Here is a 72,089-nt window from a genome sequence, read left to right as displayed (position 1 = left end):
CATTTATAGTTCACGTGTGGGTTGCGGGCGTCAGATTTGACGCTTAGGTTGTTACATTTGACTGAAGCGTGGGAGAGTAAAACAGATGACGGCGTAACCTAACGACCTTATTTTTAGAAGAGTGTAACTAAGCCAGTACAGTCATGGAACGATACCAATAAGTATAAACGCTGTATTATGCAGATAATGTATGCTGAAGAAGGTTTGCGGGAAGTCAGGAATTGTCCGCTCGAGGGAAGTGATGTTTAACCAGTCCGGTGACACATCTTGATATCCCATGTCTCATCATACATTTTATGTTTTTATTATATCGTGCAAAATATGTGCGTCTTTATTGGTACTATAAATCGCATGATGTGCACACCGTTAGCGTGGCTAGCCATTGTCCGGGTAATTACTAAACAAAGAAGCTAACGTCAAAAGATCGCATTAAACAGGGTAACTGCACTGAAATCAAACAGGAAACTGATAATTCTCCAGAAATTCTCTATAAAGTTGGATCAAATTTTCCATCATTGTTTTTTACTTGAATTTGAGTGAGCTTTAATGGTATACTCAAGAACTGTCCACTTATACGATAGCGGTGGTGAAAACCTGAGTGGCTAAGGTAAACCACCGGCCTTGGACAAAGCACTGACGTACATATCACGTCAGGTGCCCGGGCGATTGAGAGACATAGCAATTCGACATCGACCCGCTGTTGCTCCAATTTCAACAGAACGTAAACTGGAAAAATACATCTTTTGAATAAATTTTACTTCATTTTGACGTTTCCGCCACCATTAACTTGAAGCTGAAATTTAATTTCAGTTGTGCAAGGAAGTCCATCCCATGAGTTTATCCTACAAAACGCTCGTGCAGCTGCGAGGATAGGTGAATTTTACATGATACAGGGAGATCCTGACAGAGCAGTAGAAGTCTTGACAGACTGTTTCTGGCTATTTCGCCATCTATCCTTCGAACTTTATGACGATGAATTTTCTCAAGTTCTTGTGAACTTGTCGACTGTGCTCGTGGGAGGAGCTCAGTGGCCCCAGGGACATAATTGTAAGTATGTAGAATTATTAGCCATCATACATTCATTGGAAGAAGTTAGTGAGGAGATGGAAGTGTAAATGGCGTGTGTGCATGCTTGGGTTTAACGTCGTACTCAACAATTTTTCAGTCATATGACGACGATGGAATCATTAGGGTGCTTGTACGTGTAATGTGCCTTCTTGTTGCAGGACGGATTTCTACCGCTCTTTTATTTAGTGCTGCTTCACTGGGGTGTAAATGGGGTGACGGTGTAAAGAGGGTGTGTGTGTGTTGGTGGGGGGTGGGGGGTGGGGGAAGAAAAGCACAAGATAACATGGCGCGTGGTGTGTTTTGGCGAGTGGATTGTTTGAGGATTTAAGATCTCATTGGCGTATAATGGCAAATAAAAGGCAAAGAAATCATCAATGTGAATAACATGCCAGATGAAAGACCATTAAACGTTGTCCAGAGAAAAATACCTCCAAATCTACTTTTACCATTTTTTTTCAACTCGTAAAATGCCTTTAAAACGTTTGATTACATGACGGATTTTCCAACATGTTGAGACCAATGACGTCACATGAGGTTTCTGCCCCGTAACACACAAACTGCTAGATGTCATCATTCAAAATGTATACGCATATATCATTAATATGAGTGCATTCGACGAATGAACCTTAAAAAGAACTATTTAACCAAAATATATGAATGTGACGTCACTGACAATCTCTGCTTAACTACAGACTACAGTAGAATCGGATGTTTTAAAGCATTTTACTGTACTAAATCAATTATAAAAATAATAAATCAAATTTATTTCCCTGGACAATGTTTAATGGCCTTTCATCTGATTACACTTTAATAACAATGTTTTTCCCCTTTAACTGTGATCTGATGCCATTGCTCAGACTCCATTAAAGAGTTGTGCAACTGATTTTGAAGCTTGGCTATTTTGAACAGCGGGTTAACATGTATTCTAATACAACGCATTAACTAATGTCTTACCAGATTACAATGGGCGCGGGGTTGCATTTCAATGCCGCGTTTATGGAGAACAGATGAAAATGCACGGACGACTGCACCTGGCTTTGCATCTATTCCAGACTGCCTACATTATATTGAGTAAGCGTTGTTTTGACATCCACAATGAGGAGACATGCAGCGTCTTGAGCCAACTGACCATTCTGTATCAGCAGGGTGCTTGGAAAGCTTGTCAGTGTACAGGTAAACAAATTTACTCTGAATGCAATCTCACTGTTGTAACGCGTCAGTAAAAGGTTTCAGCACAGAGAACTCAGCCGGTGCAGTGACGGCAGTGTGATGGTTGGCCAATGGTCACAGACACAGCTATGAAACAAAGTAAAAGGCTTCAGCACAGAGCTAATCTGGTGCCGTGACGACAGTGTGATGGTTGGCCAACGGTCACACACCAGCTATAAAACAAAGCCCACAGGTCTCACATTACTCCATTATCTAGAAAAACGTCAGAGAAGATATTAAAGTGGCGCTTTCAAATTTTGCTACATGTACTTTTTTAGATTCAAATTTGTTTATCTGAGTTTGTTTAAGATACTCTGAATAATTTTGACCAACGATGTTATCACTCCACGGATATTGTAAAATCAATCGACTGACTGTCCGCAATGTCCAAAAAAAAACTATTATTACTGTTCTATTACCTTCCTGTTCTATTTGCTCGATCGCCTCCCTGAAATGTTTCACTTTCATGTCCTCAGGTTACTTTGAACTATTCGAGAAGCTTCTGGAGCTGTTTGTTCAGGGTGGTCCGGCGTACAGCTACCTCAATCCGTCAATTGCAGATAAACATGGCAACACGTTGTTAGATGTGATAGGAAAGTACGGAACCAGCTGCCATACAGAACGGGCTGTCGATCTCCTGAGGCGCTGGACGCAAACCAGGGGTGACGATCAACCAACGATGTCGCCTGTGCAAGGGGACAGATTAACCATGGTTTCAAGAGCAACAACTTTGCGAAAAGGCATTAAAACAGCTCAAAGCAAGGTCGTAAAAGCAAGGCAGTCAGCTGCAGACAAACCAAACGCCAGTTCATCGTCAAAAACTGTTATTATAGACTTTATTAACAGAGAAAGTGAAGATTGGACAAAAGAGGATGAACCACTAGCATTAGAGAAGAAAAGATCATATTTGGATTACAAGGCAAATTCAGGGAATAGCATTGTTTCGCTTCCTGCCCACAAAATTGAAAAAGGCAATGCAGAAATGGTCGACAACGAAACGAATAAACCACTAAACTTGGAGACAGATTTTGAACTTGACACCAGAGTATTTGATCACTTGGCATGGGAAGTGGAATGCACGGCTGACGTTTGGAGAACTTTTCAAGACAGAAAATGGCCCTATGGGTTGAAAAAGAAAGCTATTGATGCAATTCAGCGCTTGCGTGAAGGTGAATGGACTGACTCCTTATCTAAACGCGTCCAGTATGTATCTGCAGATCTCAAACTTTTCGAGGCTAAGATATCCAAAGACGCCCGCATTCTTTGGGAGTTGGCAATTTCTTTTTCGCCCAGGCTTTCACACGAGCAAAAGCCCTATTATTTAGAGATTATTCGAGTGTGGGATATTGTCCTGGATCACGACAAGCTCTCCCATCGGATCCGGCGAGTGGAAAAGTCCCATAGAAAGGGACAAACGTGCCTCCGCTTGCGGAAAACTTGTGAGCGTACCAACGTCGCGACCGTCTAAGAGAGACAATACTAGTTATCGTCTTCCGCAAAGTTTCACGGAAGCGACAGAGGAAGAATGCGCAGAAGTGGTCCTTTCACCTGCAGCCAATCCGGACGACAACGAGTACAATGTACTGAAATTCTACGACTTCTCATCAGATGTTGTCCGTCGAATCCTACAGCAAACGAATGAAAACATTGACTTTCCGTTTAAAGTAACAGCTGTTGAACAAAATATTATCAGTGTCCGTCCGGAATCAGCCCTTCTCTTGGCAGGACGCAGCGGGACAGGGAAAACAACATGTTGTTTGTACCGTCTTTGGCATAGCTACAAAGCATACTGGAGCCAGGCACTTTGCGAAGAACCCCTTATCCCGCGGGGGAATCCAGCGGAAGCTTCAGGTATGACAAATTTTCCTCCCATTTTTGAATACCGGGTAAATTATTTTGGCTCTGTACTCAATGCTGTTTATGACATCAACGTGATGAGCTTATGCACACTTGAATTCCAAACCCGACAGAGAAATATATATTTGCATTTGACCGGGGAATTATTTACTGAATTTTTAAAATTTGAATTAAATGCCGTGCCTTGAATTTCGACCGATTGCATCCTGGAAAACTATTCTTCCCGACACGTTTACCTAGTGGATTAACTATTTGCGCATTGTTCCTTTGGAATGCCATTTATAGTTCACGTGTGGGTTGCGGGTGTCAGATCTGACGCTTAGGTTGTTACATTTGACTGAAGCGTGGGAGAGTAAAACAGATGACGGCGTAACCTAACGACCTTATTTTTAGAAGAGTGTAACTAAGCCAGTACAGTCATGGAACGATACCAATAAGTATAAACGCTGTATTATGCAGATAATGTATGCTGAAGAAGGTTTGCGGGAAGTCAGGAATTGTCCGCTCGAGGGAAATGATGTTTAACCAGTCCGGTGACACATCTTGATATCCCATGTCTCATCATACATTTTATGTTTTATTATATCGTGCAAAATATGTGCGTCTTTATTGGTACTATAAATCGCATGATGTGCACACCGTTAGCGTGGCTAGCCATTGTCCGGGTAATTACTAAACAAAGAAGCTAACGTCAAAAGATTGCACTAAACAGGGTAACTGCACTGAAACAATCGCACGTAGTCGTTGAACGCTGTCGTTGGCTGTTGCCTCGTATACGTGGGTTATTTTTTCGTGACCGCAAGGCTGCTTTGTTTTAGTGTAATACCCTTGTACATCATATTTCGATTCTAATGTCCCATTATCTCATTGCTTATTTAAGGTTGCGGCTCTTCTTTGAAGCCAGCGGTTAACTACAGAGTCGACATGAAGAATAGTGCTTCTAGCAGCGGACTCGCCAAACAAGCGTCACATCATGAAACTCTAGGCCATCTTCAGCAGCTCTTTGTCACAAAGAATGGAATATTGCTCTCAGAAGTCCACAAGAAGTTCAATGAACTGAGGAACGGTTGTGATCTAAACAGTCTTTATAGCAGACCAGACAGTCTTCTGTCGAATAAACTGCAGGATATACCCAGTCACAAGTACCCACTCTTCGTAACGTCACGCAAACTCCTTTTGATGTTAGATGCCTCTTTGCCTGGGGAGACCTTCTTTGAGAGATCAGAGAATGGTACCTCAGCGGCAGACGACATGTGTATGTCCGGTGCTGAGAGCTCATCACCATGTCTTTTGGAAGCCCGTCCTTCTGGTAACGCAACGTCTTTGGGCAAAATCAGTAAGCGACTGGTCACTTACGACGTGTTTGTAGTAGAACTTTGGCCGAAGATCAGGGCAAAGTCAAAATTCCAACCATCTTTGGTATGGACAGAAATCTTCACGTTTATCAAAGGATCATTCCAGTCCCTTCTCAGCCAGAAAGGTTATTTAACATCAGCACAATACCAAGAAGTAGGCAGAAAATGTGCCCCAAACTTTACAGGTAATCGAGGTGAGATTTACAAAATATTTAGAGATTACGAGACAGAAAGGAAGCGAAACGGATTGTTCGACGAGTGCGATCTCATACTTAACCTTCACAGGAGGCTAGATAAGAATGTGCTTGGTTGGAAAGTCGATGAGATGTACGTTGATGAAACGCAGGATTTCACTCAAGCAGAACTGAGCCTTCTTATTAGGCTTTGTGAGAATCCTAACAATATGTTTCTGTCAGGTGACACAGCCCAGGCCATCATGCAAGGGATATCCTTCCGCTTCGCTGACCTCAAATCACTTTTCTACCACACCCACGACGCCTTCCCTTCAAATCGCGTGACAATTCCGAAACAAGTGTTCCAGTTGACAGACAACTATCGCTCCCACCAAGGAATCCTTTCTCTCGCTAGCAGCATTGTTGATCTCATGGTCGACTTCTTCCCTGAATCAGTTGATCTTTTGGACAGAGACCAAGGTGTGTTTCCTGGTCCTTCACCGATTCTTCTGGAATTTTGCAGCTCCAAAGATCTGGCGGTTTTACTAAAGGATAGCCAGCGATTGACATCAGCCATAGAGTTTGGAGCACACCAAGCAATCGTGGTTCTCAATGAAGCAGCACGTTCGAGCATTCCAGAAGAGCTGCGGGCTGGCTTGGTTCTGACCATTGAAGAGTCCAAGGGTCTGGAATTTGACGACATTCTCCTCTACAACTTTTTCAAAGATTCTGACGTGAGTACTGGTCTATATAATTGTTCTACATCTCTGCAGAATATCTGTGTCAGAAACTGTTTTACCATGACTAAACTCTTTTGGAGACCTCATGGAAGCATCTTATTGTGTAGAAACGCAACAACCCTTTGCAAATCACAATGCCATTTTCAAGATCTGACGAACGTAGGTTTTGTGCTTAAAGCCAGCATGTTGAATGCAATGGCTAATTTGCCTGCGGAATTTTCGAATACTCGACAGTGCACTTCTCCTAGTCTTTAAAAAATGCCAATTATGAAATCAACCAGATCAACGGTTGCAGAGAAACCTATAAGATAGACAGACACTGGTTCCTATATTCATCATTAAATGGACACTTATACCGTAACATGCCACGAGCTGGCATAGCTCTGACCAGTGAAGAGGCCAAGGGTCTGGAATCTGGCGACATTCTCCTCTTCAAGCTTTCTAAAGATTCTGACATGAGTACTGTTCTGACTAATTGTTTTACGTCTATGGAGAATATATCTGATCAGATCAATGGTTGCAGAGAAAACTATGATGGCCAGACAGACACTGGTTCCTACAGTTACAGCTATGTGGACACTTATATTGTACCACCTGACACGCCGTACATGTTTGCATGACGTACATCACGTCATGACAATCAAGTGCAATATCATTTTATCAAGAGCAATCGACATATTGAAGTAGAAATATAATTTCTTCTTTGCCTACTTTCTTTTAATACCAGGCTAACGATGAATGGAGAATTGTCACATCGTATCTGCACCGATTGGCGACTGCTAGAGACGAACCCCAGGCCGCTGGGCCCAGTACACCTGCACCGGTAGAGATCGATCAAGGTATCGTTTTAAAGAATGGTTTTTTTTCATATTTATTTCCAACCCTGTTTTCACAGTTCGATCAAATAGAACAATATGTAGAGTTTAACATAACGCTTTGCTGACGAAATAGAAATTGTTCTATTTTCATACGACTATCTAATCGCGGTAAGACGAATGTAATATAGGAGGGTCATGTTTTACAGTATATGTCAAATGGTGAAATTTTACTATAATCCACGGTAGTCTGTAGATACCAGATCTTTTTCATTCGTCCCATGTTAGCTTCCATGCTTTAGATCTGCATGCTTGTATTTACTAACCTGTAACACGGAAACAAACATAGCTTTTCCATGCTTTAGGTCTGCATGCTTTCATTCACTGACCATTTAATTTCGGAAACAGTCATAGCTTTTCTTTAATCCATGAGTAATTATTACGCTATACCAATTGATTAAACTGCCAAAAGAAACTTTACAAAGAGCTCAAATCAATTACTTTTGCCCAATCGAAAAACAGGATGACTGAAGCTAAATATATCGAAAAGACCGATGACTTCAGATATTGAAAGATAACGGACAAAGCGGCCTTCAAATCATTTCACAAGTAAACAAACAGAGCAGGGGTAAAAAAAAATAGCCATTACATCTTGGTTAACAATGGGCAGAGTATACAAAAAGTTGATTTTTTTTTTAAATCAGTCAATATCAAAACCATCAATATCGCGTGTGGCCACGCCTTGTTTCAATAAATGGGAAAACTCTCTGACGCAGAGAAAAAGACAGTCGTCTTATGAAATGACGCAGCATTCGTTGCCATTTATCTTTGAGAGCGAACGTCAGTTCTGGTCTGTTGGCTGCAAGGTGTGGCCGCTATCTTAATCGAAGACCAATGATATCCTAAAGGTGTTCTATGGGGGACATATCTGGGGAACGTGCAGGCCACGGCAAGACGTTGACGTCGTTGGCGTCCAGGAAGTTCTGCACAGCTCGAGCTGTATGGGGTCTGGCGTTGGCATGCTGGACACCACGGGGCTGCTGTTGAAGGCATGGCAGGACAACAGGACGTAAAATTTCTTCCACGTAACGTTGAGCCGTTAGGTTCCAGTAGATAATGACCAGTGGTGTCCGTTCCTCTCCAATGATCGATAGGCCCTAATTCCGTGAGCCATGAGTCTCCTGGACACGGTCTACTGACTGACCCAGTGACCTAAGGCGCTGACTGACGATGACGGCACTGTCAAGAAGCGGTTCCTCAGGTGTAAGGTGCGCAGCTACCCGTCTTCTTGCCTTCGGTAAGTCGTCTCAGTGGAGCAGCACTAAATAAAAGAGCGGTGGAAATCCGTCCGGCAACAAGGAGGCACATTACACGTGCATGCACCCTAAGGATTCCTTCGTCGTCGTATGACTGAAAAATTGTTGAGTACGACGTTAAACCCCAAGCACTCACTCACTCACTCTCTGGGTGTAGTTACACTAGGCCTGCCTGTTCTTGGCCTCTCCGATGTCTGCTTTGTCTGTCTGTAACTTTGCATCAAGTCTAACACAGTTACACGAGAGCAGTCGAAGGTCCTTGTAATGTGGGCTTGGGTGTTTCCCATGGATACCACACTCAGGGCCTTTGCGTTGTTGTGAAGTCAATCGAGGCATTACTTTGGTGGTTTTTAGTCAGTGTGGAAATCCATCCCACCGTGTATAACGTTTTTATACACTTATTACATGTTAAGTTGCGGCCATCTATGGGTTACGTGATTTTTCAACTTTCTTCGTTGTCTCAAAACAAATTCGTGTGGGTGTATATGACGCTTGTCGCACATTCCTACAATAATTTGGTATTAATTTCCTAAAAAGTCTGGTTAAAGTTAACTCACGGAGTTGTAAAGTTTCTTTTGGCCGTCAGTTTATTTGAATAAAATATTAGTACATAACAATTAACACGAGCATTACTAGTGCATACAAAACCAAAAATCGACAAGCAGCATTCAAATCAATATACGAAATAATAATAATAATAATATGTTTTTACCGCTGGTTTTCAGAAGCAATACAGACGTCAGCTTGCCGACCACTGGCATTTAACCCTATGAAGCACAGGGTTCTGTGCTCGGAGTTCAAGCGGCTGTACACAGCGATAACCCGGGCTCGTGTCAATCTGTGGATTTACGATGAAGACGAGAAAAGTCGTGCATCGGTTTTCGATTACTTCAAAGCGAGATGCTTGGTGCGAACGATTACTTCAGCCGAAGGTATTCTCCTCAAATTTCAAATTCAGCCATGTATACATGGAATGTGCAAGTTACATTTGTTTTTAGAAAGAAAAGGTTGAAATGGCCTTTTTTTATGCCAAAAAAAACCCCAATTTTTCACCTAACCAACATTTGTAATTACTCACAAAAAATATTTTCAGATTCTGAACGCGAAACATTCGCACAAATGTCCAGTTCGGCCGACTGGACCTGGAGAGGCGACAAGTTCATGGAGCGCCATTCATATGACATGGCCATCAAATGTTACCAGAAAGCTGGGGATCGAGCTCGAGAACACGTGGCTATGGCACACGCAGCGTCCCGCCGGGCCCGTGGACTACAGGCCAACCCTTCCAAGATGAGAGAAGAATTCCTCACGGCTGCAAAGTTGTACTTGGTGAACTGCGGAATGGTTGTTGAGGCGGCGAAGTGTCTTGTGAATGCCCACGAGACATTGTTAGCGGCACGTCTGTACGGGAAAGTTGGGCGGGTAATCAAATCAATTCGCATGCAATGCTTATGTTGTCTAGCCCTATGTAACCAATGAACCCTGTTACACTTCAAATCACCTCGGGGCCCCCGTTGCTCAGTCGGTTGGCGCGCTAGCGCGGCGTAATGACCAGGAGCCTCTCACCAATGCGGTCGCTGTGAGTTCAAGTCCAGCTCATGCTGGCTTCATCTCCGGCCATACGTGGGAAGGTCTGTCAGTAACTTGCGGATGGTCGTGGGTTTTCCCCGGGCTCTGATCGGTTTCAACCCATCATAATGCTGGCAGCCGTCGTATGAGTGAAATATTTTTGAGTACGACGTAAAACACCAATCATATCAATAAATAAAATCAAATCACCTCCTTTGAGGTATATTTATTTATTTAAGAATATTTCACATATACCGCGCCGGACAGCATTATGTTGGGGAGAAACCCCGGGGGAAACGCACGACAATCGAGAGGAAGCCAACAATTGCTGGAACTCACAGCGATCAGATTGGTGAAAGGTGATTGTACATGTGCTCCGCTAGGAAACTAACCACTAGGCCTTAGAGGCCCGTTTGATACTATACACCCAGTTCTGCCGACATATCCTCACAAAAATTCCTACTTGCTCAACAAAGGTTTATATTCCTTGCTAAATTATCCTCCTTTAGGGCATTTACAATAATCACTTTTGTTAGCTCTGGGCCTGGTGAAGATCACCTGAGAAGGTGTCGGTGTTCGGTGATTTTTCGTTAAACTTGGTTTGGTGAATGTATACAAGATGTGAGGTTAATGTTTTAGGTTACCGTAATTATAGTTTGTTATGTTCAATACGTCCGTAAACTATAGAATGTCACTATATGGTGTATCAGTATATGTTATATTAACGCACCACGAATGTCGCAAAAAGAACACAAAAATATGACAATATGACAAAAAATGAGACTTGACGAAAATGGCACTTTGCTGCCTCGTTCGGTTTGTTCAAACCACGGCATCCTTTCACTGTGAAAACCTAGGGCAAATTTACTAACTCAGCTCATCATTCCTTAAGATGTTCAAATAAGGCATGTACGTATGTACTTACTCTTGAAAGTTCACACCGTACTTAACAATTTAAGTACGACGAAGTCATTAGGTGTATGTCCGAAGCCTCCGTGAGCGAGGTGGTTAGCATACCACCGCGTTGCAATGACCCGCGAGCATCTCACCAATGCGGTAGTTGTGAATTCAAGTCAAGTTTATGCTGGCTTCTTCTCTGGCCGTACGTGAGAAGATATTATTAATATTGTTAGTAATATTGTTAGGTACGGCGTGAAACACCTATCAAATAAATACATACAATGTGTCTTCTTTGAAAGAACGTGAAATCGAGTACACACGTGTTACTTGCAGATGGAAAAGGCTGGTGAACTGTACAAACTCTGTGATCACCATTATTATGAGAGCTGGCAGTTTGAATCACAAGGGCTATACAATATGGCCGTCCAGACTCTGTGTGATATCAACAGCTTTGACATAGCCATTGATGTCGTGGAAAGATACGACAGCAAGGTCAAGGTACGTAAACCCAAGGTCAAGGTATATAAAGTCAATGTCAAGCCATGTAAGCCTCATGTTATGGTATGTAACGTATGTGTTATGTAATGTGAGGCCAATGTCAAAGGGACCCGATAGCATGGTTGGTAGAGCGTCCGCTGCGGGAACGGTAGATCCAGGGTCAATCCTAAGACTATAAATGAGAAAGCTGTAGTCTCCTCGCTTGGAGTTCAGAATTAAAGGAACAGTGCAACGACTGATTGACCCGTATCAGTATAATGGCTCGGGCGGGGCGGCTTACTTGCCTTTGCTTACTCTTCTTAACAAAGCAGCGCTAGATAGAAGAGCGGTGGAAATCTGTACTGCAACAAGGAGGCACATTACACGTACATGCACCCTAAGGTTTCCTTCGTCGTCATGTGAAAAATTGTTAAAGCACGACGTTAAACACCCAGCATTCACTCACACAATGTCAAGGTGTTTAAGTTCAAGGTCAACCTATGTCGCCCCAAGTTCAGGGATTGTAAACTCAAGCTGATGGTGTGTGAGGCCAAGCTCCAGGGGCCTCCTGCGCTGAGAAATCGTTGGCTAAGTTGGTTGTAACCAATAAGGCGACATATGATAAAGGCATATGCTTTATCCCTATTTATTGTGGCATGGTGAGCACTGCCAAATGCGACTATTTGATTGGTCTCATCCCTCAAAAGAAAACAGCAGTTGTTTTTCCATTATTGTGTGATGCATGTAAATACTCCGCGGTAAAAGTGGTACACTCGAAGGAAGCAGTTTATGTGGTTAAGTACCTTTTCTCTGGTCAGCACAACACATGGCGTTTTAAATCCATAGGCCCGAGAGCATTTCTAGACCTTAAAAACGTCTAATGGCATACTGTAAAGAGAGGGCATACTATTACTTTTCCCTAAGGCCATAGACACTCAAGTAACGCCAATCGGAGTCAATTTCAAATGAATAATTTTCACCCAGTGGGCCCATCTACACTCTGTCGTCGGCAGGCAGAATAAAAATATTAAAAGTTTAAAAATGTTAAATGGCTGCAACATGTATGCTACTTCTTACCAAAACCTAAGATGATAACGCACTAATGCGGTCGCTGTGAGATCAAGTCCAGGCTGTACGTGGGATGGTCTGTCATCAACCCTGGGCTTTTCCCTGGGCTCTGCCCGGTTTCCACCCACCATTATGATGACCGCCGTCGTATAAGCGAAACGTTTTTGAGTACAGCGTAAAAAGACCAATCAAATAAGTAAATAAATATAATAAATCAATAAATAAATAAAAGTTCCTAGGCGCTTTCATTGAATTTCTTCACTGGTGTTTTGCAGATATTTTTCCCAAAAGTCTAAAACCATTATATTTCTCATTTGTGGATAATAGGAGTACGCCTCCAAGGGACATCGCATACCTCAGATAATACTAGAGAACAAACCAGCGTATTCACGAGAGGAGCTGACTCAGAAAGCAGGAAGGATCAATCTAAAAGACAAGAATTGCCAAAGCGCTTGTGCAAAACAGGACGTGAACCGCCTCCTGGAGCAGGGTTTGATCCCAGAAGCTGTAAAGTCGCTAATAGAGTCTGGTACGTATAACAGCTGAATCACTTATAGACAACTACTGACATCATTCCGAAAGAGTAACAATATTGGAGTAAAGGTGGATAAGTACTTGAGAAAGTATATCCTCATTTTACTAGAGCACTGTCAGTATTATTCAGCCTTTCTTTTGTTATTTCTATAACAAGACCAAGGTCTCAGTGACCAGAAATTACCAAAGTATTTGAAACAGAACAAAGATATACTTTTTTTATATTCCACTGGTTCAAAAACACCAGGAAGCTATCCTAACAGGGAGCGTGGCTTGGCCTAAAATTCACGATATTCGGTAATAGGAGTTAGAAGGTGACTGTTGGTGGGGTAGTCTTTCTTCTATATTTGCTGGTTGTCTGGTGTCACATGATCGTCCCTCTCTAGCAAATTACACATCGCCTTATATGTAACGAGAGGACCTGTTGTCTGGAAACGTCTGGAAGGAGTTTTCACAAAAAATGTAGGAGTATGTCTCCAAGGGAGAATGTTCCACATAATGTTCGTTTTACTACAGATTAAACATTCTTAGTGTTCTACAAAGTCTGACAGTTATGATTCCCATGTAGGCCTGCTGATATTTTAACAGTTGTTCTAAACAATTTGTTGATTTATTCATTCAAATTTCACTTTGCTCACTTGCAGGTGACTACCATTACGCTGCCAGAGTTTTAATGGCGAACGGCGAGTTTGATGAAGCCGTGGATATTAGCAGACTGGCGGGAGACAGTGACTTAGTCAGACATTGCCGTTGGGCTTCTTGTAAGAACAAAATCTTTCAGTTCGAGTTAACAAACACACCAGTGATGGATGATGGTACCGTGGCTGAAACATTGAGTCTATTGCTGGCTTACTTAAACAATGTCAAGGATTTTACTGAGGCGTGTGAAGCCCAGCTTCTACTTGGACAGATCAGTCAAGATGTGGATGTAATTGAGAATGCTCGGCGAATGTTTGGAAGCCTGGGTTCAGAGTCTAACGAGGCAGGTCAGGTGGAGTGTTCAAAGGCAAAGCTCAAATTATCCAGCCTGAGGCACAACGGTAAAGCTTGCTACAGATTTGCCAGCCAAGACTTGGCCTGTCTTCTCAAGGCTTTACGAGTCAGTCATAACCCCGATGGTGACGCCGAGGAGGAAAAGGTGAAGATGTATCTGAGGTACTACGGGTTGGAGGATGACGAAGATGGAATGGTGATGTATCATCCGAAACATTCACCAAAGTGCCAGATCTTTCTGGACAGACACAGTCAAAAATTTACTGTGAGGATTTCTATCTACAGAGCCGCGGAGCGGTTTCAGCGGTATCTCTTGAATCTGGCGTACGACTGGGTAACCGTCATCAGATCCACGGTACAAAGTGTTCAAAGTTTCAGCAGCCAGTGTCCAGCGTTTACCGAAGGGAGGTTGTGCAACCGGGTGCATTCATGCAAACATCTCCACGAACCGTACACAAAGGAAACTTTTCTGGAGTGTTTCTACTCTCTCCTCACTTTAGTACACATAAATGTCATCGTCAGGAAAGCTTATCATTACATGAAGGATGACGACATCAAAGAGGAGTTAGGACAACTTCTCTCATTGGAGAATAGTACGTCTTTCTCCAACCTCATCTGCTTCGTGCTCAAGTCTGGGATGCACTGGGAATTATTTTCTAGAGATACACATCTTGTGGACATTGTCTTCAACAACCTTTGTCAAGCGGATTTGCGCGAGGGTTTGTCACTGTGGCAATCTTGGTTTGTGGAAGACGGCATCCGACTCACATCCGGACTCACTTCTCGACTCACAGAACAATCTCTGTTTGGATTGGTCACGTTGTCTAAGACGAATCTGTCCATGGGAAGTGTAGCATTTCCGTCATTTCCTACGACAGCAACAAAACAGGAAAACAAAGAAACACTGATGAATAATTTCAACATATTCTGTGAGGCAGTGCGTAAATTTTATCACCCTGGGTCGGATACGTTGGAGAGTCTTGCAGCATATGAAAAGTTTTTAACGTCATTGGATGACCCCACCGACATCCAGCACACAGAACAGCTACTATTCTTCATGGAATTCAACTTGATGGTTATTTTTCATCTAGGAGCTAAACATGCGAAGTTGGCCTTCATAGTTCCATCCCGTTACATATCTGTTGTGAGATTTGTTGACAAATGGTTTGCGAAAAAGAAGTCTCTTCGATATATAGTAGCATTTTCCAAGGTAGGGGACATCAATATCGCTCTCAGCAGTACCGTTCATAGCCTAACGAACATCCTTTTGGGGAAAAGGCAAGGAGGCGGTAAGAAGTCCCCTGGTTTACTTCGGCAAACGTTTATGGCATCAGACATTGACGCATGCGCCGCGGAACGATGCTGGGTCATGTCATTGACTCTTCTTAGCAACATGTCGTTGCTGAAACCAAAGACCTGTGAAGAGGATCTCCTATCTGCTGTACACGAGGTCTGCACCCGGCTCCCTCAGATAAAATGGAAGCACCGTTTGGTCTCTGCTCTTGAGAGAACATTTCGTTGCTGTGGACAGCGAGATATTGTCGAAGAACTGGCGATGATCCTTAAGGGACAAAACGAGGAAGAGCTTTTGGTTTGTCGATGGCAGGATGGTAGCAGATCGATAAAAGAAGGCTTGCACATGGAAGCCATTGCGGAAGTCCACCTAACTGCGATGCCTGAAAAGTTTGACACAGACGAATGGTTGGGAAGAGTTGACATGGTATTACAAATGGATCGAAAAGCCGTGAAGAGCGTAAGTTGGGACACGTTTGCTTCGTTTTGTTGCAGAGTTTGGAACAGATTGTTCCAAAGAAAGAATTGAGTCAATCTTAAAGTGTAAAACCATTTTTATCACTGAATTTGAATTTCACTACATGTTTTCTCTTTTCCTTTTTTATTGGATGCCTTACACCATGAAACGTTCCATAAACAGAACGTTTCAGTCTCGGCTAAGTTCCTGTTTTTGTTGAGTGCAAGCAGCATGTGTGTTAAATACTGGAAAAACTCAACGTAATGATGGAAGGTTCGTCTAAAATGTTTCGAATGTCGAAACAAACATTCACAAAAATGGACGTGTTTTCCATTTGCGCTCTGTATCACTTGACCAACACAATTGGAGTGTGTGTGCGCGTGTGTGCGTACGTGTGTGCGTGCGTGTGCGTGTGTGTGTAACCGGAATCAGGTCGCAAGCATTAAACCACGGATTGTCCTTCACACCTTGTCTTTGTTTCAAGCTGACACCTCCCTTTACTAGTACTTAAATTACAAATTCTTACTTTCGTCTAATCTTATTTATGACATATATTCAGTGTTATTTTTTGTGCGAGCGGCTTTTGTTTAAATTGTTCACTTTTTTGATTGCAATTTTCGTTGACTTCGTTTGTATGTTGGTAACGAAAAATGTAGCTAACAGGAAAAAGTCAACAATGGCTACTTGTATATAGGATTTTTAGAACAATTTTGTTATATATTTCAATCCTATCTATGTAAGGGAAGCCAACTATGTGGGCAGCAGTCGTGTATAAGCAAACAGTTAATGTGACGAGCTGTTTGACTCCACAACAGCGCTCCCTACCGCAGCTTGCTAATTACCATGTCGCTTTTTGTTTAAATGTAAGCGAAAATACGTCTGTTCAATTAAAATAATAATTGTCACTGCGTATAATGAAATACAGTATTTTCATATTGTATGTATCTTCATTCCCTTATCCCCTGAGAGATAAACCAGGAATGTACCATGATTGCCTATTTAGAGCATGTTGTATGACCCAACAGGAAATTTAATCCAAAAATAGCACGGATATTACATAATATATTTTTCCTTTGATATAGGTATATTTTATGATATTTTCTAACATTCTTGTTTCAAGTTATTAATGGTACATGGTTAATGTTGACATTAGTTGTACGCTTTTGTAAATAAATATTTACGTCTGATAATTTGATATAATTCAGCCTTGTATTTTGAGTAAGCCTATGTGAAAGATTTCTGGATCCGCTGTTCAATAACGTCAAGTCGCCGGCATATATCAGTACTGATCCGCGGAAAGAACAAACAAATCCTTAGCCCGTTGACATGAGATATTACAAGTGTAACGTTAATGCAAAGGATATGAATAATGAGCCAGTAGTGCTTCGCTGGTGGGTTCATGAAACAGTAGGAGTGTGTCAGTAGTGGGTTCTCGAGAGAGTGGTGCGTCAGTAGCGGGTTCATGAGAGAGTGGTGCGTCAGTAGTTGGTTGATGAGGGAGTGGAGCGTCAGTAGTGGGTTCACGAATCAGTAGTGCGTCAGTAGAGAGTTCATGAATCAGCAGTGCGTCAGTAGAGTGTTCATGAATCAGCAGTGCGTCAGTAGAGTGTTCATGAATCAGCAGTGCGTCAGTAGAGTGTTCATGAATCAGCAGTGCGTCAGTAGAGAGTTCATGAATCAGCAGTGCGTCAGTAGAGAGTTCATGAATCAGCAGTGCGTCTGTAGAGAGTTCATGAATCAGCAGTGCGTCAGTAGAGAGTTCATGAATCAGCAGTGCGTCAGTAGAGAGTTCATGAATCAACAGTGCGTCAGTAGAGAGTTCATGAATCAGCAGTGCGTCAGTAGAGTATTCATGAATCAGCAGTGCGTCAGTAGAGAGTTCATGAATCAGCAGTGCGTCTGTAGTGGCTTCACGAATCAGCAGTGCGTCAGTAGAGAGTTCATGAATCGGCAGTGCGTCAGTAGCGAGTTCATGAATCGGCAGTGCGTCAGTAGAGAGTTCATGAATCAGCAGTGCGTCAGTAGAGAGTTCATGAATCAGCAGTGCGTCAGTAGAGAGTTCATGAATCAGCAGTGCGTCAGTAGTGGCTTCACGAATCAGCAGTGCGTCAGTAGAGAGTTGATGAATCAGCAGTGCGTCAGTAGTGGCTTCACGAATCAGCAGTGCGTCAGTAGAGAGTTCATGAATCAGCAGTGCGTCAGTAGAGTGTTCATGAATCAGCAGTACGTCAGTAGAGAGTTCATGAATCAGCAGTGCGTCAGTAGAGAGTTCATGAATCAGCAGTGCGTCAGTAGAGAGTTCATGAATCAGCAGTGCGTCAGTAGAGAGTTCATGAATCAGCAGTGCGTCTGTACTGGCTTCACGAATCAGCAGTTGTAGATTTATATGTCAGTAATATGTCTGTGATGGCTTAAAATAGTCATTAGTGTGTCAGTGGTGGTTTAAATAGTCAGTAGTTTGTCAGTGATGGGCTAATAATTCATTAGTGTGTCAGTGATGGGTTAATAAGTCAGTTGTATGTCAGTGATTGGTTAAAAATAAGTACTTTGTCAGTGATGGGTTAAAAATGCAGTGATGTTTCAGTGATGGGTTAAGAAGTCAGTGGAAAAGGAGCAGGTTCGGCAGGCCGCCGTGTACTATACTGATAGGGGGAAAGCCCAGCTGACACCGCGGGCGCCGAACCCGCTCCTTTTCGCTTCGGGGATGCGCGGCGTTGGCTCCACTCTGGAAGGAATTTTTTCTTTTGGCGTACATTTCCTTTGCATGCTCGACACTTGCTTCTGTCGCTCAATATACGCAAATTTAAGAATTGGTCAAATTATAATATGCCTATTCTGTTTCTAATTAAGCCCTTTTTGAATGTATCTAAGCAATCGCATTAATGTCCCCAAAAATAACCGAACAACGAGAGTGTACTAGCCGCATTTTATACAGCTCAACGTCATTCGATTATACGTGCCGTGGTTTTAACTGAAATCTTTTCGGACCTCGGGTCTCAAAAAATTTCCCTGTTCGAAGAAATGCTGACCTTATTTATGATGGTCTTGGATATTCACGATTGCTTGGGATATGAAATCCCTGTACCTTGTGCGGACACTTTCACTGAGATCGCCAAAACTTATACAATAGCCGAAGCTGAAATCGAACAAACTGAAAGGTTCTACAGACAATACGGGGAATTCCCCACCAGCTATGTATAGCCGGCATGCCCAACCCTGAACCATGACAGTGACAACGTCAACTAGCTGCGTCTGAAAAAGATCCTTAATTGGACCTGACACAAAGCACTATTACGAAGACATAAAGTCTATCCATAGCTATCTGTATCCAATCGGGAGATTACAATCAATCTATACATGTACCACTTATGTTTACGTACAACAGGCTATCACTTCGACATATTCAAAACTCTTCCATCTGGATAAAATAATATTACTATATTATGTTATACGCAATTTACGCTGGCACACGGCTGTCTCTGTAAAACATAATATTTACCTCTAGCGCCTACTCCAGACACGGAATTTGCGCTCGTTATGTGCCCTTAGAAAACAATTCGGAAACATCGCCCTTAGCCTCTAGGTTGATCGCATGCATGCATGAATACAATGATGTACAGGGGATTATGCACCTTATTACTCTGACATATTTGAACCTGCCTGCGGATGTTTGTTAATTTTCCGCGGCCTGTGCTCTGTTTCCTCCCACGATAAGCTTGCCGCCGACGTACAAGTGAAGTACACTGAAATATTATTGTCCATATACGTATATTATGACATCAATCGAGCGTCAAATCACTCCGACACACCAAAACACGTGTTGAAATTTAACACAATATCTTGTGTCGTTTTCACACAACACAGAAATGTGTTACCCCAACACAAACATATGTTAACCCAACACAGAAATGTGTTCTCCAACACAAACATGTGTAACCCAACACAAACATATGTTAACCCAACACAGAAATGTGTTCTCTAACACAAACATGTGTAACCCAACACAAACATATGTTAACCCAACACAGAAATGTGTTACTCTAACATAAACATGTGTTACCCAACACAAACATATGTTAAAAATATAAAGTACACGTTTGTGTTACAAAATAAATAAAACACAAATTTGTTTTGAACCAGAATGAGGTATTTTATTCAATACAACAAAAACTTGTGTGTTTTGCAACACATATTGTGTATAACATCCAGCATATCTTGTATTCAATTCTTCAACACAAGTCCTTGTGTTAATTCCACACAAGATAGAGTTGTTTAAATTTGACACAAGGCTTTTGGTGGATAGAACACAAGTTTGTGTCCCCACATGTGTTTCTGTGTGGAGTAACGTATATTCTGTGATTCATTTGATGTGATCGACATTCTTTTTAGTGGTTGGTTAATTGAAATTAAATTGATTGTTGCTGAACGCCATTCTTAAAAGATAAAGACTTCTGATGCAGATTTTTTTATATTTGCTTTTAGTAGAAGCTGGATTCGAACACGTGACCTCACCGGTGAAGGCTCTTTCGATAATGTAATTTATTTATTGATTTATTTATATGATTGGCGTGTTACGCCGTACTCAAAAATATTTCACATACATGATGGAGGCCAGCAGTATGGTAGGAGGAAACTGGGCAGAGCCTGGAGGAAGCCGACGGCCAAATTAGTAATTCTTTGTAAGAAAATCAGCAAAACGATAACAGTATGCAGAAGACCAGTAAAACGACGGTAATATGCAGAAGACCAGTAAAACGACAGTCGTATTTAGAACACCAGTGAAACGACAGTTGTAAGCAGAAGACCAGCAAAACGAAAGTCTAGTGCAGAAGACCAGTAAAACGACGGTAATATGCAGAAGACCAGTAAAACGACAGTCGTATGCAGAAGACCAGCAAAACGACAGTCGTGTGTAGAAGACCAGGAAAACGACAGTCGTATTTAGAACACCAGTGAAACGACAGTTGTAAGCAGAAGACCAGCAAAACGAAAGTCTAGTGCAGAAGACCAGCAAAACGACAGTGGTATGCAGAGGGCCAGAAAACGACAGTCGTATGTAGAAGACCAGTAAAATGACACTCGTATGCAGAAGACCAGTAAACGACAGTCGTATGTAGAAGGTCAGTAAAGCGACAGTCATGTGCAGAAGACCAGCAAAACGACAGTCGTGTGGAGAAGACCAACAAAACGACAGTCGTATGCAGCAGAGGGCCAGTAAACCACAGTCGTATGCTGAAAACCGGTAAAACGACACTCGTATGCAGAAGATCGTAAGACGTAAATAGTATGTACAAGACCAATGAAACAATACTGTGATATATAGGCCTCCATTAGATGTATAGCAGCTACATGCACGAATCGGTATCATTGAGAGAAGAACTGTGATATATGGATGTGTACAATGATAATACTATATAATATTCATACACATATACGAAAGTGTTGGTAATAGATTAAGTAATACAACAAAACACTTATGTGTACGAGGGCCGTATGTAGTCGGCTCCCGAAACAATAACAGGTTTATTTCAATTTAATTTGTTGACTGACTCCTGCGCTACGGCGTTTTCTCACATACAGCCAGCGAACCACTGATCAATGTGCGATTTAAACATTTTCGAAATATATATTACAAAAGTTTACTCTGGACCTCTGTTCTAGAATTCCGCTGTGCCAAACGTCAAAAGAGCGTGTGCATTGCAGAAATCATGCCGTCATAGCAAAGTGTTAAGCACAAATGGTACATGGTTTTAATTACCAGCAAACGCAGTTCTCTCTGTGCGTCACATTTCTGTAGACCAGCTAAAGATATTTACTTAAAGTCATTTCAACTGCCATGATAGCCAACACCGTATAAGTATGGCAATTATACTTAGGGGTAACCTTACGCACAGTTTGTGAGACGTAATCATGGCAACCAGGTTGGTCATCGCTTGTGTTTGGCGGCCATATGATCTTTGTAACAGTCCGAACGGAGGAACTCTTTCCCGCACTCCTCGCACGTTATGGCGTTCGTTGACGCCTTAGGTTTATGAACACGTTCATGGCGTCGTAAGTTTGTTTTCAGAGTAAAAGTCTTACCACAAACCTGGCAGGAAAACTTTGCCCGATCGAAACTACCCATACCTACAATAAAGCAGAAAGACAAAACAATGAGTCTTAAAACCTCTGTGTTTTTGTATTTATCACTTACAAGAAGACATATATTTTGTTTACTTTTGAAAGCAATAATTTCGCTGGCAAAAGAAGCCATTGGAAGTGTAGCATACACAAACAATTATCTCTGCATTCTCATTTAAGATACTGTGGCTATGCATATAGCTTTTTCAATTTACATATCGATTGAATTGGAAAAGGAGCTAAGAGATCAACAAAACTGCGCTGCAGAAAGTCCGAAGGTTCTCTGGTTCATTCCCCCAACCAGAGATTTGATATACCTTCTTAACGAGGATCTGGTTGATCAAAAGTTTCTAAAGGCGTTATGTCAGGCTTAACCTTTATTTGACGCTAGTTGTGGGGTCACTCTGTTGAGAATCCGTAATTTCTAACTCGGGAAAGTGCGATAGCCGTACTTTTTTTAATTTGCCTTGGCCATGTCGCCACACATAAAGAACTAAAACAGCCAGCGCTATCTGCGCGCTCAGTATCCCCACTCTCATCGCTAAACACAAAAAATCGTTTATTATGTGGCACTAATGCAACCGTTTAGGTGGGAGAAAGACCTGGTAACTGTACATTCCTGGAGAATAAGTCACGTTGAGTCCCCGCTGCTTTGCGCCTCGTACTTTCTTATTGAGAAACGTAGTGCTGCTCGACAATTCTCCACACCGCCCAATCTTCAATTTTGTATTAAGCACAGAAAATAATAAAGATCTGTAACTGTACATGAAATACATATGAATTAAATCTGCTGCTTTCACACGTGTGCTTTTCACAACTGCACGTACACTGAATGCTGAACTTCGCTAAACTCTTCTCTATGTAATATAATACCGTTATAATGGCTTATACCCTTTTGAATACCATGTTCATTTTAGACACAGTATTTACACAAGCTTAAATCTCAAGGGACAAATTTTAACTCTGATATGTGAGCTCCGGAAGACACGCCAGTAATACCACATATGAAGTTTCATTGCATTTTACTCCATGGTTATGGACAGATAATGCCGTTGATTTGAATATGAACTCTGTTCTGAGAAAATAGATCTTGATCGAAAACCAGTTATACAAAGTCTGGTGGGATATGGGTGTAGGGTGAAGAGGAACCAATAAATTTATACACAAACTTTCACTGAATTTAGCTGCCTGGTTTTGAATATGTAGAATGTTGAAAAAGGTAAACGAGCCAAATGTGAACTTTAAGACGCACACGCTGAATTTGGATCTGTAGCTTTGGAGATATACAACGTTCTAAGGTAAGTATGAATTCTGAGCTTAGAGTGGAGATCAAATGTTAGTTATACTGACCACAATGAAATACCATGCATAAAAGCTGCCAATGGATCCCGGCTTAAACTGTCATTGATAATGGATCTGTAGTTTTGGAGATACAACAATACAGGTTTGAAACCTGTCCATAGACAGTGGGTCATTTGCTTATTAGTCTAATTGGTTTCTAAGGCCATACTGAAGAATGTTTCATTTTAATCCGCTACGGCGGTCACGTTTTTATCTGTGGACGAAATTTATTTGCGATGTTCACTAATACGTCTGAGGATAACGATTCATTGAATAATTTTGTGTACACACATGTACAACAAACAAAACGAAAGCACATCTTTACTGTATACTCTATTTATGTCACGTCAAGAAGCCGCCCAACCCAGAGCCACACAGAATGCTCTAAACAGATCTACATGTACTCAGATTCATATATGACAGTCCGCGCTGGCTCAGTAATCTAATGCGTTAGATCAGTCACACGCTCAAATCCATCTAGTGACGGTTCGGCTGCGGCATTCAGTCAGCAGGTTTGTAAGGTACCTGACAAACGGCGGTAGATAGCTACGGTCACTCCAGTTTCCACCACTCATAAACCTGTTAGTAGTCATATATGTGGAGAGTTTTCTGGTCTACAGCAATCAAATAGCCTAAGAAAGATCATATCTACTGCCGTAACGAACGAAAAGGACGTCTTCCTACGTCACTTCATCTGTTTAATGCAATCGGATATTTAATGCAATTAAAGTGCATAATTCTTTGCCTGTTGTGGACAATTCTAGAACCCGACCGTATGTGAGGTGATAGTGAGATGGATATTATCTCGGGTAAAGACGGATAATTTGATAACTCTATGTGATAAAATTAAAGGGCTGCATATTTGTCTATTTTGTAATGCACATTCTTATTTAGTGAAGAAAAAAGTTGTACATACGTTATCAAAAGATAATGCGTTAAATAGATTACACTCAAAAACATAATCTGTGAATTTTACCCCTGCACAGAAAGCCTATTGTCTGAGTGATGCTAGAATGTATTCTGCTATTGTAACAGATTATTCTGTTAACACATACCACATGTATTCCATTAATTTTACCCCTGCACAGAAAGCCTATTGTCTGAGTGATGGTAGAATGTATTCTGCAATTGTAACAGATTATTCTGTTAACACATAACACATGTATAACACATGTATTCTATTAATTTTACCCCTGCACAGAAAGCCTATTGTCTGAGTGATGCTAGAATGTATCCTGCAATTGTAACAGATTATTCTGTTAAATATAACACATGTGTTCTATTAATTTTACCCCTGCACAGACAGCCTATTGTCTGAGTGATGCTAGAATGTATTCTGCTATTGTAACAGATTATTCTGTTAACACATAACACATGTATAACACATGTATTCTATTCATTTTACCCCTGCACAGAAAGCCTATTGTCTGAGTGATGCTAGAATGTATTCTGCAATTGTAACAAATTATTCTGTTAACACATAACACATGTATAACACATGTATTCTATTAATTTTACCCCTGCACAGAAAGCCTATTGTCTGAGTGATGCTAGAATGTATTCTGCAATTGTAACAGATTAGTCTGTTAACACATAACACATGTATAACACATGTATCCTATTAATATTACCCCTGCACAGAAAGCCTATTGTCTGAGTGATGCTAGAATGTATCCTGCAATTGTAACAGATTATTCTGTTAAATATAACACATGTATTCTATTAATTTTACCCCTGCACAGAAAGCCTATTGTACGAGTGATGCTAGAATGTATTCTGCAATTGTAACAGATTATTCTGTTAACACATAACACATGTATAACACATGTATCCTATTAATTTTACCCCTGCACAGACAGCCTATTGTCTGAGTGATGCTAGAATGTATTCTGCAATTGTAACAGATTATTCTGTTAACACATAACACATGTATTCTATTAATTTTACCCCTGCACAGAAAGCCTATTGTCTGAGTGATGCTAGAATGTATTCTGCAATTGTAACAGATTATTCTGTTAACACATAACAGATGTATTCTATTAATTTAACATAAAGATTCTATTTAAACTAACCGGATATTATATTGAGTATAACACACTATTTTGTTAAAATAAAAGACCAATGATAGAATAAGTTTTTGAGTGTACTTGCAGAACGAACATCATTTCCAAAGGTGAATTTTACAACCACCGATGTGCTCAATAAATTAATAATTTAGGTTATTGTGAGCTGTAACAACGACGAAGGCCCTTCCTGGGTTAGGCGTTTGCTCCATGTTGTTTCCCGGGACAATGTGGTAATGAGTTCGATTCCAGCGCTCGCCGCTTTAAATGAGGAGGTGTTTTAGTTGCCTGGCAAAGGGCGGGGGATTTACTTCGTGACTCCGGTTTCTCCCCTTCACAAAGTTGATCGCAATCACATAGGTCAAACCTTCACAAGTTCGATGCTGGGCATCAATGAAATAAACGAATGAAACATAATATAACAAAAGACTTACAGCATAGAGAGTAAAACCAGAGAAAGTGTAATAAATGGCATTAAAATGGTCACACGTAACCGGTGAAGTACGGCCTCTTGTCAATTTACCTCACTTGTATTTATTCTAACTGTTCTTGGAATATCGATTCTTGGTGATACTCGGATTTAAGCTGTCTAACCGAAGAGGTGCCTGAGAGTGAGCCTTCGTTCACCTCTAGCTGGTTACAAGCCAGTATACTCTCAAAAAATTAATATTAAAATGAACAGAATGTCTGTAGTCTGAGTGATGCTAGAGAGGCTCACTCTCAGGCTTCTCTTCGGTAGGACAGCTTAAATCCGAGTGTCACCAAGAATCAGCGAAATTGTTTTTTTTTTTGTGTAGGCTACCAGATCTGACTAGTGAGAATGGACTGAATCAGTCTCTAGTCTTTGCTATATTTATCTAAAAGCTAACATCAATACGTCTATAAACATGGATATAAAGATTATTAATGTCAAGAAATTAGTTAACATCACTCAGACTGCACTGGAAATACAACACCGTGGGAAAAGATGTGAAATGTAGGCAACCTTCCTAAGAAATATAATTCGAAACACTCGTTTGTTAAGAATATATTTTACAGAATTAAAAACAGTCAACCTTTATAAAATTTAAATTGAGTTAAAAGCAAAGAAAACATTTATACAACACATACCTTAAATGAAACCTTAAAAAAAACAAACATTTTTTTGAGTATTTAACAGTTAAACATCAAAGGCTCAGAAGTTTCCTTTACACCGCCATTTGAACAGATTACATACATCACCCGGCTTAGCTTTGCCCAGTAGACGATTAGGACATGGCATTCCAGACACAGTTCGGCAGAAAACAGCCACGAATGTGGGCATGATGTGATCCTCTAGTACATCACAAACTGTTCCTTTTTAGAGTCGGCTTTCACAGGACTTACAATCCACGGTTATCACGATATACGTACGCATTTAGCTCAGACCGGAAATGCACATTAATCATATGTGGGAGGAAAACCTTAAGCACCTTGACGTGTTAATGAATATTCAGGAAGAAAGGAGGCTTGTCCAGTGAAAAACCTCCTATTCGCGTTAATGAATATTCAAGGAGAAAGGAGGCTTGTCCAGTGAAAAGCCTCCTTTCTTCTTGAATATTCATTAACACGCCAAGGTGCTTAAGGTTTAAATTTAAGGTTTTAAAACATGGCGGGACTTCACTGTACCTCGAATCGGTGGATTTTGTAGAAAATGACAATGTATAAAAAGTTTTTTCTCTCTTGTGAAAACTTTATCCCCCCCTCCACCCCACATCAAGAAAAAAAAACAAACAACAGATTTCCGCACATTTTGTATGGCTCTTTCATTTAATGAATAGTTTGTATAAATGTGTTCTTTTCTTTTAATACACCACGCACATTGGCCATATAGAATCTAATAATAAAACATGCTTTTTCTAGTTTCAGCGGATTATTTGTGGTAGATTAGCTATACAATATGTCTGTAACCATTATGACATTCTACATTATACATCGCACATATAATATTACAAACACAATTTGTTTAGTGTTAGATGATTACATTTACATCCATGACAACAGCTATTGGTTAATGCTGTAGTCCTCCAAACACCAAAGAACATGCCAGAGTATTACTTCTGCATGATAAAACTGGCTGTATGGTAAACCTTGCAATTCTGAATACAAGCAAATCGACTGTCACTTATAGTATAAACATGTACGGCGCAAAATATACCAACATGTTGATTAGTGAGGAAATAAGTATATAATATAAAACTGAAAAGCTTGTTTCCTTTCACCGTTATCTTTGTCTGCCAAACGTTGTTTGTGGGTATTTGACAAAAGTGAATACCCAAGCATTACAGTGTGTCATTGAGACTTTTATCAAACAGTCATAATGAACTATAAAACCGAAACACAGTTCAAGAGAATTAATACAGTATTTACAAGTGTTATGTAAGCTTTTGTGAATGTGTTAAAATATCAAGATTTTTTGGCGAAACATCAAAGCAGGTTTCTACATATCTTTATACATTTATATGGTAGAGGAAAGAGAACTGCTGCCAAGCAACATGCCTCCTTACACGAAGGACCTCGCACATAAATTGAAAGCGGTATATGATTAACTGCTGTGCTGGTACGAAAAGTACCAAATTTCCTTAGAACTTCTTTACCTATTGTCTCAAACGAAATGGTTCATTCAAGACAGAATAATAGGTTCATTTAAGAAAAAAAAAATAGCTTCACTCAGTACTGAGGAATGGGTCCTCTGAAAAAAGTCGAATACACGTGATGATTATTTATTTGCATGTATTTGATTTGTGTTTTACACCAAATTCAAGAATACCATTATATGGTCGGAGGAAACCGGGTCCAGGGAAACCCATGAAAATCTGCAGGCTTATGTCAGATCTTCCTAGGTAGCATGTACTGGACTGGAACTAACAGCGATCAATTGGTGAGAAGCTCCTGGGCAACAGAGGCCCCTTAAAACGAATAATTTTCCTCAAAATTTTCACTGAAACAGTGCTCTCAAAATAAACGAATGTTCACTGAGCATTAGCGAATACTTACTCTCTAACAAAAGGAATTTGCGTTCACTGAACATTAAAGAATAGGTCATCAAAAAACAAACGAACAAGCTGACTAAATATTAACGAACAGCTACACTCCAGCTGTTCTGCTCCAACGCTCACAGAATATTAAGGGGTAGGTTAACTTAAAATAAACTAACAGCTTCCCTGAGTATTACAGTAAAAGAAAGCTACACTATAAAGTAAGGTACATTATACATACAAGTGAAAACTATGAGTAAAAATACTTTCGTTTATATTTTTTAAGAGTAAAGGCATTCCCATATTTTAATTCATGGGTGGTCTATATGGTATGTAGGAACTCTGACGTCACATCACCATTTTTCCTGATGTTCACCAGCAGAAATGAGTCATTATTTCAGTTATCGTTTAGTAATGGATAAAAAGAGCTATTCCAACATCCAGTGTCATACTTAGGGTTGGATAAACTTCCTTTGGCGTCAGAGTTCCTAACCGCTGATAGGATGGTTAATAAAGCCCACCGTAGAATTCAAACGTTTGAGCTCCTTAACTTTCCTCAAACAAGTTAAAAAAAATAAAAAATAAAAGCACATTCATGCATAGTTTTCAGTGATCTATTAAGAGATGTCTGCTTCGATTTTCAGAGGTTTTTTTCCTTTAAAGAACAGTTACACTCCAACTAAAGGATTCAAGTTTCACTCAGCATTTAGGAATAGGCTTGACTACGTAATATCAAAGAATTAAACTAAAACGAATCACGGCATAATCTGTGCAGGGGTAAGTATTAATAAAAAGTTTAGTTTAAAAATATAACATGGAAAATTACAAATGCAACACCTTGACAATCATTGGGTAAGAAGTACAGAAAAGTCGTCTCAGCACACTCGGTCGTCAATTTCGTTTAGGCCGCTTTAACCTCCCAAAGGTCAACGCCTGGCATGTCGGTGCTTGGCGATCATGTGATCTTTGTAAGTGTCAGGACGGAAAAACTCCCTCCCGCATTCCTCGCACGTGAGCACGTTCGCTGACGTCTTTGGCTCGTGAATACGTTGATGACGTCGCAGGTTTTGCTTAAGAGTGAAACTTTTGCCACAGAAATGGCAGGAAAATTGTGTCCGAGAATGACTACGAACATCTGTAAAATACACAGAAAGAAAAAAAAATTATCTTTTGTTAAAATTTTGGTTACAATGTCTAAAATGTGGTACATCGGAATATGTAGAATAATTAACATGGGAGTCTTAAACAAGAAAGACACGCATGGGAAACTGCACTCAAAACAATACAAAAAAAAATATCGCAAACGTGATAAATACTGCCGCAAGTAGGGTCAACAACAACACAGTCTCAAAAGTTTGCATGTACGTTTCGTACGTCGTACCTCACAATTTTTAGTCATATGGGGACGAAGAGTTATTAGGTAAGTTTCCATATAATGTGTCTTTGTATGGCAGTGCGAATCCATGTCACTGAGCCCTTGCCGCCACTGAAGTATCTTGCCGAAGACACCAGACATGACACCACACGCAGTCACATTATACTAACAACGGTCCGGTCAATCTTGTAATGTTTTAGTTTCCAAGTTGTGAGTGCCAAGCGAGGCAGTCTTCAAATCAAGCACTTGCAATTCATGACTTGAGTCTGAACTTAATAAACAGTATGCGTACAAGGGGCCCGTATTTATCAAGCAACTTAAGACTTAAGTTATAAATCGTCAGTGCTTGAAAAGCCAAACTCAGACCAGGAAAGAACTCAAACTGTGGTGGGTTCATTTCTCTGGTTGGTACATTGTTCTGCCGTAAAGAATCAACTAAATTTCCTAAGGTAAAACATTTTAATTGCAGCTGTGTTTGAAATTCTGAATTATGCCTTAAGACGTTTGATAAACACGGTCCCTTGCATCGGGTATGCTTAGTCCAGCAATAAATGTCTAGTTTATATCGGTATTAAATATCAAAGACAACAGGATAAAAGATAAAACGAACTCCAACATTCGTATACCACTTGTAATGCTATGTGTATGAGAATCAATTCCATGCCCACATAACTAGTGATACTACAGTTTTTCATCATACATGTAAACGATGCTTGACACTTGGAAAATCAGTCGTCGTTCATTCCGAGCATACCACAACTGTCCACGTAAATCGAAGTGTATTTGCTACTGCGGGGGATTTGGGGGGCGGGGGGGGGGGGCACAATCTGTTTTTGCTTCGCATAGTATATATTTACTTTTACCGGAATGCCAACGTACAAAATCGCATTACAAACAGCGAAAATGAAAACCTACTTATTACAGAAATACAAGCACATTATGAGTACTAAATTCTAAACTGTGTGGCATTTCTCGGCCCATAAAATAGTACACCTATTCAACACAAATGAATTTTATTTACAACGACATTTAGGTCACTCTCTGCTTCATGCGGGTACAGCCTCGTTTTCAGTCCGGTAACTTCAAGAAGTTCGCCAGGTGTACTGACGTTACTTCGGGTTTCTTTGCCCAAAATGAACGCCGTTCTCTATGTGAAATATTTTGGAATCCGCTATTAAAAAAGCTCTGAGTGGCCGTAATCAAAAGGGTTTGGTACATCTCTCCTTCACATCTATCACCGCAATGACTGTTTATGTCTTGTTTTTAAATGCTTGCGGTAGTTGTCCTTTCGTCGAAACACTCTCCCACAAATATGACATGTGTACAAGTTGCATGACGTCATCGGCGCGTGAATCGTACGTTGATGACGGAATAGGCTTGTTCTTAGAGTGAAGGATTTCCCACATGTATTGCAGAGAAAGTAGGGTGCAGATGGCGCCTGCGCTGTAACACGATCTGAAACAAGTATAAACAGGGATCGTTCGTAAGAAAACTGCCAATGTTTTGGATAGAATTCCTGGAATTTTGGAATTTAAGCCAAGGCAATTTACAACATAACAAGTACGTGCTAACAAATACGTCCATCGCTCATCCTTTAGCCAAAGAATACAAGTACACCACTGGTCTATTTTGTTTCGTCCCCCCAAAAAAACGCACACAGTATAGTTACCTTCTCATCATGTTTATATTTTTTTTAATATCCTTCTGGTGACATTCACACCATATCTTACAGCGAAATCGTCAAATGTACAAAAATACATTTTAAAAAAGTATAAATGATGGATAGTAGCTTTGTAAGCCAGACAGCTGTTTCGAGAGGTGCATCAAGAATTGAGCGCATGCTCAGAACATGTCATGCGGGTGACAGACAAAAGCACAAATCTGTTTACGGCTGTTTTGCAAATTGAGATGATTTTGGCGAGTATTTTAGTATTTAGATGAGTTAAAATATTTTATGTGTCTTTTTCGACTCGAAACTGTGTTTTGGAAACCCCTTGTACAAAACTGTTTAAAAGCAATTTGAGACGGCTTTGATAAGCAGGTCAGTGAGGACACAAAGATTACCTTATAGTGCGCAAAATTTGCAAAATTTACCGAGGTTTACAAAAATTTAAGACACAATAAAAATACATGAAAATATAAATATCACTGCTTATTTTCTCGTAAAGGTTTTGTGGTCTACCAAAACGATGTTGTCTATTTTGAAGCGACATCCTTTCCGTGAAAACTCAATCAGTCTTTCACTGGGTTTCGAATACATAGCCATTATTAAATGCTAGATGTTTTGAGTTTCCACTTCCTCTTGTTCAGTTTATCCCTTTGCAACATTTTCCATATTTCTTAATTTTCTTTTAACAAAATTTCGCCAAACATAATTTAAATCATCTGTCTATTACAGGTCCATTCACAGGCAGTTACATTCTAAAAATTAATTTTAACAGAAAGTGTTACGAGAAGTTCTCTGGAGACCACCTGCAACTTCTTTCCACCAGTATGTATACATTAAAAAAATTACACCTAATTTTAACAGATCTGTTGTCTGGGTGATGCTATAATATATTCAGTTATTGCACCAGCTTGTTCTGTTAGATATAACACTCATATTCTATTAATTCAACATAAAGGTTCTATTAGAATAACAGGATATTATGTTGCATATGACAGAACATAGTGTTATAATAATAGAATACACTCTAGCATCACGCAGACAACATGCTTTCTGTTGACTTATTTGATTGGTGTTTTACGCCGTACTCAAAAATATTTCACTTATACGACGGCGGCCAGCATTATGGTGGGTGGAAACCAGGCACAGCCCGGGGGAAACCCACGACCATCCGCAGGTTGTTGGATGACCTTCCCACTTACGGCCAGACAAAAGCTTTCTGTTGAAATTAACAGATTATTGTTTGAGTTTAAGTGTAATTTTCACTGTGCTTAATGTTTCTGTTTTTAGACACAACTGACCACAGATGACGAAGGCGGATACCAAAAGAGGTCCAACAAGATATACCGGATATCAACAGGGGCCAACATGACATATCAGAGTTTTGCTAAAACTGATATTTAAGCTACTTTTACTGCACAAGCGCACACAAAAGAGTACACTGGTACCAGTATTAACGTGGAAATATATATTGTGAATAAAAAAGTTTTTTTCTGAACAAAACAATCTTGACTCAAAGGCCAGGGTTACGCTAATAGCAGTAACAGGATTGAAATAGGAGCTGAAGGCAAAATCTGTAAATCTACATTGAAATATAAACTATAATCAAATAATAAGTAATTAGAGTTTAACGCCAGATCGTTATGAAAGGTGTTAGAACTAGATATTAAATGGCAACACCCAAAAGCAGAACTTATGCTGTCAGCTGAACAAATCCCATAAAATTCAGATTAAATCCGAAAAGTATTTTTAAAGCTGAAAACCTGGAGCAAAAATAAATACATGCTGATGGACATAGCGGTATAGACATTTGTTTGAATGGATTTGAGCCATCGCATTAAAAGCAACACACACACTTGAAATACAGAGTAATGGTACAGTAGCTGCTCTTGTCACGATGCTTTGGGTTTGATTGTTGTCATCGAGTAGCCACGCAGTACTCAACGGCCATTGCCATGCAGGTTACTGATAAACATGACTACTAACAGCGTACACAGAATAACGTGATCAAGGTGTATGCTGAATGTATAGGTGGTAAGTGGATCTTTAATAAACTTCATGTCATACCATCAAGCACGATATACTCGTTGTATTGACTGCAGATTGCCACCAGCACGACAATTAAACGATGTTGGAAGCGGAACCTCGAATGTACACAAAGACTGGGATTAAACGCCACTTACTTTTTAGAGTGTTTGAAATAACTTGACCTATGCCACTGAGCAGCCACGTGGTACTAAGCTGATATACGTAAGTGTTTTAAAAATGGTTTTGATTAATTACACAGTACACACGAAGACCACTACAACATGCCTTTGATTAATCTGACCTTCACAGAAAAACACTACAATAAGCTCAAAACGGTTCACATCTTAACGATTACATGGTAGTAAAGCTGGTGAAAAAGTTTGAAAGAAACGTCCAATGCTTACTATTCGTAAAATTTATTTATTTACGTATCTGATTGGTGTTTTACGCCGCACTCAAGAATATTTGACTGATACGACGGCGGCCAACATAATGGTGGGAGGAAAATGGGCTCTGCGGGAAAAAATGCGTAACGGATTTTTATCTTATCCACAATAAAAATTGATGTGAAAACTGAATTCATGTTTTTTTGTTCATAAACCTACCCAGATCATCAGCCATGTGAACAACAGTGAAAAATCCTGCTGTAATTTTACAGATAACGGTGTTGTTACCGTTTCAACGAGTGAATTCAATTTTATTTCAAGCGTAGCGGGGTGAAATATACATCGCCAGTATGTCTTGCTTGATGACAACAATCATTTCATACATACACAGAATATACTGAGGTAATCTGAACCTAAATATCATGTAAAAATTCACGGGCCTTTTAATACCATTTAAAGATTTATTTATTCATTTATTTGATTGGTGTTTTACCCAAGAATATTTCACTTTTAAGACAGCGGCTAGCGTTATGGTGGGAGAAAACAGGAATTTCCCACGTGCGGGCCCCGAAGAGAAAGCCAGTATGAGGTGGACATGAACTCGCTGGGTATGAATTGGTGAGAGGCTCATGGCCATTGCGCCGCGCTGGTCTGCAAACCACCTCGGCCACCGTAATGTATGTAGTGGTACGTCAATATGTGACATGTATTATGTATGTTTGAGAAGGCTACTGTAGATCAAGTAAGTAACGCGAGATCTGAAACCTCCACATCAATGCTCAGGCGGATCCAGTCACTGTTTGAATCCCAATTACGCAAAATAATGGAAGTACTTTTCTCACACATTCATACATCTGGCACCTGAGGTTTCTTAATTTAAAGAAATTTAAAAAAAAAAACATCATTGACAGTTTTCCGGAAGTCGGTTTAAATCCGTCAAAGAAATGTAGCCAAATATACTTTATCTGGGCAGCAGTTGTGTGGGTGTATGAAGAAACCCATCCGAGGCATCTGTGATGGATATCCACTACTTTTGAGTTGGTCAAAGAAATAAACGCGCACATGTATCATGTCTGTTTCGGTATCTTGGTGTGGAAATAACCAACACTTCCACGTTTACGCAATCTGGGGATGGAAGTTACATGTGTATAGTTTCTCAATTTCTTTTAAGTCGATGTATTGCTCTGCATCTTGGCGTAGAGTTCTTTTATTCTTAGTCTGAACGCCCTCTGGGAATTGGCAAACACTTTCGAGGAGACGATCGACTTGGAGTATCCAGTGGATTTCAAGTAGCGATCCAGACTCCAGCGGATACATTCTAGGGATCTGGGTTTGTAGTCATGGCCGTGTGGAGTTTTCACGCTCAGATAGAAATCGTTCAGGTAAACATCCAGCTGTTCCGGTGGAATCTCAAAGCAGTTCCGAGCGTCTTGGTTCCATTCTCTTTGTGACAGCCACCGCTCGAAGACACCAGCTGACACCACCATGTTGGTGACTGTTGCTTTTGGGATGCTCTCAACATCCCGGATGTAACATCGGCGGTTTACACGGTTTCGCTTCTCGATATACAGGTAGCGGCCGATATCCAGCACATCAAGTCCTCGATCTACCAACGACATGAGGGGAAAAATATAATTTCCTGTATGGTTACGGTCGGTCAATTTCAAATATGTAATTATGTATTTTCAAGCAGGCCACCATTTTGCTATTAATGTTACCAAAAGCCGAAATGACAAGGAAGGCAAAACCAGCTAAACAAAACAGAAAATGTAAAACGGGTACTGGTAATCGAAATCCAATGTTCAACTAGCGTAAACTCTGACACTGTTTAATGTGTAAATTGTGTACATGTCAATGTACACAAATGAATACATATATATCATACAAATCAGAAGCAACATTTTTCACTCATAATTTTCACCCCGTTCATCAAATGTGGTGTTCCATATTTCCACCAGAGCTTAGCACTGCCCTATGAGTCATTTCTTTCTATTGGTATAACTCAAGGGGTCAACGTTATGAATACTTTACAACAGTGTCCAGTTTTCACCATACAGTACAACTCTGCCATTACAGAGACGGGCTGGATTGTCCTCTTCCACGCAGCTTACAGCACAACCAGTGGCAACGTCCACTAATCAGACACTTACCACAGTGGGAATATCTATGTTGTAATTTTCGTTGTTAATACTAATTTTCCCGGTTAGTATCACGTAAGGTAACGTGGTGAAGATATGTTAAATGAATGAATGATTATGGCTTAACGTTACGTCGGCAATATTTCAGCCACATCGTGGCGATATGTTAAGCGATACAGGCGTTCAATTTCGATGAAATGGAGCTACTAAAGCTTTCTCTACTTTTGCAGTGAAACTTGAGGCTCATTCTTCAGCATGTGCCTGTATATGTGTTGAATTTCCAAAGACAACGTTTAACACGATCCACGGGAGAACAAAGAAAATACATACAGTAAAATACCTAAGGCGGAATAATCGAAGAGAAGCACTTTTCAGTGATGCTGGGAAGACACCAAACCATCTTCTACGTGAATGAGTGAAATCAGTATTGAAATCGTGTAACGTGCTACATATTGGAGACAGGGGGAAGCGTCAAATACTGTTCGGTTTAAGCTTATACACCCCTCACCCACAGAAAATAACAGCAACAAAAAGATAGTTCAGCTTATTTGCTACGCGTACACTCAAAGAAATAATTTTTTAATTTAACAGAAAGTCTGTTGTCTTAGGGTTGCAAGAATATATTCTGTTATTCAACACCATATTCTGTCATATTCAACATAATATTATGTTAGCCTAACAGAATTTTTTTCTTGAATTAATAGTATATGTGCGTTATATTTAACAGAACAATCTGCTGCGATAACAGAATACATTCTAGCACCACACAGATAACAGACTTTGTTAAAATCAACAAATTAATTTTTTTTAAGTGCCGTGCAAAGCATTTAATTAAAAGTACTAAGTTATCCCTGTGTTTCAAGGGCAGCCGCTCCTATACAGCCATGACACCAAATACAAGTGCGTACAAGAAATCCACATCAGGCAACATCGAAGTTCGTGGGGCTGATAGGCCAATTAAATTAGAAGTTACAAGTTCAACTTGTAACTTCAAATTAAAATAGATAAACTAACTGTACATTAACGTTAAATTTGTTACAGCTTGTGACTTCTAGCTTAAGGCATCTAATAATAAGATTAAGTGAGCGATGCATCACAAGTATTCGTAAAATATGCACATGTATGCTTTGTCGTAGTATGTAACAACTTGCGGTGCTGAATTTCAATGAAATTACATACTTACTCAAGCAAACTACAGAAATACTTAAACACACATCCATGTTAACTTGAACTAAAAGAACAAACATCGCCCACTGCAACAAAAACTTGGCCATCCCAACACTTCAGTCATTTACCATCATCACATTCTGTACGAGGCTAAAACACGAGAACGTTCGTAGTAAAACGAGACGTGCCAGGTCGTATCTCTAGGATATTCTGGAGTACGGCGTAAAACACCAAAAAGATAGAAAAGTAACAATTCTTTTGTTGCAGGCGACGTAACTAAGACTGAGAATTTTACTTTCGTTGATGAACTTAAAAGTAGCGTTGTTTGAAATGTAGCTACGATCGTTTTGTAAGCGTGGTCACTGACTGGGACATGCAAGCTGATTGGTCGAATGGTAGTGATCTCATCTGAAACATTATTGGCCGCTTCTACAGCAATGGCATCTCCATACATATTTGCACATCCGGACATACAACAATCTCATAATATCAACAGTGCCGGTTGTAACAAAAGGATATGTTCAGAAATACTCATACTGAAGACGTTTGCCTAATATATATATATATATATATATATATATATATATATATATATATATATATACACTCAGAAATCTGTTAAATTTCACAGTCTGTTGTCTGAGTGATGTCTAAATGTACTGTTATTAAGCACTTTGTGTTACTTTACCAGATTAATTTTTTGAGTGTACTCCAATGTTTCGGAAACGAGTTTTTCTATTATCGACTAGTGCAAATGCCGCAGTGTTCAAAACCTCTGGATATACACACCACATTACTGTATTTTACGCCACATACAAAAGTACTGTAAAGATTTGACTAATGTACAATAATGTTTGCAACAGTTACTTACCAAACACAAGTGCGAGGTAGGTGTTACAGTATGGACTTAAAGACCTAAATCTATGGTGGTATGTATTAATAGTATTAATGATTTAAGTCACAACACTCTGGCTGCGAACACAGGCACACGTATAATACGGCGCTGTACGCCTATACACGTCAAGTAGCTTTATAGCAACTTGCTTATGTGACTATGGCATTACTTGTGCACAAAGCCAGAAGGGCGGTGCCTGCGTACAGAAAAAAAAAAAAAAACCTGTATCCAAAACTGCAGGCATCTTTTACTATTACAATACGTCATGTTCAAGAAGTTTTGTAAATAACGTACATAAAAAAAATTGACCCAAGCTTACAGGTAACACTTTTCACGGATCGTCATCAAACGATGAATCCGTCAAGAAACCGTAAACTTTTCTGAACAGGTGTATAAATTCTCCTTTTTTTCTGAAATTACTTTGCAATTGCATTTCCCTGGAATAAGTACGTTTCGTAGGTTGGAACATATAGCATCATCATGTACAAAAACTATTTTGTCCTCCACGTTGACTGAGTCACAAGAATCGGATCCACATAGCAAGAATGTTCATCTCGATCGGAACAAGGCCTAATAAATGAACAGATCACACAAGGCAAAAGTCTATTTCAAAGGCACGGATCCCAGTGTTCATTTTAAATAAATAAATAAAAAAAACGTGCTATTGTTTGACACAGATGGCTCGAGAAATGACCATGACAAGTATCACGAAGGCTGCCCATCCTGGGCCCCCGAGGGACTGGGTGTCGACAATAGAGACCTCAGACGATGTCTGTATGCCCACTGACTCCCGGAGAAAATGGGTGACGAGATGATGGAGTGATGGTAGCCGACTTCCCGCAGGTATCTGTCCAGGTTACACCTCAGGCTCTCCAGGGAACGAGGCTTGTACTCTGTCCCGTCAGGACGCCTCACCGTACTAAAGAAATCCACAAGGTACGAGTTCAGCGTTTCCGGTTCCAGGGTCTCCACGGACGTTTGGTTCATGCCTTCAACGTGTCGCCAGATCCAGCGTTCCAGCATCCCAGCCGCCACCACCATGTTGGCCACAGCCGACTTGGGTAACGTTTCCAGGTTACGCAGCTTGTTGCGTCTGTGACCTCGGTGCATCCCAGAAACTTTCGGCATTCCAGGGGCCCAGAAATGGACAGGTCGTGGAATTTCCTGTAAACTGGAGTCTGCTATGGGCAAATCACTCCACTGCTCACCTGGCTCTGTCAATGGAAAACCCAGAGTGCATCGTTACAACGGGGATGACTTGTAGACCTCTACAGGCATGTCGCCGCCAACGCTATTCTCACATAAATACAACATACATATATCATTCGTGTGGACAGGTACACTATCTAAAGTATGTTCATCGCTTTACACAAAGACACAATGTTAGTCTAGTAGAACCCCCCCCCCCCCCCCAAAAAAAAAAGAAAATAAAAAAAATTAAAAATTAAAAAAATACATAAACTTTGCCTTACACTGTTTTCATGTTACTTTTTATTCAACAGCATGTCGAGTAATTCCAGGTCGATGGCGTCTAACAAATTACGGGTAAAATTACAGCAATTTTCCTTACCTAATTAAGCTTAAGCTATGGTGTCAGGGAGAGTGTAGTTTGCTACTAATTTAGCATTTACATGCATAGCTGGAAAAACACCTAACTAAGGTCAATAACTAAATCTATGTATCTATTTTTGCTTCGGTTTTAGTGAACTAAGTCTCAGTCTGGCAGTTCGTGTCCAAGCCGCCAACGTGCTGCCGACACTGAAGAATCATGCCGAAGACACCAGACACACCCAGTCACCTCATATTCACACAAGGCTACGACCAGCCCTGTTTCCTTGGTCTAGACAAGTACCATTGTTTAAAGTCTCCGAGACTCACTAGGCCTCTCAAGGGTTATGTTATAAGCCCTTTCTGTTCAAATTGGGGCTCCATGGCTCAGTTGGTTAGTGCGCTAGCGCAGCGTAATGACCCAGGAGGTTCTCACCAATGCGGTCGCTGTGAGTTCAAGTCCAGCTCATGCTAGCTTCCTCTCCGGCCATACGTGGGAATGTCTGCCAGCAACCTACGGAAGGTCGTGGGTTTTCCCCGGGCTCTGCCCGGTTTCCACCCACCATATTGCTGGCCGCCGTCATATAAGCGAGATATTCTTGAGTACGGCGTAAAACACCAATCAAATAAATAAATAAATAAATCTGTTCAAATTTTACAACAGTCACGGGCACCGGGATGTATGACATCACTGCTGCTTCTAGAAATCAAAACCCCTTTTACTGGTTCATCTGGTAAGTGAACACAAGTACCTACGTAATTAACGTACCGTGGCTATTCTGTATGTGGCCACTGCAGGGCTTTTACTAGTATCACTTAAGTTGGAAAGATCTGATCTTTGAAACAGTGGGTTATATTTCTTCATTTATTTACTGATTTGTTTATTGACTTCAGTGCTCTTGTTACATAAATGTACTCAACATGTTTCACAGATACGATGCCGACCAGTTTATGGGTGGAGTAAACTAGTGTACCCAGGTTACCACGTTCCACCCCCACCCCACCCCACCCCCATCACGACATGCACACCATACTGGTGGAAGAGGAGTAGTATTTAACCAAAGTTATACTTTTTTCACAGAAGGTCACGCCAGAGTTGTTCAGATGCCCAGGCTAAACCTCGAAAATGGTGTTCTTGTGAAACAAGAAAACTTTAGTTTATTCATATGACATGCAGCGGTCGTGCGTATCTGCAGGAAACATGCCAAAAACCTGACGAAACTTTTCGGATCCAGAAGTAAACATTTAAAATAATTAAAAAACGTACAGCATAGAAAGTAAAACCAGAGCAGTGACGACAGTTTAATAACGGGCAAATGGTCACACGTAACCGGTGAAATACGGCCTCTTGTCAATTTATCTCAGCTAGGGTTTTATTCTAACTGTTCATGTAAATCTGTAAAAGTAACAAGGTACAGTTAGACACCAATGGTCTAGATGACTATCAGGAAACATACAAAGATAAAGAGGAAACTTTACTGCTAAGACATGGAAGACGAAACCTGTCCAAATTAGGAGGAAATGTACCTCGCTAGGTACATGGTGAATCTGTTGTAAAACCGTAAATGATCTTCTGAACGCTGAATTCGACAGCGAGATACCACTGGCTAATTCGTCAGTGTTCTCTCCTTTGATAAGACTTCACACTGTGTAAGCCTTGTCCTTTATTTAGTCACGGTATAGTATCAATCAACACGCCGTCCAAGAAGTCCTATTACAAGAGCATACAGACTGATACATCACGTGTTTAATATCCAATCCCTTAATTTAGTTTTTTTTTACATTCGGTACAATTACTGACGTTTGTATACAGATTTGTGAATTAACGAAACAGCGTAAAAAACATATTACAATTCCATCATTGTTTAATAAAACAAACGATCTTTGAAGGCTGGATGTAAGAATTCTGTCCTATATCACTTTATCGTCAAGAACGCCTGGTAAAAATCCAGTATCTTTAGTCCTGTACCCTTAACCGAATCTGGAACAGTATTTTTTTGGTATTTATGATGCCCTTCCAATTGTCAGAATGTTGGTTTTTCAGAGGCATGTAGTATTTACCAGTTTGCTCTCAAACAAGAGAGTCAAGTTTATGGCAGAGAAGCCATTCTATGTTTGTATGCCATACAACTCCTCATGAACATAGGCGAAGACACGATGGAATGTGCGTAGCCCGTTTCCCGCAGATAGCGCTCAATCTTAAACCTCATGCTCTCCAGTGTTCCTCTTCGGTACTCCTCCCCACTTGGTCGCTTAATGGTGGTGAAAAACTCCTCAAGATAAACGTCCAGAGTTTCCGGATCGAGACTCTCAGCGGCAGGCTCGTCGCGTAGATCGTACCTCGCCCACATCCATCTCTCGAAGATGCCCGCTGCTCCTGCCAGGTTCACGACGTAGGTTTTCGGAAGGCTGGCCAAGTTCCGAATTTTCCGGAGTCTGCTTTTCTTCTTCGGCGCGGCGCCTTTCGTGTACTCCAAAAACCAGGCAGGATACTCCGGGAGGTTTGATGTCTCGGCATGCTCCGGGCGGTTTGACGTCTCCGAAAAACTCTCCTCTCTGGACACTGTCAATGGAAAAACCCATAACGCCGCGTTACAACAGAGTCACACGTGTCACATGTCTCTAAGGTCTGGCTCAAATATATACCAGGTATCACGTTTTCCTTTGAGCACATTATCTGTAATGTACATACGCATCCCATATACAAAACATACTCGGGGACAAAACCGTGGAGAAGTATACTTTGCAATGTAACACTTTTCACTTGAACATCTGTAGACAATGTCTAGATTATATATAAATGATGTAAGTACAACAAGAAATGAAATAAAACCCAGACTAATTGATTATAATGACCCAATATTTCGTTTAGGTTAGGATCTTTGTCCAGTTTGTCAAATGAGATATGACTTCCACATTACTCACCCCTCAAACAGATGAAATCCTAGTTAAAATTTCAAACCAGGTTATATTTACTACACATAATGATACATGCATACAACAAAAGATGTGGTTTCCGAATGGTCTTTGAATAACACGCATTTGAGCAAAGGTAACCTAGAAAACATAGGTCAAACCACATCAACTACATATGTCACATCTTTCTGTCACCCAACAGCATAACAACTGCAATAATGAGAATTGAATAAGTACCATTGTCACAAAAGCTAGACATGTATTTCTTGATTGTGTCAATTTTCACAGCTTTTAGCTATACTTTTTTTTATCTCTGAATACACTACAGCGATAATCTCTCGCGGAGGGACTTCCGGAAGTGACTGTGTATACCGAGCCTCGTGCTCGACTTTCGGAAAACTAATGTAATAATTTTTCTTTGTTGTGTCATTTTTTTGTTTTTTTTTTTAGGTTGGGGAAGTGGTGAGGGGGGGGGGGGTGGGGGGTGGGGGCGGGCGGTAGTGGATTCCTGTGGATCAAATCAGAACAGTTTAACATGCAGAAATATACACGGTAATGGAAAGTATCGCCATAAAGCGGCGCTGAACAATATGTCAGTCTAAAAAAAAAAAAGAAAAAAAAAAAAAACAAGCGCAAATGCCACTTCATAATTATCTACGTCACTGAAAGGTTAGTAAAATGATTACAGCGTGGTTCGACGACATCGAAGCATGAAATTGCGCAACTGTTAACCTAGCGATCTTTTAGGCACAAATTAATTGTGTTTAAATATTCAGTGAAAGGTATTAAGAGGAAATGGACACCGATGTTTGGAGCAGGTGCGTGAGTTCTAAAGCATTTTGTTCATATCAGATTGGGAATCCCACTAGTTGAACGTCTGTTGTCCCTGATAACGACATGAAGTCAGGGATAATATCCAAATATACAGATTTATGTCTCTCTAAAACTATACAGTAAGCTGCGTTTTATCTTATTCAAGATAACTTGGATCCTTGAATATAGGGCAAAAGTGGAAAGACGGCTTCACAGGAAATCTTAAGGACAACACTTTCAAACGAGCATGACGTCATTCCAGCACGTGTCTTACTTGACGTCATATCTGCCTGATTTATCGGCACGTAAGGAATGTTATCACGTCACGTCACATCAGGAAAATTTTACGCAAACTATCAAAGATTTTGTTTGTTGAGGACTTTGTTAATCTCAACGTATAGCTTTTTGAACCGTGGCGTTAGCTGTCTTCCATAGGGTATCCTCCATATCATTTAAATATTTTCCCCTGATTTCCCTTGGGTCTGAAGTAGCACTTTGTCGTCACCTTTGTATCACCAAGAAGAAGTTTGTATAATTTCTTACATACCTTTGTCTTTGGAAGTTAGTGTTAAACGTTGTTTTGGAAATGGATCTTGTGATTATCGACTTGGAACGGCATTTACGGACTACGAATGGTATATGAATGTCGGACTTGACGCTTATATTTATTACGTTCAAATCGCGCAGCTGCTCTGTGTTTTCATTACCTGTCATTCAAAACAGCATTGACCACATTTATCAGTACGTTCAGAGTACAACAGCACTAATCAGACTCTGAACCCACAGAAAGACGATCACCCATCATAGACGTTGACTGCTTTCCATTTCAACTTTTCAGATCTTGAACATCGAAGCCAGATCTGAAGAAACATCAATTCAGTCTTTCATTCCATGTAACCTGTGATTCTATTGGAAGTCTATGCTGTATGCTTTACTACATATTCGCACGAAGTTTCGTTTGACATTCCAACAAATTTTTGGGGGGGACATACTAATAAAAAGCTAAGTTTTACGCAAAGCGTTCAACATGCATTTTCCGTGTATAAGTTGGTTCTTTGAGGTGAAATGTCTTGTGTACAAAGGCCGTTGCTAGTTCACTTCCAAAACTCATGGCAAAGAGGCCATCCTTTGCTTATAGGCCAGACGACTTCTCTTGAACAGCGGCGAGGAAACGATGGAGTGTCTGTAGCCTGTTTCTTTCAGATAGCGCTCTATCTTAAACCTGACACTCTCCAGCGTACCTCTCCGATAGTCCTGGCCCGATGGCCGCTTAACCGTGGTGAAGAACTCCTCGAGATACGCGTCCAGGGTCTCCGGATCTAGAGTTTCGGCAGCAGGTTCGTTCTGCAGTCCATACCTGGCCCACATCCACACCTCAAAGATCCCAACAGCCCATGTCAGCTTCACGACGTAGGACTTGGGAAGACTGGATAAGTTACGAATCTTCCTTAGGCGATTCTCTTTCCTGGGTTCGGCGTTCTTCGCGTAATCCAGGAACCAGGCGGGATAATCCTTCAGCTCGATGGTGTCGAAACTCCCGGAAACTGTCAATGAAAAACCCACATCGCCGGGTTACTACACATTCCACACTCGCCCGCAATTAGAAAGTTCTTTTTTTTCATTACGCTAATTACACCGGCGTTTGCTTTGCATGATGTAAAGATAAATTAATCTATTCTAGACTGCGCCCGATAAGGATAACAGGACTTCTTTTACCAGAAAGTTCGCCCTGATGACAATGAAATACCGCCGGAATTGCAGTCCATTTCTAACATCTTCCATGATCGATATCTGCAGACACCCACCAAGCGCCAGAAGTTTTAAAGATATCATCACCCCTCTATACATTGATTTCTTCTGGAAAATATTTCGTTTCCACTACAGTTTCAGGTTTTACTCAGTTTAATCCTAATTTGAGACTTACAAACTTAACATATTTCTTGTTTCATTGTTGTTACAGGACTTATTCAAAACTTTTATTTATCTATACGTGGACAGTAAGACACAAGTAAAATAAGCAATAAACCGTTCAAGTTTTTCTGAAATCACATGATTCCTACAGGGGAAAAGATGTTATTTGCATAAAGTTCATGGCAACTATATGGTTTTCATATCACCTTATCGTCATATATACGACAATAAGCTCACCTTTTCTTTTCATCGTGCGCATAGCACATATGATGCAACATAGACAATAGACAGAAAAGGTCTCATAGTAAATATGCACTTGGAAGCCATATCTGATCGTAGACACATGTGATCTGCACCTCCGACGGGCAAAACGTACATCGACAAATATAATCGTTAAATGCTCACTATTTGTCATGTAGAAAGAAAAGTCAGGAGAGGTGTTCTCGCGTTCGCTGACCACATTTCACAATTAAAACTATCGTGCAATACATTAATACCCCCTCGGCGAAACACACAGTTGCAAGAGACAGTGTCTTGTAATAATATATAGAAAACAACTGTTTCATGTCAACAACAAAAAAAAAACAGCTCCAATCATCGTTTATAATCATCTTTACTTTGACAGTAATACAAGGAAGGGCTGTGCACATCGCATGTACATGTCTCGTTTTGTAGCGTATGTGGCGATCTCATACAGCGTTACCTCTTGTTACCACTTTAAAACCTCGGGTGAGTCAAGGATATTCCATGAATTGCCTTCACCCTACGTTTGTTAAATTTTACGAGTACAGTTCTCTTGTAAGTAGATTAAAGTAGATGGAGTGTCAAGGATCTGACACTCTGCTTCGTCAGCATGCATAGCTCTGCTTAATCTGAGGCATGATGCGGTATATGTTTAAGGGGTTAAAGAAATATCGTGCTTTAGAAGCCTCTTAAAATGTATATACGCATGTAAACTGGCTCTCTGAAAAAAAAAGAAAAGAACCAGCAGATGGACAGGTCAATTTAGAAGGATACATTTATAACTGACACTAGCACCATTGAACACTTAGTTGGGAATTCAGCGAAAAACCTCGACATCTACAGCACACTAAACCATAGAAATTTTATCAGAGTTGTGAGGAACAATAATGATTTACGACTTGGATGACTGTCAGGACTTAATGCACAAGAAGCAAAGCAGATGCAGAAGACTCTGATGACGTACATCACAGTAGAGTTTTCAGTCGTTCTCTGTACACCAGCTGACTGTCGAGGAACAGCGGAGATGCTATGATGGAGTGTTCGTAACCGATCTCTCGCAGATACCTGTCCAGATTACATCGGAGGTTTTCAAGTGAGCGTCGCTTGTAATCAGTCCCGTCAGGCCGTTTAATCGATCCAAAGAAATCCACAAGGTATGAGTTCAGAGTGTCAGGGTCCAAGGTCTCCACGGCAGGCTGTGAAGCGAACTCAAGTGTAGACCACAGCCAGCGTTCAAAGATTCCAGCGCATACCACCAGGTTGACAACCACCGACTTGGGGAGGCTGGCCAGGTTACGGATCTTGAGTTTGCGTGCCTCTCTTTCTCCCTTTGTTCCTCTGTAAGCTTCTCTCCCGCCTCCTTGTGGCGAAAGAACATGACTAGGCCCACCAATGGTCCAAGTTCCGGATCCTTGGCTGGACGGCGTCTCTGATACTGTCAATGGAAAATCCAGAGCTCAATAACGACAGCAGTCCTCGAAAATGTTCAAGCGTCATCCGAAGTATTTTCTTCATTAATGATAATAAGCATAAACAATTACTTGTGTGGATATGACCACACTGGTTAGTATTTTCCACGCTTAACTGTTAAATGATTAGTGGCAACATATAACTTCCGGTCCATAGCATAAAGATTATAACCCATTTGACCGTATGTTACCAGGAAGGCCTCTGAGAAACCTAATAATTCCCGCCAAACCAGATTTACTATCCTAACCGATCTCCAGCCGCCCGCCCGGTAAAGCTCAGCGGGCGATGTCCTAGATGAACAAAATGGGCAGCTCTGACAGCAACCTGCGGATGGTTGTGGATTTCCCCCGGGCTCTGCCCGGTTTCCTCCCATCATAATGCTGGCCGCCGTCGTATAAGTGAAATATTCTTGATTACGGCGTAAAACACAATTCAAATAAATAAATATATATCCTGAGCAGTATTTGAAGAGATGTCACTTGTTTTACGACCTTTGATGAGTAATTTTAATCAACAACCAGTATTTCAACACGAGTCATTAATTCTTGATTAACGATTATTTCTGGATTGTTTTCGGTTTTAATCGTCCTCTATAGCCGGTCAGAAACCGCTAGGATTGCGGGAGGTGTCAACCGACTATTACGTTGTTGAACAATTTGTTAGAAGCTCACTCGTTAGTGTACAGGAGAGGCAGCCACTGGGATAGCGTTTATCAAAGCGTTATTCACTGGAAGCCATCAAGTGGTTGTATCTACTTTTCTTTGACTTTAGCGGCATACCGATGTTGAAAAAACTCTTGACGAATGGAGTCCCGCTTTGTTTTGCACACAAACAAACAAAGCCCTATCACCAGAGTTTATATACATAGATTCAAAGCCTTATTTTTCCTCCCTGCTGTTAAAATTTAGCTGTCCGTCAGAATTCTGATTTCAACCCCTACCAGCCACAACCCATTTCGTGGAGAAATACGATATGTTTGCTGTCACTTGTGTGGCCTTTTAGCACTGAACTCAATCGCGAAGCACTGAACCTAAAGGTTGGACTTGTACGGCATTATTTGGCGGAGACTACCGACTGTTGGCGGGAAAAAACTGCATAAATCCAGCCTCAGTATCTAGTGGTTTTCATGACATATTACTCAGATTACTCTACTTTTTTGCCAATAGTTTTTTTTTACACCCAATTTAACAACATTTAGCTAATTATGAAGAAATAACCAATCTGGACACCAATTCTTAAAGCAAACTTCGTTGAAATCAACCATAACACATGTAGTGCTCTAACGGGCAATAAAAATAGCAACTGTAACAACAGAAGACCGCCGATCACTACTATTGATAGAACATTTCGTTTCATTGATGCTTGAATAATTTTTGCATAATATTAATCAAGCAAAAGGAAATATCCTGTACAAAAGGACAATAAGAAGACCTTTCAATGAATCTGGAATTTGGTTCATTTGAATATTTAGGTGTCTGGAATATGAATATTTGTCAAATTTGAATATTTGTCAAAATAAAGCAAATGTATCGTACTGGCAGCCAAGGACACTTCTTTTCTGCTATGAACAGATCGTGGTTAGGTGTATATGTTTTGAATGATAACCTATATGAGGGTGAATGTAGTAACATTTATACATGGAGAAAACTGAGAAACGTGTGTTTGGTTCAACCAGTCCATATAACAGCAACATAATTAAGTCCCACTATATAATTCTGTCGTAAACCTTTTCCTTACCAAAATGAAATCGCAAATTGGACATGCTACGTTAAGGTTCCAAAGAGTAAATCTCTGCCAGCCAAATGCCACAGTACTGAGAAAAAAAATACGAAACAAAATGAACAAAATTTCGCTCAAACCATAAACTTTTGGGTATCGTTGTCACATACAAAGACTTAAAATTCGTTTTACGGAGAAATACTTCGCGTAAAGTACACAGTTCACACATGCAACATTTCAGTCATCGCTCCATTTCGAAAAAATATGCCTACGTTGATTCACTTCTATAATGAAACAATAAAATGCCAGGTCGTGGTAAATCAACCCAACCGTTAAAAAGGGAGATTTGTTGTTTGGTAACTATGCTTGTAATATTCGAGGAATTTAAAAAGATGTCCAAATGGATCTCTATTTTGACCTCACGATACGAACACAAATTTGACAGGGAATCATTCCCTTGATTCGTCCTTACAGTGCTTGCATGTGTAAGCTGCAAGACGATCTACCATCGAGAAAATTTCACAGCAGCCACGATTGATCCTCGATATACATGAAATGAGCAATTCTGGACTGGCAAAACATACTACGCTTAAGGTAATGGAATCATCAATGCTAGGTATTTGTCCACAGAAACGTCAGGGCACACTAAAGCACTTTACCGTTTCCAACCCACGCCATCACTGAACACATTAACTATGAATGCACCGGACAGATCCCGATAGCTACCTGTACTTCCACACTTTACTACCGTAATGGGAGACAGGTTGAAGAGAAATCCCCAACTGACTTAGATCACGATAACAAATTTATGTGCAACACAGCAGGCTAGCGTGCTCTGAAGGCGTGCTTCACAGGAGAGTCTTCAACCGTTCTCTGTACACCAGTTGACTGTTGAGGAACAGGGGTGAGGATATGATGGAATGTTCGTAACCGACCTCTCGCAAATATCTGTCCAGATTTCCTCTCAGGTTCTTAAGGGAGCGTCGTTTGTACTCCATCCCGTCCGGCTGCTTGATCGACTTGAAGAAATCCACAAGATACGAGTTCAGAGTGTCCGAATCTAACGTTTCCACGGCAGGTTGTGAGGCGAAACCGAGTTTACACCATAGCCAACGTTCAAAGACTCCAGCACATACTACCAGGTTGTTCACCACGGACTTGGGAAGACTGGCCACGTTACGGAGCTTAAGTTTGCGAGTTTCGGCTTCTCTTCTCGTCCCTCTGTACACCTCTGCAACACCCTCTGGTGCCGATAAAACATAATCTCGCTCACCAATCACCGCAATGGTCCTACTTCCGGGTGATGGGCTTGGAGACTTCGCTGATACTGTGAAAGGAAAACCCAAAGCTCAATAACTGATCGGGCACGAGTCCTCACAAATGCTGCGGGGAATTAACGAGTGAATTTCCTTCGACATCCTCATCATGATTAAAAATAAGCACAGTCTAGTCTGGCACAGTCTACTCCGTTAGATGTGTATTCTGACACTGGCTGACTTTTCTCATCGGGTTCCAATTCCCAATTCATGCAATACCGCGACACTGGCTATATTTCTAATAATCAGCTAAGCAAATTCCGATGAGATTTTTCGAATAAAATCACAATCTGACACGCAACGTGTACGAACAGGCCAAAAAATAGATGGCAGCACCAATCATTGTTACGGTTTAAAGGTTCGTTTTCTTCTTGCATGAAGTATTCTTTGAACGATACAATCAAGCAAAAAGAAAAGTTTTGTCCAAAGACAACAACGAAAGTTCATCAGCAATGAAGGAAAACGATAATAAACAGCGCAACGTTTACTTTTGTTTGAATAATTATGGCGAATGGACTGATAGAAAACGTGCTACTATCAAAATGCATAAATCACATGTGAGTAAAATACCCCGCACCAACCCAAATAACTCCATTCATCAACACGAGTAACGACACCACACTATCAGCCAGAAGGACAATATTTTACCCCATGCACACACTGTGAAGCACGGTATCATCTGCTGACAGGATATTACGTTAAGTAACCAGATCAATGTTCAGGCAGTCAACCTGGAAACCAAAAGGGAGGACATGTAGCTAGAAAGTTGTACTTAACAACGTTTCAGCCAAATGACGACGAAGAGTCATTATGTGTGCGTATATATACTGTGTCTTCTTGTGGCAGTGCGAGTGAAGTATTACGCCTAACCAGACATGAAACTCCACCCATTACACTAACACTAGGTCAGCCAGTTCTGTGTAACTGCTCTAACCTCCCAGTGCTGAGCCGAGCGAGGTAGCAGATAGTACAATTTTTTAAAAAAAGTATTTGGTATGACCCGACCCAGGTTTGATCCCGGGTCTCCCGACTCAACATCAGACACAACGGATTGCCAGAACAATTACCTTATCGCCTTGAAAACGGTATCAAAGTGAAAATTGAAATAGCAGCAAACTTTCTTCCTTTGGTTAAATTATTTCTATTTGACATGTGAAAGGAAGCGTTCTTGCGTACAGTGATTTGACTGCAAGTTTACTAAACTCTTTCCCTCTCTAACTCACTCACAATATATATTTACTAAACGTCGCTTAATATATGGATTTCCATGTTTTAGTCTATGACTGCTCAGCAGAGAAGTGCTTCCTCTGAGGAAAATTACATACCTGCACATGTTTAGAAGTGTGGGTATTAGAAGCCTGGGTGTATACAGTGTGCGAAGGGGTTAGCAGAAACAGATTATTATTGCAGGTTGTTCGCGGTTATTTTCTAGCATATATACCCCGAGTGCAAGGCAGTAAACAAGCTAACGTTAAACTAGTTGACTGACCATGTGTTAGATTTATTTATTTACTTGATTGGTGTTTTACGCTGTACTCAAGAATATTTCACTTATATGGCGGTGGCCAGCATTATGGTGGAAGGAAACCAGACGGAGCCCAGGAGAAACCCACGGCCATCAGATCTTCTGACGTACGATTGGAGAGGAAGCCAGCAGGAGCTGCACTTGACCATGCGCTAGAAGAGAATCACGTCAATGGTATTCTAGTTTTCAAAAAAAAGCGGTTTTGGACTTCATAAAAGACTTTGACCCAGAGGAAGGTTCGAAAAGCGGGAAGTTTTATTTATTGCTAGATGAATGTCCGCGAAACACGTAGATAACTTCATTTTATACTGTGGTTTTCAATCTTCCTTTCTTTGCCTCACGAGTCCAGTTGGAGTACATCACGACAGTTGCGCGATGCATCAACTTTTAAAGACAGAGTTCTCAATCATCGAGATTTTGATTTACGACACTTTCGATTTCAAAGACAATTGCAACTAGAGCGGGAAATAAATTGTCGAAACATTGCACAGCCCAAATCTTCCACAGATTTAGTCAATCATGGTATTTAATATTTTATTTTTCTGTAGATTTGTCGTTTGTCTTCAGCGAATAATCGTTCTGAGAAAATTGTCATGGTGTAACCTTCCTGTAACATGAACGATCGTTCTCAACTTATTTCAAGGCAAGCCCTGCGGGAGAGTTTTCAGTCGTTCTCTGTACACCAGCTGACTGCTACGGAACAGCAGCGATGCGACAATGGAGTGCTTGTAACCGACCCCCCTCAAGTATCGACTCAGGTTATTCCTCAGGGTTTTCAAAGACCGACTCCATCCCATCAGGTTGTTTGATGGTCTTGAAGAAATCCACAACGCACGAGTTCAAGAGTGTCCGGATCTAAAGTCTCCACAGCAAGCTGCGAGGCGAAATCGAGTGTAGACCACAGCCAGCGTTCAACGACTCCAGCGGATACCGTCAGGTTGACAACCACCGACTTGGGAAAACTGGTCACGTTACGGAGCTTATGTTTTCTATTCTCTCTCACTGCCTTAGTTTCTAGTTGTGAGAAAATCGGCTCACCAATGGTCCAACCTCTCGGCCTTGGGTTGGAAGACATCTCTGATACTGTTAATGGAAAATTCATGAAAATCATGAATGATCCCTCCGACGACAAATGTGCATAAATTATGGGCACTTAAAACACCTATCTTGATTCTAATATACACCATTGATTATATGCAACAAAAGTGTCCAGTTGTTAGGCAAAGAGGCGGTATGTTTTGGTACAGATCCTGACCGACATCCATATACATGACGCCGGTTTCTTGTACGAGTGATCAATGAAAGATGAACCAGTGAATTAATTACCTCTGGGGTAAACATTTCCCAGACATCAATTAGCACAAATCTGCTTAGCTATGTCCAAGAACGCTGAGAACAAATCTACAAAGAATTCTGAATGTAAATTAAGCACACAAATTAAGTGCCCCAATATAGAAAACTGAATGTCCAACGATGTCAGAAACACACTGATAATATTTGTTTAACTGGTGTGGAGCATCCCATTTATGACTTCCTATGCTTCCCTGCCACAAACAATTTTATGCTCACGGATGAAGGAAACCAGACGGACCGGTGTACATGTGACTACCGCTATTCTACAGGTAACTAACCAATCGAGCGTGTTGGGTGGATACGAAGGCCCGTGGTTATGCTCACGAGTGGAGGAAACCAAAGGACCCGATGTAACTCATCTGTATTCCACGGGTAACTAAAAAACGCGGCTAGCTGGATGGATGCGAAGGCCTGTGGTTATGCTCACGTGTGGAGGAAACCAGAGGTTCCGGTGTAACCCATCGCTATTTTACAGTTACCTAACCACCAACCGGGCTATTTGGACTGATACGAAAGGCTGTGTTTATGCTCACGAGTGGAGGAAACCAGATTGACCAGAGGAAACCGGAGAGACCGGTGGAACCCATCGCCATAAGACGTGTAACTAGAGTTATCACTATAAAAAGCACAGCTCGGGCCGATTCCAGAAAGTAATTCTTGACTCAACTAAGTGAATGAAATGCTGCCGCAACGCAATGAGCTATCATGCCGAAGGCGTCAGACATGATATCCCACCCGGTAACATTATACTGACACCGGATCAGCCAGTCATGTTTCATTACCCTAACCTCTCACTGCTAAGGGACAAGCAAGGCCGCAACAAGTATCATTTTAAAGCTTTTGTTATGACCCATCGCGGGTTTGACCCCGCGTATCCCGATTTCGTGCCGAAACCTCTAATGACTAGGCGTTAATACGTATAAGAGAGGAATGTGTTGTCAAGTATAACGAATGGAGATGACGGTTTTCAGAGACGCTGAGATGCCAGTTGATAATCAATACAAGATGACAACTTGGTTAACTGAATACTGCTCACTGATGATGGCATACATACAATAATTCATCTTCGATTAATCAAGTTAGCGATGTTCGACATGATTTACTGAGCCACATTAACTCTTCAAAGCCATGAAGCTTTCCATCATAAATATTGTCCATTGTCCAATCAGCTTCAACCTTAGTTATTGACTCATTTAGTGACAGGAGTTCAAAACAACACGGGATTTGGCTGTAGTGAGAAATATGCGGTGTACAGAAAAAAAAGGATTTACCACTACACGTAGAAAAGCTAGCGCAAAAAAATAACTCCATGCACATCGACGTGTTAAGAGTGATCGTTTTGCCATTTTAAGGCAAAAAAAGGTCGATAAAAATTAGTGAGGAAATAAAAACCTTAACTACATCGATCGGCTCTTCGGCCTCTTTTGCTATCACCGGTATTTCCTGATAGCACAGAAACTTTCTGTTGCCTGTTCGTTTCAACAAAAGCACATCGATCACCGTTCATGGCAGTGTTTATTGCTGTTTTATAATGATGTGTGAAGGAAATCGTATCCGAATGTACACCCATTTGGTTCGAAAAAAAACAAAAACAAATACACACTGACAAGGGATACACTGATGCTTATACTACCCTGCATTTAACTGCTAGCCGTGTGCAAATATACATATTAAATAGACATGACCTTTCAAACAGCATAGAGGGTCACGCAACACACCGGTAGGTACGTTTACCTCCCAGAATAATATATCATGCATATTTTTTCCTACAAATCAAACCGTTCGAGTATGTTACTTGTTAGATTTGCTTTCACGAATTATGCAAAACATCGAACTATAGGAGTTTACCACAGTGATAAAAATATTAATTCGCAGTTTTTTTGTTTGTTTTTTTTACATTTGTGGAATTTTATACCCAAACGCCAGAGGGCACATTCATGTGACTTGGAAAAAGAAACATGACGTTACCTGAGCTCAGCGGTATGATGTCATAAAACATGTACATTAAACACGACACGCAACAATAAGACACGACGTCAGACATACACACCTATGGGGTATTTATGTCAACGGTCTCTGCCGTTTTTACATGATTTTCTTCACTTTTGGGGGGACAGATTTTAACACATTCGTCTTGGTGTATGTTGCGTAACCCGATACCACTGATCCTTGTTTCATGCAGTGTCGAATCCCGAGAATCCCGTTATGGTCACTAAATGCCGACTAATACATAAATTTCGATGTTATAGTCGGTGACTGTTCAACAGAAAGTTGCTCCCTCAGAGAAAAATTACATATTTACATAGGCTTAGAAGCGGGCGTGTTCTGAAGCCTGAGTGCATATGATCTAAGAAGGGGCTGGCAGACACAATCAAATAATTACTGCACGTTGTTCGCGTCTATTTCCCAACATATGAGACGGGCATCAATGTCCATTTGATTCTGAATTTAGCAGATAGATTTCTAGCACTCTACACACGGGAATAATACCGTAATACTGTATGATACAGTAATGATCCGAAACATCAATTGGCTTATGACTTTGACGAGTGTCAAAACCCTATACGTCAAACACAAAATCTCTGAAGGTGTGCATCACAAAAGAGTTTTCAATCGTTCTCTATACACCAGCTGACTGCTGAGGAACATTGGCGATGCGACAATAGAGTGTTTGTAACCGACCTCGCGCAAGTATCGATCCAGATTATTCCTCAGGTTTCTAAGGGAGCGTCGTTTGTACTCCATCCCATCAGGCTGCTTGATAGACTTGAAAAATTCCACAAGGTACGAGTTCAGAGTGTCCGGATCTAAAGACTCCACGGCAGGTTGCGAGGCGAAATCGAGTGTAGACCATAGCCAACGTTCGAAGATTCCAGCGCATACCGCTAGGTTGACAACCACCGATTTGGGAAGACTGGCCAGGTTACGGATCTTTAGTTTTCTACTCTCTCTCACGGCTTTAGTTTCTGGCTGTGGGGAAAACGGCTCAGCAAAGGTCCAACTCCCTGGTCCTGGGCTGGCAGTCATCCCTGATACTGTCAATGGAAAATCCAGCAAAATCCTAAATGATCCGTTCTTCGACAAATGGGCATAAATGATGTGCACGTAAAACACCTTGCTTGATTTTAAAATAGTGTATTAATCATTATTATATTGATACAATGAGTAAAACTATAAAATTATTAGCCAAAACGACGGTGTATTTTGGTACAGATTGTGCGCAGCATCGTAATGCATGACGCCAGTTACCTCTCGGGTAAAAACGTCCAAGGCATCAATGAGGACAAATCTAATTACCAATGTCAAAAGAACGTTGAGAGCAAATCTAAAAACGTTTCTGAAAGTAAACTGAGCACAGAAATCAAGGGCCGTAAAACAGAAAATTGAAACATTCGTCCGAGTCAATAATCTCAGAAACACACAAGCGAGTGATAATATTTAACTGGTGTGGAACATCCCATTCATGAATACATATGCTTCCCTGCCGCAAAGAATGTTATACTCGCGGAGGAAGGAAACCAGACGGACCGGTGACACATCGCTCTTCTACAGGTACCTAACCAACCTGGCTTGCTGGGTAGATACGAAGGCCTGCGGTTATTCTCACGAGTGGAGAAAACCAGAGGGACCAGTGTAACTCGTCGCTATTCTACAAGAACTTAACCAACTGGGCTTATTGTTTGGATACGAAGGCCTGTGGTTATGCTCGCGAGTGGAGGAAACCAGGGTGCACTATAATCCACATTGGTTTTCTACAGGTACCTAACAAACTTCATCAGCATAAAAGGCGCAGCTTGCGCCGATTGTGCAAAGCCATTCCTGATTAATCTGAGTGACAGGGCCGAAGTGCTGCCGCCATGCAATGATATATCATGCCCAAGACGTCAAACATGATACCCAACCCGGTCAAGTTATACTGATACTGGGTCAACCATTCCTGTTTCCTTGCTCTTACCTCTCACTGCTGAGGGGCACTCGAGGCAGGAAGAAGTACCATTTTAAAATCTTTGGTACACGTTTTCATCTTCGTATCGGGCGCTCTAAGCATTAGGAGTTAATGTGTATTGCCATGTAGAACCAACGGAGATGAGGGTTTCCAGTGACGCTAAATGAACTGTACTGTAGTGCGCTAGCGCAGCGTATTGGTCCAGGAGCCTATCACCTATGTGGTCGCTGTGACTTCATGCTTGCTTCCTCTCCGGCCGTACGTGGGTAGGTCTGAGAGCAACCTGCGGTTTCCCTCGGGCTCTGCCCGGTTTCCTCTCACGAAAATGCTGCCCGCCATGGTATAAGTGAAATATTTTTGAATACGGCGTAAAACACCAATCAAATAAATAAATAAATAAATAAATCAAATAAATGTACTGTTCACTCATAATGAGACACAATAATTATATGTACGAGATAAATGAAGTGAAGTCTATTAAAGTATGAAAGTGGAACAAAGTAACCAAACATGTTCGGAGGCGCCCCAAAGATACAGAGATGACAAAAATAACTAAACATTACTGGAGATAGATTCTGAAGACCCGCCTATTCACATCACACGTTACATTTATGTCATAGCAGCTCACTTAGATTCACAAGTTTAAATGCTCTCATTTATCTACGGAGCAAATAGTTTAGCGCAGAGAAGGTGAACATTACTTAATTCATGAGTTGTATTTATTTGACTGGTGTTTTACGCCGTATTCAACAATATTTCATTTATACGACTGCGGCCAGCGTCATGGTGGGAAGAAACTGATCAGAGCCCCGAAGAAATCCACGACCACAGCTGGCAGCTGGTAGACTTTCACACGTCCGGCGGGAGGAGGCCAGCATAAGCCGGACTTGAACTCACAGTGACCGCATTGGTGGGAGACTCGTCGGTCCTTGCGCCGCAAGGCTTTGGACCAGTGACGTCTAATAGGTTACAAATAACATCACTACATTCATTTTTGCACTTTACTGTGCTATGAGGAGTGTTATTTACTCTGCTTTTACTCTCAATTCTGTAAGTCTTTTCTTAATACACGGATCCCGGCGTCTGACACAAAGGCGCTGATCAATGTTATGTAGGCGTGAACAGTCCTTATTGAGTGATAGAAAAGACAGCAAATGCATTTAATATAACCTGAGGAATTTAGGAAGAGGGATGTCAATAGACTTAAAAGGCCCTTTCCCTGACTCGCTTAATAACTATCAACTGGGCTTTAATCAGGAACTCCTACAGGACCATAGCCATCCCGAACATCATGTCACGGCAATCTCATCTTTTTGCGAAAGGCAAAGCCGAGTTCAGGCGACGTAAGTGAAAACAGATGCGTCCTGGCGTTATAGAAATAACTCGCAGCTAATTGGTTAAAATTGATAAGATGGCTGCCTTTCGATCTTCGCAGAGTGCGCTTTTACACTGTACACTTTGGACTGCGTTAGTTCCGTTATACACCCTCACAAAAATATGTATATGTATGTATAACGTCAATTTTTCAGTCAGACGACAGCCATCAAAAAAATAAATAAATCAAAAAAAAAAAATCAATAAAAACGTATCCTTTCTAAACTTTGTACTGGCTACTTATTCGATACATATGGACATTTCGGTCTAGTTTTGTCTTTCCTTGTTTAACAGAGCCTCTATGCCAGATGCATATGGCTACCTCTAATTGTAGATCCAGCAAACTGAGCTATTCACGTTGCTGTCCGTGTGAGTTGTGCGTCCTTGTTCCTCTGTATAACCCTTTCACACATTCACCCATTCAAACTCCCTTGGGGCTCCGCAACCATCTGACTTTAATCCAGAACGTCCATGAGCGCTTCACCACGAACCGCCACACATTATTACAACACCTAACTTCAATTCAGATTGTCAGTTCCTTGTGGCCCTAGTAAAACGTTAACCTGTCCTAGTCCTGGCGGCATGCTGACAGAGTAGTGTAGAGCAGCCTGGTTTGACTGACTGAGTGCAAGATGCCGTCTGCGGCGCGAGTATGCCGCTCGACTTCGCGCGAACAGCGGTGAAGTCTTCAGGGACTCCGGATAGTGGGCCTCCTTGAAGTACCGGTCTATATTGACCTTGAGGGCCTGGAAAGACTCGACCTTGTAGTCAAGTCCTGGGGTTCTGGTGACGGTAGTGAAAAAGTCCGCGAGGTACTGATCCAGCTGGTCAGGGGACATATCCACAATATTTTGACGTTCAGTGCCCGGCTGGTTCCACAACCATCTCTCAAACGTCCCTGCTCCGGACAGCATATTACTGAGGGTCTGCTTGGGAAGCCTGTCCGCGCTGACAATCCGAGACTTCCTCCGCGCATGGTCCCCTGGAGAAGAATGCACTAGCACAACATTGTAGTCCACGCAACTCTCGGCTCTTCCCTTGATAGGTTCCACACTCGACACTGGCAACGAGAAATACCGAGAGTTAGCTGTGGACATGGCGGAAAAGAAAAACGCTCTCCTATTACAAATAATCAGGAGTCCGTACGAAGGTGCTTTATCACGGTCCGGGTATGTTTCTACAAGCTTACCGCTGCTATTTCAAAATAAACACTCATGACTTTTCATGATCAAATCTGACAATTCAGGTCTCAGATCTGAACATGGGTATATTCCATTATTCCCGTAGAACAGTTTGATGATTCACTATCAAACATACATAATAAAGACATAGAATCCATGCGTCGAAACAGGCATTCGTATATCAGCCGTCAACCAATGAAGGCGTTTCGGGTCAATAATCGCAACGCCAATTCCAAAAACGACGTTAAACACAAATTACTAAAGAACTACAAAAGCACATACATGTGATATACGAAACTAGGGCGGAATCATACAAAGGGATGTAGGAAAGACGCAAAGCATGTTCCTGGCGAATGAGTGAAATCGGTATTCAAATCGTGTATCATGCTAGAATATCAGTGGTCGATAAATAAATATGTATCTCAGTTATGCTTTGACTGCAACCGATGGCCTTTCATTATGCCGGAATAGAATATAATTGAAGACGTACAGCACAGAGAGTAAGACCTCTCTATCAGAGAGCAGCGAAAACAGTGCGATAGCTGGCAAATGGCCACACTTAACCCGTGAAATACAGCCTCTTGTCAATTTACCTCAGTCAGGGTTTAATTCTAACTGTTCATGATATTTTCATGATTGGGATATTTAACTATATTTAAACATGCATTCAATGTTTTTATCTGTGTGTTTTCCATTATTCTACACGTTCTTCATTCCATGGAAAGGGAATTAAGTTAAACATGACGTCAACACGTCCGTCACATGTGTCCTTTAAGGCACATGCAGATTTCCACTAAACGGGTGAATGGAAATGCTTAGCATATACGTACCCAAAACCCATACAAAACAGATTCCATTATTCATCGCCCTTTCCCGTTTTCACCGGAATATTAAATTCACTTGCACTGTCAGCTTTTTATTTTTTTAACTGATTTGTTGATTTATCTATTTTTTTTTTTTTTTTGCATTTTGGTGGAATTGAACGTCGACGCCCACACCAACGTTTCCCAATGGTACAGCGCACAGTCAGTATAGTCCGATTCATCGATGAGCCCACGGAGCACACATATATCTAGTGAATACCACCAATTAACGCTCCAGTGAGTCAACTGTTGATTATGGTCTGCTACAAGTACAGGCAGTGGCAAGTGTGGCATGGAGGAAACTAATTTTGAGATTCTAAACAAGCTAGCAAATGCACATAATCAATTTATCCGTGACCAGCGTCGCTTTTTTAAAGAAACGAATACAAAGCGATATGATCAAAACACAGCAACATGTAATTGTTTCGCAGATCAAGTAAACCTGGTGAAGATTAACGCCCGGTTTCAAGGGACTTCAAGTTAATTTGGCTAAAGCATAAACTATCGACTTCAGCAATTTCCTGATCTTCGGAACCTTCGTGACAACGGATCCATCACAGCTGTTTACCAGAGTACATGTAACCAAAAAAGGAACAAAATATCCAGATTGTGATATAAGCTATTATTGTAATTAATGGCTGGCTGCTTTCTCCAAATGTACAACGTCTACTGTTGTACATCACAGAGTGATGCACAACGATTACCAACTCAAGCAAAGTAATGTCACGCTTGAAATAATACACCATGTTCACAAGGCAATAGGAAATGATCTAGAGCTAATCCTAGTATCCAACCGAAATACCGGACAACCGGACGACAGCTAAAGCCCCGCAATTGACGTACAAAACCGGGGCATTTGAAACATGTGGTGCAGCTTCCACACTTGTTGAAGATCATTTCTCTTGACCTGACAATTCCGAATATCCCAGCAAACAGCATGCACTTCGTTCATGTTAATTCGAGAGGATGTTCTAAACAACTGAACTACGAGTACCTTACTGTCATAGAGGTTGGTCAGGAGGCGTAGCACTTAAGATATTTGTCACGTTTGATGGCCTGAATGTGTGAGGATTGCGACAGCTCTGGCTTGCCGCTAGTCTTTTTCTACGATAGTGGTAAGCATCCCTGCTCTTGGCAAACATCTGCGATGACTTGGGGCACTCGGGATAGTTAGCAGCCTGCAGGTAGCGATTGATGTTCCCTTTCAGGGCCTGGAAAGACTCCACTTTGTAATCTACCCCAGGAGAACGGGTAATGGTGGAGTAAAAGTCAGCCAGATACAGGTCAAGTTGTTGAGGTGGGATGTCTGCGATGCTCTCTCTTGACCCGCCGTTCTGGCTCCAGAGCCACCGCTCAAAGGTTCCTGCACCAGATATCATATTTGTCACCGTCTGTCTCGGCATGCGCTCGGCGTTGAGGATACGTGATTTGCGCGTCTTGTAGATGTTGTCCTGCGGCCCGCGGTGGCCGGCCAGCCAGTCACTGACCCCGTCACCCTCCTCTGGCAATGTTTCCAGGCCCGGCACTGGCAACGAAAAACCAGAGGTCAGCCTCACATCTACACTCCTCTAGATTTGCACTTGTAAGAGAATACTAAACCTATAACAAGAGCATAGCTTTACATCTATACACTTCCAGATTTCGACAAGAGAATAAGCACTTGCTAATCAAAAATCACACTGCTTTAAACTATAGTTATTTTAGTGAGAGTGTTGGTAGTTACCAAGACTACGAGAACAGTATATGTATGTCGCTGTTGTAGATCCCTGTTCGTCTGTGCCCGAATTCCACGTGAAGCCGGTTTTACATACACCCAATACTTCGCCCAAACGCATTTACTATGCCAGGTGACGTATCTTTTCGCTATACCTTGTCACCAAAGTTTCCTCAGGCGCAATTTGTGTCGTAAAACAGTGGTCCCACACTTCATTTCATTATATCCACAGCTCTGATATCCATGACTTTGCAAGAATAGCTTTGAAGGTTTGGCCAGGCGTGTTCTGCACTGGAATTCTAAAACCGCATGTCTAAAAACAACAGTCGACAAACCAGACAAGTGAGATCAGCTCTTCAGTTTACACATGTTGTCCTAGACAATGTACGAAAGTTCTTTGGAGATGAGGACATAACTGGTAATGAACGTCCACTCTTGGCAATTCATTTGTCCAACCTACATGGAGCTTATCAGCACTTTCTTAATTTCTACGACTGCGGAAGGAAAAATGCGAATAACGATTGTTCACTAAAAAAAAGTTTTTCTTACTATTATATCATTCCTGTCTTACCATATACAGTTCCATTAAAATAACCTCGGCAAGTCTTGAAGCCTTGAAACAAAGAAAATCCTTTCCGCAATAAAATGATAGATATGCACAATGCAACAACCGATCAAAGTGTCTTCCGAGTAAGAGGCATTATTCCTGCCAAGAATATTTTAACGGCATTGATTTATCTTGTATTTATTCGAATCTAATCCATGCTTACAGGAGATGATAGCCCCGCTCTCCTTTCTCCCCCACGACTATTCACGGGAAGATTGCAACTACTGGTAAACTTATCAGCGCTCAAAAACGTGCTAATATGGGGGTTAGATTTTACAAAACATAACAAGCTATATGCTTTCAATGCAGTCACCATTCAGTTTGTGTGCCTGTGTGAATAGGCCTTGAGACCGATATTAAATGATATCTGTACATATTGCAAACACAGATGTATAAGTTCAGAAATTACTCCTTTAGACCACAAAACATCAAACATGAACTATGTACATCTATATGCTGGTGCCGAGACCAAGCCGAAACGTTTGGCTAGGTTTGCTAAGACGCTGACAATGATTAATACCCACATGCGACAATTAGGAAAGGATACACATGTGCAAAGCCGTGTTAACTGAAAATATAAAAAAAAAATGATAAGGTTTGCAAATTTTCGTGGATATCCTGAGCGATGGAGATATTGAACATGTTTAACCAGAGTTGAAATGCTTCCCCCTCCCCCGGACAGTTGGCATTTCCGTTTAACGATCAAGAGAAGATTGAATAAACTGTTACAAAGTGTACAATCCGCAAATGTTACTTGCAACCCAGATTTTTTTTCAACACGTCTCCCTCCCTTTCTGTTCTGACATCAATGCTAATGATTCTCTGTACTCAATGTCGCGTTTTCTCGTGAAATATGCCTCTCGTGATTTCACGAACAACGGCGATATCAGGATCGTTTCCGGGTAATTTGTCTCCTTCAAATATCGTCCTAGACATGATCGCAACATGGCAAAAGATCTGGGTTTGTAGTCTGCCCCACTCGGGGTCACTACTTTCAGCATGAACTCTGCCAGGTACTCGTCCAGTTCCACGGGCGGTATATCTGTGATCGTCCTTGTCTCATGCTTATAGTTACTCCACAACCAGCGCTCAAACGTCCCAACCGACGCCGCCATGCTCGTGACAGTCTGTCGAGGAATCAACGCCAGCCGTTCACTGCTGATCCGCAGTTTCCTTATCTGGTTTTCTTGTCGCCTCGACTCCACATCTTTCAGCATCTCACCACTCTGGACGGCTTGTGCAAAGGTCCGCTGGTTTGCAATCCCTGGCAAAACTGCCAAGAAAAATAAAGTCCAAGCTGAACAGAATGTCTGGAATGCTGGTCAATAGCACAAACACTGGTAGATACTGTAGATGTTAATACTGAAACTGGATTTGGGGAATATGACCATGGATACAGTATTACCAGTTGATGACCTAAACTGTGATTTGGAACGGACACTTCGCTTACGTCATCATTTTGGCTTTAATGACGGCATACAGGCTTGACTGAGTACACACTGTACATGTCCGGTGGATTTAACAATTCTTCTCTCTACCATACATGGGCTTTCCATATGTAATTAGGATCTCAAAAAAATCATTCTTGCATTAATTTTCAGAGACTTAAAGCAGAATTCTATTCTTGAGTTCTTCAACTTTTCAAACAAGATCGAAAGATTTCTGTCCTCTTGAAAGTGGCGAACAAAATGTAATTCAACTGCACCTTGATCCTTGTGCCAAGATACCATACAGAAAGCAAACATTTGGCCTCCTGAGCCTCTAGAAGTACTGCATAATTAGAGTGATTGTGATTCACAACGCATAGCCATATCTTCACATGTACATGCGTGGCCATGGCTTTACAGGTGAAATACGGGAGTCGTTATACTCTTAGGAAATTATTGTATCATACATACGCCGATACACGACTTGCCTTTTGTATTTAGTTACACATGTGAAATATCATAGTGTAAAGGCCTTTTCTACATGTACATCTGAATTTTATATCAAATTATTACGTCACCCTAACCATGATGGAGAAGTTCAATGTGTAACCAAACAGTCCACAGTCTTATCAAATCTGTACAACTTATCTGTACACACGAGTGATAATTGCTATGTTCATATTGTGGTGGGACATTTTGCCTGACAGGTCAGTGTACAAAAACCAAAAAATAATAAAAGTACACGTTTCTCTAACAATGAGGCTTTCACAGTTAGCATTCCCACCAACTTTTAACACCTCTGACTCCAGGAATTGTGATTAAAACCACACAGGAAACACCAGTTTGTCATCTAATGTACATTTCTCTTCCGCATATAAATCAATAAAGTGAAAATCATGATGTGTAAATCCGTTTGTTATTTAATGCACAGGTCCAGGTAAATCCATGTCGAGGAAAATCATGTCATTAGTTTGTCATCTAATGAACATTTGAAGTGATCTTCAACATGTAGCTCAATGAAAGAGAACGCCATGATGTGTACATTCGTTTGTTTTCAAAGTAATACAAGATTTCCATTTTGGGGATTTTGTTCATCTCTTGGAGCACCTTCTCCCAAGTTAAAATACACAGGCCTATAATCACGATGCTGTATCTATCCACCCAGCAGTAGAGTGGGCTCACTAGCTGGGAACACATTTTGTTTTTCCAATTTTTTTCAATTAAAAAAAAAACAAAGTTAAATAACTGTAAAATAAAAGGAAACACACAAGGGATATCTACTGCACAGTACATGTATATACATGTACATAACCTTATCATTGGAAACTAACCAATATGGAAATGTCAACTATATATACATGTGCTACCGTACTATGGGAATAGCAATTTAACCACTCTTAAGTCCACATTATACATGGACACACTACTTTTATCATTTTAAGGTAAAAGTAATAGGAAAGAATGAAGTCCGGTCCCCTCAGATCGCCAAACAAAGGTCAGGGTCAAACATATCCTTTTAATTTGGGCCAAAATTGACTAAAAGACATTGTGGAAACTGTACCAAGCTTTAACGAAAAGAACACATTTATACAACCTATACCTTAATTGAAAGAGCTATACTTACAGTTACATAAAATATATAAATTTTCTGTCAGCAACACTTGTTGTTTGAGTATTTAATAGCTGAATATCAAAGGCCTAGAAATCTCCTTTACGCCGCCATTTGAACACATTACAAATATGTCCTCCTGCTTGGCTTTGCCTAGCAGCGCCTCAAGGCATGGCATTCCAGACACAGTTTGATAGACAACAGCCATGCATGTTGACATGATGTGGCCCTCTGGCACATCTCAAACTCTTAATTTCTAGGTTTGGCTTTCACAGACCCTAAAATCCACGATTATCACGATATACATATGTATTTAGCGAAGACTGGAAATGCATGTTGATCACATGGCATTAGTGAGTGAGTGCTTGGGGTTTAACGTCGTACTCAACAATTTTTCAGTCATATTGCGACGAAGGAATCTTTAGGGTGCATGTACGTGTAATGTGCCTCCTTGTAGCAGGACGGATTTCCACCGCTCTTTTATTTAGTGCTGCTTCACTGAGACGACTTACCGAAGGCAAGTAAGCCGCCCCGCCCGAGCCATTATACTGATACGGGTCAACCAGTCCTTGCACTATCCCCTTCATGCTGAACGCCAAGCGAGGAAGTTACAACTTCCTCTTTTAAAGTCTTAGGTGTGACTCGATCAAGGATTGATCCTGGATCTACCGGTCCCGAAGCGGACCATGGCATTAGTAAAACCTTAAGGACTGTGAGGTCGCATTGAACATTCAAGAGGAAGTAATGAAGCTTTTCACTGGACAAGCCTAAAACATGGCGGGGCTATCAATGTGCCTCGGATCAGTGGATTTTGTAGAAAATGACGATGTTTAAAACCGGTTTGCTTTCTTACAAAAACTTTAAAAAATTAATAAAAAAATAAAAAATAGAGTTCCACACAGTTTGTATGGCTCTTCCATTAAGGTATAGTTTGTCTAAATGTATTCTTTTCTTTAAATACAAGGATGTTGACTGAGTACAAAGTAACAGTAAAATGACACATAAACCCCACGTAGGCATGGTTGGGACAGATCACAAACAAACGTTTTAAGTAATACATTCACATACTGTCGGTAAAGTTCTTGACCTTAAACCCACGAGATTTCATCCAGACTTAAGCTACATATATATGTAGTTCACAACTTAAAAAGGATGATGAGCCTAAAATATAATCGTAACCTAAATAAAGTATTTCATTAATTTTTAAATTATATAATTAACCTGACAAAACATTAAATGCTTCAACCTCGTACAAATCAGATATGTCCGTTGAGCTAATATCTAATAATTACAAAACTTATCTGAACAAATTCAAACGCCTATTCACACACATACATGTGCATGTAAGCTTTGATGTGTCTCAATGTCTCTGAGACACTTTACTCTGAGGAAATAAACATGGGAGACATTTGGGGGGAAATTAGAAAATTTGCAAATGTGCCACACTAATTTCAAAGTCTGGCCAAACCTATGATTATACATGTACAGCAAAATGGTCTTCTAACAAATGTATAAAGATAACTAAATAATAACGTGCATGTCAATATGCAAAACAACAAAAGATGAGGAATTCAATAGAGTACATTCACACAAACCGGGGCCAGTTGTTCAAAAGTGTATAAAATGTTCTTATGCGAGACTTCCCATTACTAACTTCATTTCCTTCCTCCTGACCGTACACCAAGCATGCCATGACCAGGTGACGTCAAGCTCCGTGGTTGTATAGCCAGACAACACAGCCCACTTTCAAAAACTTTTCACCTCTTTCTAGGAAAATTACATTCGTTCTCTCAACGTCACACAAGGAATATTTCTTTCTGAACATCGGGCAAATTGCTTGGAAATACAGATTTGCTGTTTGAGAAGATTTTCAGTTCTAAATGAAAATAATGTACACATAAAATCAAATGGTGTACTTTAACATTTACAAGTTTCGAATGATGACATTTGCTTCATGTATATTCCACAGGACACAAGATTAAAGCATACGCCCAGTTTCTCTTGCACCTGGATAAGCACTTTAAAGGTTACTATCAGTCTCACTGTATTATGCAGGGCAAGTGGAAATTTAGTTCACACATAACTTTAGCTCAGGGCCTCTTCAAGTGTCAGTGAAACATTTGAATCTGACAAAATCAGAAAAATCGTAAATGAGACACCTTGATTTCAAAATCGGACTAAATCTAAGCATGAAATATTAAACCGGGTTTCTACAGGTATCGTAATATACTTGTGAACAACTGGCCCATGGCCAACATGGCCTACATTTACACATGGCCGAGCCTGGGATAGGACGATACTGTTTACTCTGGCACTACACTGGTGACAAGAATGGTTTGATATTACACCAATGCATGTTCACTTTTCTGGGAAACAAGAAAGAAAAAACTGCTAAAAAGATAAATATGGGCCTGTTCAATTGTGATTGTAAATGTTGAGTGTCTAAGCTAATAACAAAGAGGTTACTTTGTTGTATGCTGGGTATTTGGGACCAGTTGTTTGGTATTTATCGTTGTTGCATAGGTTTAGTTGAAAATAAATAGAAGGGCCCACAATTTCACCTCAAAAATATTGCCTTTTGAGATGCCAATAGTTGTCATAAAATATTACAACTCTTACTGGTGCATATTTCCAGTGGGATATCACCCTACATGTAGCTATCAAACAAACCTAAAAACACCTTTGTAACATCAAAAGATCTCTCAAATTCTTGCAAATTGTGCAATGTAAGTCATGGGATGAAATTTTGGGACCTTTACCAAAATTATTTTTACATTTATTGGGCATATTCGCTACATATATCTTACGATTGCAATGCTCCTTGACGCATGTATCCATCAGCAGAGTGAGAGACGTCTGAGGTGAATCAAATTTTTGCATAGCAACACGACAGGTGTAGACTCTAACGCACTGAATTAGTCTCTCCCCTCCCACTGTTTTTCACTAACGGCGGTTTTGACAATGATCTATGCTGTTCATCTACCTCATTAACCATCGTGCTGAATGTTGACACGTGATACAGCCTATATTTTAAAGCCATTTTCAACACCTAATATACAGTGTGAAGCACTTGAAAGTTCATTGAATAAACATTTTCAAGCAAGGGAAGATAACCATGACTACTGACTCAGAGTTACTAGCCTTGGTATTCAAAATATTCATCCCACAAACTGACAGTGAGGAACATGACAGTATAAAGTTGCCATGTTGACAAACTATTCTGGTGCAAGTTATTGCCATTGTGTGCAAATGTGTAATTATAATCGGAGAATCTGTAATTATCCATGAGAAAGCTTCAACAAATGACAGACATCTCTCAAAGACTTGGTGCATTTTCTATTTGGGGTCCACTGGCAAAACGTTTTGGCAGAAAATAAAACAAACATATACATTCCTCCTATATGTGTTTCAATACTGCTGAGGCCATCAGCATTAAAAATATGTTCATTCTGAGTAACCCAAGCAACCTTCCAAAAAACAAAAAAAAAAAAAAACCTACTTTTATAGACTGTTGGGCATTTGATGGATTATTTGTGTTCTTCTGTCAGTGTTAACTACTCTTTTTCATTAGCCAGCACGAAAAATATAAATCTGACCGATCTAGCCACTTTCTCTGAGAAGGCAATATCATTCCCAGGCTCAGCTCACATGTGATATAAATGTAAACAAAAAAACAATGAACCTACCATTGCTGTTTGAAGGGCCTGTCTCTCCACCTGTTGAGCTAGAATGACCTGACCACCTCATTTCTTGTAGGAACTGATCATTTGACAGAGCGGAGTCGCTTAAGTCTGTGGATTGGTCAGCTGAATAGTCTGCAGATTTGCTCAATGGAGCCGACATATTATGGCCACTTGAGCTGGGACCACTGAGTGAGTTGTCTCCCATGGTGTCACTCTCCTGTACATCATGGTCATTAGCACTATAATCACCGATAACTGTCATTAAACTTTGATTCGAGCTGGATTCTTTAGATGATAATCGCCTCATTTTGGATTGTGATGGTGAGGAGGATTTGGACCAATGGCTTCCAAGAGATGATTCTGCTGCTGAACGTTTGTGGCCAGTGCTCGTCACACCGCTGGCGTTTTCGTGAAGAGCAATGGGAAAAATGTCCTGGGGTTCCTCTTTAACAACAACAATATCTGGTGAAAGTCGCTCAGCCAGCTCTCCGCTGGGCACAGAGTGAGATTGTGAGAGGGGAATGTCTGAATCTGAGGATGAGTGAGCTGGTCTGTGTAATGATGGGCTTCTGTAAGCAGCCGGGCTATGACCTTGTGCCCGTCTGTCGGTCTGACTGTTCACTCTGAGTGGGGTCTTCTGTTTGCTTAATCCCTTCAGCCAAGTTGGATCTGGCTCTTCTCCAGAACAATCTGAACACACAGAAAAAAAAAAATAAAATCAGAAAATAAAAACACTTATATTCTTACATAGTACATGCAACTTGAAGCTAAGCCACATAAAAATATCAGCTCATATATATCGCCTTGTTTTCTAGTCTTATTAATTTGTCCACAGCATGTACATGTCAATTATATTTACATACATAAAATCAGATAAGAGATTTAGGCCTTATCCTACCTTCTTTAACGATGTATTTATTTACATTAAAATAAATTTTTAATGCAAATAAATACACTATATGCAGAGCCCGGGGGAAACCCACGTACAACTACCACTTGCACTACATAATGTACCTATCAAAATACTAAATTAGTAACAAACTATACCGCTCAGAAATGTTAAGATATTGTCCATCCATCCAACTCACCCAATGATATGGCCCCTTTTAACTTGTACTCTGCCAGCCTGAGGTCTAACCACACTGCGAACTGGGAGAGAACATCTGGTTCACTGCAGAGCTCTCCAACAATCGAGGCAAATTTGAACTGCACTCTCTCCAGTGAGACGCCCATCTTCAGGTATTTTGTAATGTGCACTGTGATGCAAACAGTATCCTTCAAGGGAATTAATGACGCCCTGCTGTCCAACGTAAGGTCTGTAAAACAAAATTCAGAAAAATCCCCCCATACAGACTTCCACCTGGACAATGTCACTAAAAATAACAGCTCAGACCCAATCTTAGATCTTGTATGCACTGATTCCTTGAGTCAGCATCAATAAACAATATTTCAACAGCAATCCAAGCGGTTTAAACTTTTTAAAACACGACGACTCAATGTTCGCCATGCTAAATGCATGTTGCCAACTCTCCACAAGGTACCTGCTGCCTGTTCGAAAATTTCTTCCTAGGTAAATTCTCGTTGTCAATTTATCTATGTTTTGCCTTTTTTCATTGCCGCCAAATACATGGTACTCTAGAATTTGTTGATTTCATTGTGAACAGTTCATCTTTCTAACAGCCAGCACACACCTTTCCTGTAATTGGTGAAAGTTCAAATTCAAAACATAGCGCACATTGGGGGTTTTGAGCCAACATCAAATAGAAATATTTACAGCTTTTTTTGTCCTTGGACACAACTTTTTTAAAGAGTGACAATAGTGTAGGAATAAAATCCTTTGGGATATTTCCAGCTTGCTCTAGTTGTCACTACAACTATAAAACAATGTTTATTTATTTGATTGGGGCATTACGCCGTATTCAGGAATATTTCCCTTATACGATGGCAGCCAGCATCCTGGTGGGAGGAAACCAAAACCCTCTACAATCGGCAGGCTGTTGCCAGACCTTCCTAAGTACGGCCGGAGAGGAAGCCAGCATGAGCGAAAGCAATATTGTACAAGTAAAGGTTTGAGGTATGTAGGTGTTAAGTTTTTCCTCATCCAATTCACCATCAAAATATTTGCAAATTAAGGCATTTTATTACTCTCTAGTGAACATACGCCGCGCGGTTGACAACATGGCGTTGTTGTTGTTGTTTCTAACAGGCTGACAGGTGCTGACGAGTTGAATGATTCTGTTTACATCAAAACTATTGATCACAGCAGGAAAAGCATAAGTGAACGCTAGGTACTAAGTAACAGGGCAAACAGTAATACAGCTACGAACCAATTACATCACAATCATTTTGAATCAAAACTGGTTTTTAACAGATTTCATCCAGAAATTGGCTCCATCCCCAGCGTAAAAAATGGCGTCCATAATGATGACCCCAATGGCGCATGTGGGAGTGCACATATAACGCATTGTTATGCTTTACACTTTCGCCGCAATCTTTCCTGACGTCGTTTCGTATTGAATTATGCTTCAAGGCATACTGAAAGATTAAACAAACGAGTCATAACCGAACGATGATATGTGCCTACCTTAGTTCCTTTTAGTGGACGAGTGCCTTTGTTCGAGTCGGATTTGTAAAATTTTAACGCTCCAAACGTTCTTGTACAGACCGGATATCGTACAAAGGAACATGTGACTCGTACCTTTAGCAGCTACAATCGTACCTCAAGGCTTGCAACAATTACATTGCAGTTAATTTTCAAGCAATCAGCTCTGAGACGAAAAACTGTTCTAAATTCTGATTCCTATTTTCCTGAAAGCCACATACCGGATATAGATTAAATGGCCAGGTATAAACTGTGAGTCGCTTCCGCAAT

At 40.8% G+C, this 72,089-nt stretch overlaps 2 protein-coding genes across 7 annotated transcripts; one reads left to right on the top strand and one right to left on the bottom strand.

Moving 5' to 3' along the window:
• Nucleotides 1-2,743: 2,743 nt before the first annotated feature.
• LOC135463963 (TPR and ankyrin repeat-containing protein 1-like) lies at nucleotides 2,744-32,789 on the top strand. Its single transcript, XM_064741434.1, has 11 exons — nucleotides 2,744-3,480; nucleotides 3,644-4,128; nucleotides 5,015-6,396; nucleotides 7,130-7,241; nucleotides 9,259-9,465; nucleotides 9,627-9,955; nucleotides 11,336-11,500; nucleotides 12,875-13,076; nucleotides 13,726-15,827; nucleotides 17,689-18,021; nucleotides 32,676-32,789. Exons 1-11 carry the CDS (start codon nucleotides 2,744-2,746, stop codon nucleotides 32,787-32,789), a joined length of 6,168 nt encoding a protein of 2,055 aa, XP_064597504.1.
• A 12,764-nt stretch (nucleotides 32,790-45,553) lies between these two features.
• LOC135463662 (uncharacterized) lies at nucleotides 45,554-71,876 on the bottom strand. 6 transcript variants are annotated; one of them, XM_064741036.1, is made up of 4 exons: nucleotides 71,802-71,876; nucleotides 70,306-70,533; nucleotides 69,221-69,907; nucleotides 45,554-46,865 (listed from the first exon to the last, which is right to left on the bottom strand). In XM_064741036.1, exons 2-4 carry the CDS (start codon nucleotides 70,448-70,450, stop codon nucleotides 46,396-46,398), a joined length of 1,302 nt encoding a protein of 433 aa, XP_064597106.1. In that variant the 5' UTR covers nucleotides 70,451-70,533; nucleotides 71,802-71,876; the 3' UTR covers nucleotides 45,554-46,395. The 6 variants fall into 6 exon arrangements, with proteins under 6 accessions (XP_064597106.1, XP_064597105.1, XP_064597107.1 ...); XM_064741035.1 differs by lacking the exon at nucleotides 45,554-46,865 and adding an exon at nucleotides 49,453-49,946; XM_064741037.1 differs by lacking the exon at nucleotides 45,554-46,865 and adding an exon at nucleotides 55,021-55,848.
• Between the last annotated feature and the right edge of the window lie 213 nt (nucleotides 71,877-72,089).

Source organism: Liolophura sinensis, chromosome 3 (genome assembly GCF_032854445.1).
Source record: "Liolophura sinensis isolate JHLJ2023 chromosome 3, CUHK_Ljap_v2, whole genome shotgun sequence".
NCBI classification, from domain to species: Eukaryota; Metazoa; Mollusca; class Polyplacophora; order Chitonida; family Chitonidae; genus Liolophura; species Liolophura sinensis.
This window is presented reverse-complemented; position numbering and strand designations above follow the sequence as displayed.

What these genes read in the sequence shown, in the direction of transcription:
- LOC135463963 (XM_064741434.1), top strand. Translation starts at nt 2,744, where the DNA reads ATGTCCTCAGGTTACTTTGAACTATTCGAGAAGCTTCTGGAGCTGTTT. An exon ending in GATACGACAGCAAGGTCAAG is followed by an intron (nt 11,501 to 12,874) that starts GTACGTAAACCC and finishes TGTGGATAATAG; the next exon opens with GAGTACGCCTCCAAGGGACA. An exon ending in AAAGTCGCTAATAGAGTCTG is followed by an intron (nt 13,077 to 13,725) that starts GTACGTATAACA and finishes GCTCACTTGCAG; the next exon opens with GTGACTACCATTACGCTGCC.
- LOC135463662 (XM_064741032.1), bottom strand. Translation starts at nt 70,450, where the DNA reads ATGGGCGTCTCACTGGAGAGAGTGCAGTTCAAATTTGCCTCGATTGTT. An exon ending in AAAAGGGGCCATATCATTGG is followed by an intron (nt 69,908 to 70,305) that starts GTGAGTTGGATG and finishes CTGTGTGTTCAG; the next exon opens with ATTGTTCTGGAGAAGAGCCA. An exon ending in AGGCCCTTCAAACAGCAATG is followed by an intron (nt 59,194 to 69,220) that starts GTAGGTTCATTG and finishes TCTCGTTGCCAG; the next exon opens with TGTCGAGTGTGGAACCTATC.